General features: G+C 40.6%; 3 protein-coding genes across 4 annotated transcripts in view; all 3 read right to left on the minus strand.

Moving 5' to 3' along the window:
• Positions 1–4,691: 4,691 nt before the first annotated feature.
• Positions 4,692–26,289, minus strand: cenpf (centromere protein F). The gene is made up of 38 exons (XM_074612671.1): positions 26,182–26,289; positions 24,296–24,471; positions 23,995–24,120; positions 23,719–23,789; positions 23,387–23,538; positions 23,046–23,137; positions 22,694–22,964; positions 22,328–22,530; positions 22,040–22,165; positions 21,777–21,905; positions 20,838–20,960; positions 20,367–20,502; positions 20,145–20,274; positions 19,750–20,029; positions 19,193–19,399; positions 18,701–18,909; positions 18,249–18,378; positions 17,692–17,970; positions 16,989–17,576; positions 16,653–16,826; positions 15,598–16,415; positions 15,260–15,474; positions 15,022–15,160; positions 14,781–14,916; positions 14,454–14,562; positions 13,840–14,090; positions 13,648–13,756; positions 13,174–13,379; positions 12,784–13,002; positions 12,130–12,273; positions 11,730–11,919; positions 11,550–11,647; positions 11,335–11,376; positions 9,983–11,119; positions 9,394–9,523; positions 7,797–8,519; positions 7,419–7,540; positions 4,692–5,648 (listed from the first exon to the last, which is right to left on the minus strand). The coding sequence occupies exons 2-38, from the start codon at positions 24,455–24,457 to the stop codon at positions 5,559–5,561; spliced, it is 8,466 nt and encodes a 2,821-aa protein (XP_074468772.1). The 5' UTR covers positions 24,458–24,471; positions 26,182–26,289; the 3' UTR covers positions 4,692–5,558.
• A 2,507-nt stretch (positions 26,290–28,796) lies between these two features.
• On the minus strand, positions 28,797–42,196 carry smyd2a (SET and MYND domain containing 2a). The gene is made up of 12 exons (XM_074612707.1): positions 41,882–42,196; positions 38,631–38,694; positions 37,843–37,953; positions 36,680–36,740; positions 34,966–35,093; positions 34,183–34,250; positions 33,306–33,408; positions 33,060–33,170; positions 31,161–31,281; positions 30,804–30,978; positions 30,387–30,495; positions 28,797–30,216 (listed from the first exon to the last, which is right to left on the minus strand). The coding sequence occupies exons 1-12, from the start codon at positions 42,052–42,054 to the stop codon at positions 30,133–30,135; spliced, it is 1,308 nt and encodes a 435-aa protein (XP_074468808.1). The 5' UTR covers positions 42,055–42,196; the 3' UTR covers positions 28,797–30,132.
• Positions 42,197–47,154: 4,958 nt separating this feature from the next.
• The window catches only part of galnt2 (UDP-N-acetyl-alpha-D-galactosamine:polypeptide N-acetylgalactosaminyltransferase 2), a 66,214-nt gene continuing 41,892 nt past the window's right edge, over positions 47,155–71,476 (minus strand). Inside the window, exons 3-16 of one of the 2 annotated variants that reach the window (XM_074612694.1) lie at positions 70,773–70,926; positions 67,315–67,413; positions 67,143–67,210; positions 66,975–67,040; positions 66,733–66,854; positions 63,970–64,057; positions 62,053–62,140; positions 61,809–61,912; positions 59,766–59,892; positions 51,915–52,007; positions 51,099–51,182; positions 50,372–50,498; positions 49,130–49,249; positions 47,155–49,026 (exon numbers count right to left, since the gene is read on the minus strand). In XM_074612694.1, the coding sequence (XP_074468795.1) occupies positions 48,871–49,026; positions 49,130–49,249; positions 50,372–50,498; positions 51,099–51,182; positions 51,915–52,007; positions 59,766–59,892; positions 61,809–61,912; positions 62,053–62,140; positions 63,970–64,057; positions 66,733–66,854; positions 66,975–67,040; positions 67,143–67,210; positions 67,315–67,413; positions 70,773–70,926 (1,496 nt within the window). In that variant the 3' untranslated portion in view covers positions 47,155–48,870. Of the gene's footprint in view, positions 49,027–49,129; positions 49,250–50,344; positions 50,499–51,098; positions 51,183–51,914; positions 52,008–59,765; positions 59,893–61,808; positions 61,913–62,052; positions 62,141–63,969; positions 64,058–66,732; positions 66,855–66,974; positions 67,041–67,142; positions 67,211–67,314; positions 67,414–70,772; positions 70,927–71,476 lie in introns of both variants that reach the window. The other variant, XM_074612685.1, reaches the window with a different exon arrangement.

Raw genomic sequence — 71,476 nt, forward strand, 5'->3', positions numbered from 1 at the left:
GAGGACGGGTATTTATCTCTTTTAGCCTTTTCACCACAACTCTAAATTAGCACCATGAGTCTTTCAAAGTAATTTCCCTGAAGGAGGTTAATGTTTGAAAACATTATGACTACAGAAGTCTGGTGAACTGAAGCGTCCAGAGGCTTTTAGGTTGGTTTCATTCTAATGGTTTCTATTTTTAGTTCTGTGCATGTGGAGGCCATACTTTGCTAGAAAGGTGCTGTAAAAAAAAAAAAATGCCCAGGGACACTGGTTGTTAAAAATAGCTCGTTCTCTTTGTGTAATTGAACATTATATCTGCAACCGAGAGGAGGTGGTGAGTGCAGAGAGGCTGTGAGAGTCAAACATGCTGTAGCTTCAGTGTGAAGTCAAGCCCTGTATTTCCCTATAAGAATATGCATTTGTAAGAATTCTTCTTCAATGTGGTTATTTATCAAATCTCTTTCCATCTGAGATCCTTTCTCATCTTCTCTTCCTCTCTCCATTTGTTTCCAGCCTTACTAGACACTCACTGTTGGCAAGTCGCCCCTGACAGGAGCCAGACAGACAGAAAGCACAAAATGATCCACACCTTTTCCCACCACCTCAACAAGACATGTGCTTCATTTAACTTGCCGCAGATGCCAGGTGTCGGTGTGGCTGTAAACATTGACGACCTATCACATGCACACCTAGCAAAACCAAAAAGACCACAAGCAAACCGGGGGCATGCTCCCTCGTAAGAACATTTTTAACATTTTAAAGTTAAATGAATAAATCTGGTGCACTTTGAGAGCAACAATACGAGGCTAGATCAGTGAGAACTCATCAGCCTGGGCAGCGGCAAGGTCCGGGAGAGGAGTGCTGTAAAACTCACGGTCAGGCCTTTCCAAGCAGACCTAGAATAAACATTTTGTTGGGCTTACGTGTGATGAATTGATGTGCTTTAAAGGGGCACTATTTACTAGTCACAAAGAGTACTACTCAACCTGACATATGAAGTTTTCTATGACTATGGAGGAGCATTGTCTAGTCTGAGAAAATGACCGAAGTAACTTAACATGAGTTATCTCAGTTTGGGATTGGAGATCACACATTTTAAGAGAAAGCCTGCATTTCAAACTGGTTGCATGGAGTTTGAAGGAGTTAACCAGGTAGGGAGGGTCTAACAAAAGACACTTTCAAGTTGCATTACGGAACATTTTGGAGCTTAACTCAAACTAGGGATGAAAAGTCTGTCTCTCGTAAGTTCTCCAACTTTATGGAATTTATTGAACGAATGCAGGCGAAGGGCAGCTTCATCCCGTCCGCTATGGCTCAGCGCTGCTCTCGGTCGAACTCAAACTGACACGCCGCACTCTGCACACAGCAGAGGAGAGACAGAGGAACAGGGAAACTCACAGTGATGTAACAGACCCGTAAATACGGCCACTTTGTATCTAACAGAGCTAAAGGGGGACTTGTATTCTCGGTATCAGACGCCGAGGGGCGTGACAAAGCGGTGGTATTTGACCACCTGAACGGGCTGCACACCCTGTTATTGGCTGGGGGGTTACACCCCCATGTGGGGCCTTAAGGCTCTTTGGTGACACACAGAAATGTCCCGAACACAGCAAAATAAGAAGTAAAGAGAAAATACAGACAGAGGGCTGCAGGGTCTCTGTAGAAACAGACACCACCACACTTCTAGTGGGTCGTAAATGATGATTGAGAAATTATTTTGGTATCAGTGTTTTTAGGAAATTCCTGCATATTATACCTTTAATGCTATAAGACATGCAAATCTATCAGTAGGGTCCTTAGGGTGATTTTGAGCCCACTTAGGAAATTGAGAAAAGATAATGTTAATCTTATAGTAGAAGTCTTGTTTCAATGTCTTCTCAGTTTCCTTCGCTTTATACAGAGCATATTTTAGTACCATGTTCAAATAATAAGTCACCCTTTATAAAGGATGCATTGATTCTAACTAATGACTGAATAACTACTTAATGATTAATACATATTTTACTAATGATTTATAGATAAATAAAAATACTCTTTGCTGGTCAAACTGTTTGCCAGACTAACTAAAAAGCTAAAGAGGTTTTTCGCAAACCTGGCAACCCAGGATTTGTATTGATGGATAATAATTGATCTATAAAACCGCAGTAAAATATTAATTAACCATTAATAAAGCCAGTGGTTACAACTTTATAAAGGGTGACTTGAAAGTGGTACCCATGTGCCTCATTTTTGCCTCAATCCCACAAAAAAAAGATACCTGTGTATTATATTTTAACATTGCAGATTACATAACTTGGTTTTTAAAATAACTTAAATGCACTACCATCAGTTAAACTCTTCTTTTTGTCTCTTCCTCTCAGTCCTGTTCATACAAACTGGCCGACACTTCCTGTCGGCGACTCTCCTCTGTCCCTGAGAACTGCTGCTTACACAGTGTTGCCTGGTGAAGAATGGGACAAATCATGCATACAGCAGAGGGATCGACGGTCAGTCAGTCCGTCAGTTTCAAAGACGGACACACACACACATGCATACACAAACACACACTCTCCAGTCTGAGTGCCAGTGATAACACAGCTCAGCGGACCCATCTCCTCATTTCCCGTGTCCTCGTCCAGAGTTGGTTCTGGCACTGCAGTTTCCGCTAACTGTGAGCTCCAGCCAGAGACATCAGAGCAGGACAGTATCCGCTCTGAGGTGTGTGACTGTGTCGTCTCCCCTCCGTTCCCATAACCCAGCATGCCATGCTGCCCCCTCACCCACTGCCAGGCAGCAAAGAGATAGGAATACTTCAGAGTGAATGAACAAACCAGGTTCCAACAAGACAATGACGAACATCTATTGCGTCCCATCTTAATCTGTCTTTACACGGCCTCAGAGGAACAAGAGGTCAAAAGGTCGGCACACATCAATACCTATAATGCTAACATCTATGCACCAGAGGGGAAGATCAATGTTATTGATCCATAGCAGTGTTCCTCTGATGTATCGTAAAGGTTCACCCAGAGAAATCCCACTAATCCTTTCTGACATTTCAGCCACAGCCCCCGTGTGTTTGTATTGTCAGTCAGCCTGAAGGACACTTGATATATAAGTGGTGGGAGTGACGTGCAATAAGCTGCTTTAAATTAAAAGGTGAATATCTGAAAGAAGAGTGTACATCGTTTTTGTGCTAGAGAAACATGATCTTTAAAATGTAATTATGAAATAGATTAGATAGAGATTAATCATCAAAAGATCATAGGAGTTATGACAAGATTATATTTAGTGTTGATTTCAGCTGTGTTATGTTTTTTCCGTTCAGTTGTATAATTGCTTTTTTGCCATTTCAAATGTAACACCTGCAATTAAATTTCAGATGTTGAAATGTGCCTCTAAAGGTGTATAATCTAAGTACAGTAGTTGTGGCTGATGCTGCGGTCCTCAGACCAGCCAGGTCCCCACAACTTTCTCATTTTACAGCTAAACAGTACACTACAAGATGTTTCTGAAGACAATTGAGGCAAGAAATAGGCATTACAGTTACAGAATATTGATTCATATTTGATCAGTGCTGCCTAGTTTGACCGTTCGCGAGTGATTGACAACTGCCTCCGTTGAATGAATGCTCAATAGGAACGCGCTCTCTGAAATGACCTGCGATTGGCCAAAAATATTCTGCCTACTGCAGGTTTAATACAGCAGACGACCTAATAAAGCCAAACAGAATCACCGTATGATTACCACTTCATCATGAGGATATTAGTTTGCTTCCCAGTCGTCTCCATAATATTACACTATATACTTCCTTGTGTCCTTTATGAGCAAATCCCAATTTGGAGTGCTTTGAAATCTGATGTCTGAATGAGGAGCTGCATTATTGAAAAGGCTGAGGGTCGCTGGTGTTTCCTCACCAACACCATTTAGTAAACTTTAACCACATGTTAAGGAGCTCATTGTGGCCCAATGTCCTGCAAGGCATGAAGTAAGTAAAGGTGGACTGGCAAATTATATGTTAACTCTAAAATTCAAAATGAAAATTGGATTAATTAAACAATACATTTGTCAGTTTACAGCACAACATTTCACGGGGGTACAGAGACAGTGCAACATACAGTATGGACATTCACTTAAGGTATTTTTATCATTGTAAAAACACTTTTTTCCACTTGATCCTCAACTAATAGAAATGTAGGGTCACTTGGCTTCATGCTACATGAATAAAATGTACTTTCTCAATAAAAGCCAAATGGACATACTCCCATATTATTATTATTTTTATCTTCATCTGTGGAGAAAAACGTTTTTTCTGTGGAAGGTAAAGGCAATTTGTCAATTCTGAAAAATAACCCAAATTTAACATTTCTTTCATGCATTACATACAGCTTCTGGGGCTGAATTAATGCATTTCACTTTTAACTCAGTTTGCAACTATTTTCTAGTTTCTGTCCTGAGGAACCATATAAAATTGTCTCATTCTATATTTTATTTTCCTCCACTGATAGCCTGTATCCTGCACTGACAGTCACACTCGTATCCAACATCTTTTCTCCATATGGCTCAGGTTCTCCACCCTGTGGTGGCAGAGTGTACTGCGCACTTGTATTACATCTTGTGTGCATACTCTAACATGCTTCCCGTAATTTATTATCTAGATTTTCTTTTAGTTATCAAATAATAGCAGCATAGACAAGACACCCATATGTATGCAACAAAGAGACCACACAAGCTACAAAGCAGTTACGGTTTAGTATGAAAAAGTGGCAATGAACTATTTACAATGATCAGTAACATTTGACTAGACCTAAATAAAAAACAGAAACTTATAAAATGCAGATCTGCTTTCAACATTTGTTGCAAAGATTAGTAAGGAAAAACTAGAAAATATGAAACAGAGCAGAAAATCTACGAAATCTTATAGCTGCCATCAGCGATCATTTGATATGTTACAGGACTAATAGATGGATGACGCAGAGCTGTTATATATCATCTACTATGTACAAAGTTCAAGACATCTCTCACACAAAGAACAGTACAAAAGAAAATAAAGCACAACCAGCGAGTCAGTGGTAAAGACAAACTGTTACAAAGTGAAGTCAAGAAGGAAGAGGAAGAAACCTGACTGGTTTACATTCAGAGGCATCGAAAACAATCATGGTTTCATTCATTCTAAAAACACATATCTGACATTTCAAAGACACAGTATCTTAGAAACAGAGCATAATGAAAAATAGTGATATGAAGAAAATCATCACTTGGAGAGTTACCCACTCCTCTTTAGGGTTAGTGATTTATTGTATTTCTCATGACAGGTAATATAGTTTTGTTTTTTGCAGTCCTGGAAGAAACTGAATTAACAGGAAACAAAACCAAGTGGCGTGCACACACACACACAGACAGACAGACAGACACACAGCCTCCCACCCCCACCAAAATAAGAGAAGGTGCATTTTAAGTGTTGATTTTTTAAATAAACGTCTTTACTTTAACGTTCAATGTGTCTTTATTAAAAAACGGAGTGTTAATATTTTGTATGAGTATGCATGTGTATATTTTTACAAATCAGTGAAAGACTGTATGTGTGTGTGAACGTCAATCTACTGGACGTGACAGTTGTCTTGATATGTAGGTTTCTCCTCGTCACTCGGGGAGAGACACTTCCTGTTGGAGCTCTCTGCAGAGGGACTCTGGGGGAAGAGCAAGATAAGATAAGATAAGATATTCCTTTATTAGTCCCACAGTAGGGACATTTGCAAGAGAGTGAAAGAGGAAAAACACAAAGTAGGAAGTTGAATGTGTGAATTAAAAACGCTAGTACAGTTCCTGTGCAAAACATGCCTGTTCAGAGCGGGCCAAATGCTTGGCCCTGTGGTGTTGCTGCTTGCATTGTTCTCAAGAGACGATTGTAAACAACTTCACACTCGACACTGTGCTTCCTTGGTTCCTGAGCAATACATCTGCCATGTCATAGCTGCGTCACACACCCAAGTCACGGCTACTCAGAAACACCGGTGAAATAAACTGGTTCATGGTTAAAAAACAAACAAAACAAAACAAAAAAAACACACCCATGTGCAGCTACTCGTGGTCATAAACACCAGTGAATTACACTTAGCAGATGTATTAATTTTCTAAATAGCCATATTCGTTGCTTGTTTTGAAATAACCACTGCGGTTATAGAATAGAGCACAGATTAATAAGTGGAGGTATTTTGCCAGTGGTAAAGTAATCAAGTAGTGTAAGTTAGTATGGCAAAACATACACAATATGAGTTGCAATGGCAGAGTGCCGCTGTTTCTGTAGGCTATCCACTCGTTGATTCCAGGGAAGTGAGGAAGAGTTCAGTATATTCAGCATCCATGCGTTAGTATATTCAGCGTCCAGCAGCAAAAGTGCATTGCAGTCCAAATGAGCCGCGGCCTGTAAAGGCCCGCTTCGGACGACAAGCCCCGCCACTGCACAAAGCGCAGTTCGGATGTTTATTCAAAGTATATCAATATCAAACATGTCGCCTGTCCAAATTGCACCAAATTTGACAATGCATGTCCTTGAGTCCCCGGCAATACACCCGCCAAGTGGGAGGTAAATTGGATGAAAGGTGCTCGAGATATGAGAAGGACATACCCACATACATACAGACAGGCAGGCAGACCTTGCTTTATAGTTAGATGTAAAGACACACAGTCGTACACCGGGGGGGAGTCTAACAGGTGACTGGGAGACATTTTTTCCTCTTGACCTCTCTGACCTAAAACCTCTACATCCTCTAATTCACCGCTGGTTCACTTCAGCTGACCTGACGCAGTTAGAGGCTGACCTGGACTGACTGAAAGTTGAGAGGAGTCCGGATATCCTATTAGGGGCCCAGCAACCTAAACTAACACATACACATTGATCAAGAAAGTTGGCGTAAATCGTGAACCCTTCGACTCTCGTTAGCCATCTCTGAAAGTTCCTTCAGATACCAACAGGTAACCTCAAAGATACTATGTCCATTTTTCTAAAGCATACAAAGTGCATCACTGCCTTTATGGTCTATAAAATGAAAAGGCAATTTTCCATTTGCATTGTTTAGAAATGTGCAGTGTATCATTACACTTTGCTCAATAACACAGTCATATTAATTTTCCACTGATAGGTCTTTTGTTATAGCTGTTTAGTCTCTAGTGTCTTTATGTGGAGTATCATACAGGGTTCTTAAACCTTATCCAAAGTCAAATTCAAGCACTTTTTAAGGTGCATTTTCAAGTTTTTCCAGCACCTTACAGCTGTGGTAAATATTATACTGTGTAATGACTATATATTGTATAATTCAGAGACATGGATTAACTGTTTTAAAGCGCTCGTCATCTGTGTTTACATGTGAGTGTATGTTCATTTTGTGTTGCTGGCTGTTGAGGATAGATGGAGAGATAGAGATAGAGATAGAGATAGAGAGATGGTTGCTGCTGCTCACCTTGGTGTCAGATGCAGACGTGAGAGCGGTCTGTTTGGTAGCCAATCGAGGACTGCTGCGCTTCACTGTGGTTCTCCTCATGATGAACGGACTGGCCTCCCCCAGAGGAATATCAGCAAAGCCTGTGAGTACAAATGATGATTATTTTTTTGCGCTATGGAGAATAAAACTCATAAATGTAAAGTGCTTTGTTCTGTCAACTAGTATACTACTCAGTGATCTATCATTTTTGTCTATACAGTTAAATTTACACACAATTAAGTGTGTCTGAAGCTCATGGAGATCAAACATTTTCATTGTTCGCTCCGGTGTGCCTGACATTTAGTTAATCTGGAGCCCTGATTGGTGAACTATATTAGATTACCAGCCAAGACGTACCTCTCTGCACCAGCTCAGGAAGTCCCTCTGGTTTGAACTCCTCGCCTTCCTGTTCAGTTCTTGGTTTGGGTGTCGTCACTGCGTTGGCTTTGAGCTTCTTCGTCAGGTTGTGCAGGGCCTCCTGAGCACTGTCTTTACTACTGATGTCACGGTGACCCCGTTTCCCTGACGATGACCCCTGAGGAGACCTCTGAGGTGTTGAAGGAGCCATATTCTCAGTGTTGTCATCCAGTTTCTCTTGCAGATGTTTGGAGGAAGATATCCTTCCTGAACGCCGGCGGCGAGTAACCTCAGTATTGCTGGAGGGGATGTTAGCTTCGTTAGCACGCTGGCTAGCAGTGAGCTGCTCCAGCTGGATTGTCAGTGCATCGTTGGTCTCTTCCAGTTTGTGGACTTTAACCATCAGGCCGCAGTATTTATCGATGCTCTCGTCTGCCTCGCTGCTTTTCTCCTCCAGGAGTTTGTTCAGTTCATCCAACTCGCTCTTCATCACCTCCAGCTCTCCGTTTCTCTCTTCTAACTCCTTCTTCCTTCCATCGAGAGCAGCCTCAAGTTCTTCCACCTCCTTAGTTTTCTGTTGTGACTCTATTGTTTTTTCTTCTGCCTCCATCTTCTTCTGCTGCAGGGCAGTCTTCAGGTCGTCCACTTCCTTCTTTCTCTTCTCTGCATCCATCTTCAGCTGGTTCACCTCAGTCTGCACCTCCTGGCTGCTCTTTCTTTCAGCTGTAACAAAATTGTGGCCCATGTTAACAAAATGACTCAGCTTCACCTTCTAGAGATTTAATCTCCGTTTTCAAAACACAATGCAGGTCTGAGCGTTGAAGTCAAACTAACCAAGTTAACCGATCTGACTGTTTACAACGGGGAGACCTGGATTTCTCTATAATTTATTATGCTTTTCAAGTCATTTTGGTAAATGGACTACTGCATGTTAGCACTGAGACTAATGCCATTATAGCCCTCCCTTTTCATATCATAAAACAATTATCTCATCGTCCATACTTTTCATAATATTGGCCTTTGTCTGGTATTAGTCAGATCTTGGATTAATTTGGATTTATTTACAATAGGGCTGTCAATCGATTAAAATATCGAATCACGATTAATCACATGATTGTCCATAGTTAGATCACAAATTAATCGCACACATTGTATCTGTTCAAAATGTACCTTAAAGGGAGATTTGTCAAGTCTTTAATACTCTTATCAACATGGGAGTGGGCAAATATTCTTGTTTTAAGCAAATGTATGTATATATTTATTATTGGAAATCAATTAACAACACAAAGCAATGACAAATATTGTCCACAAACCCTCACAGGTACTGCATTTAGCATAAAAAATATGCTAAACCCATTTTCACTCAGATATCTTGAGGTCAGAGGTCAAGGGACCCCTTTGAAAATCGCCATGCCAGTTTTTCCTTCGCCAAATTTAGCGTAAATTTGGAACGTTATTTAGCCTCCTTCCCGACAAGTTAGTATGACAAGGTTGGCACTAATGCATGTTTTCCAGTTTCATATGATGCCAGTATCGTGTTAACTTTGACAGCCCCTTTTTTAAAATAGTGCAAAAACGCTTAAATGTGTCTCCACACCTGAGTTGTTTAGCATCTCTTGCTTCTCCTGCTCCAGCTGTTTGCAGGTCTTCATCCAAAGACTCATCTTGCTCAGGGCAGAGTCCCTCTCTTTAGACAGACGAGCGGCCTGAGATGTTAGCTCCGACACCTGAGAAGAGTGGACAGAAAGTGATAAGATTTAGTCATGTGGAAAGAATATAAAACAGGATATCATACTCACTCATATCTGTCTTGTATGTAGGGTAATATCAGTTTTGATACATGCTGAGTGGTTGGCAAATTGGACAGTCGACTAGACCACACAGCTTCAGCTTAAAAGGATGCCAGTATAGTTTTATTTGACTTTTCCCTCTAACACCTGTGACTGTATAAACTCACTCATGTCTCATTCAAGGCTGCGGTTGATTACAAGAATGATTTTAAGATGAGCTTGTAGAAACTGCTGCACTGACATTTTGAACCTGTCGTGTTGAACAGTGCCTGTGACTGAAGGTGACACAAACAAGTAAAGTGGCGATTATTCTTTGAAGCTACAGGGTGAAACGGATTATTTCAGAGTGCGTGTGTGGACATTTTAGACCTACTACATATGTGTGTGTGTGTGTACCTGCTTATTGAGCTGTGTGGCAGACAGTTTGGATGCTTCCAACTCCTTCTCCATAGAGGCAACTGTAGACTGAAGAGTCTCTTGTTCTTCTGTGAGTTTCTCTTTGTCTCCTTCTGCTCTTTGCTTCTCTTGTTCCAGCGAAGAAAGAGCTGAAGAGAGGTTATTTTTCTCGACTTCAATCGCAGAAAGGGCCGACTGCAATTTTTGTTTTTCGGCCTCTAACTTCTGTTTCTCCTCCTCTACTTTTTCCTTCTCTTCCTTTAATGAAGAAAGAGTTTGTTGCATGTCACGTTGCTCTTTTTCTATCAAGGAGAGGCTCGACTGAAGCTTCTCTTTCTCATCAGCTAACACCCCCCTCTCTTGCTCCAGTCTTTCTTTCTCTTCTTCTGCAGATGTGAGAGTGCAGCGCAGATTATCTCTCTCTTGTTCCACTGAAAACAAAGTCGAGTGCAGTTTCTCTTTTTCCTCTGCCAGCTGTCCATTTTCTTCTTCTATCTGTTCTTTTTCCGCCATAAGAGACGAGATGGATTCTACTGAGGCTCGTCTCTGATCTGCCTCCTTCTCCAACATTTCTCTCTCTTCCTCTTTAGCTTTTATGAGTGTTTTAAGCTCTTTGATTTCTTCTTCCAATGCCTCAATATTGATCCTCAGGTTGTTTCTCTCTTTCTCCCACTCCTCTCGCTGAGAGCGGAGCCTCTCTCCTTCTGTCTGCCATTCCTCCAGAGAAGACTGCAGACAGGTTTTCTCTTTCTCCATCTCTACCAGCAGAGGCCGTATCCTCTCTTTCTCCCCTTCTATTTCTGCACTCTTTTGTTCAAGTGACGTCTCTCTCTGTCGAGAGGCTTCCAGCTGTGCTTGGAGGTCATCCACCTGTTTCGTTTGCCTCTCTGCTTCTTCCTTCATTCCTTTCTCCAGCTCTTCAACCCTGCATTTCTGTCTTTCCTCTTCCTCTCTTCTATCCACCTCACTTTTCTCCAACCCTCTCTCCAGCTCCTCTTTAGCGGCCTTCAGTTCTTCGATCTCACTGTTTTTTGCTTCCAGCTCTCTCTCCATGCGTTCTTTCTCAGATCTCAGGTTGTCCAGCGTTGCAGAGAGCTCTGATAGTCTATCGCTGAGCTCCCTCTTCTCATCCTCCACCTGAGAGTCAGGAGTTGGTGAGGGTTGAAGACAGACAGCAGCAGAGAGTTAGTGAAAGGAGACAAGCCAAGGGTGAAGGAGAAAATCAGAATGGAAAGGTCGGAGATATCTGATTAATATATAGCTTGTTTTACAACAACTGTCATATTTTACTATTAGAACATAAAGAAAAAAACATCACAGATACACAGCAAAGCAGATTAAGATGAATGTACCTTGCTCCTTTCCTCCTCCAGCTCAGCTTTGGCTGTTTCAGCCTGTGTAAGAGCATAAAACATTTGTATTTAATACAAACTGAGCAAATGTTGACCCTTTATCTAATCCCCTCACATGTGAATTTTATCCAGACAATGTAAAAATGAGCCATTACAATGCAAAGAAAGACATACTAGTTATTTCTTTACACATTTACATGTTTACAACAGAATACCTGTATGACAGCTTCCTCTAGACTTTGCTCGTCGTCTTCCTTCTCTCGCTCCAGGGCATCAATGCGATCTTGCAGTGAGTCAGACTTCCTCTGGGCAGCTAGAGAGGTTAAGAGTCACAATAAGACACCAACTCACAAAACTCAAAAGGTTATGTCATTTCAAAGGATGTTAAGAGTCACCTTTGAGCAGCTCTCCCATCTTCTTTTTCTTCCTCTCGTCCGACTCGATGCGGACCTGGAGCTTTTCAATACCAGTCCTCATCTGCCGGACCTCGTCTTGTGTGGCGTTCAGACGAGAGGCAATCTCTCCCTTTTCCAGTAGAGAGGACTCCAGAGACTGTGAGAGACGGCATACTTCTCCCTCTAATGCCTTAAGGAGAAACAGGAGGGAAACCAGGATGATTAGAAACTATAGAGTATCTGAACCATCTGAGGGTTTATTGGTCTATGCTAGTTGTAAATGCATTTTAAAACCCAAAACTCTTTATCTTGTTTTTAACAAGATAAAAGGGCAAGCTTTGTGACTACGGACGGGCTCTCTGAGGAAAACCCAATCTCAATAAGTTATGACCCCCCTCACCTCTATCTTGCCAACCATGGACTCAGTGCTTTGATTGGTCGAGGTGTGGTCTTCTTTGATCTTGTCCAGCTGCCCGATGAGCTCCTCTCTTTCTCCACTCTGTTGGGATATCGCCTGTTCCAGCATCTTAAACTGCTCCAGCAGCTTTAGAGAATAACAAGAAAAGAGGGAGAAAAGGGAATTAACGCTCATCCTTTAAAATACAATGTCAACATATCTGACCACATGAGTGTATCTTCATCACCAACAATGTTACATTAATCTAATGTTCACTTTTGCTATTAACATTACTTTAGCTGCACAGTTATGTTTAGGAAACAGACAAGAATGTGCAGAAAAGCTCAGAGTCTGAACTATCTGGATCTTATGGATAGGTCTGAGTTTTCATCAGCCAATAGAATCAAAGCGGCATTTCTGCTACCATCCGTCCATGTTGCTATGTTCTGAATTGAAAAAAAAATAGAAGAAGAAGAAAAGGACTGTGCATCTTTGACTTGGCTGGTGAAACAAACCAAACAAGGTGACAGACTTTCACTTCCTTTATGCTATCAATTTAAGCCAACTCTGAATAAAAGCCTCTTTCTGATCTACATCACATATTTAAATTGACACAAGGAACTGTGCACATGTGCCAGACTATTGAATGTTACATACCTGTTGTCTCTCTCTCTTCAGTTTCTCCATGCTGCTTTGCAGGGCTTCATACTCCTTCCTCCCTGCTCTGATGTCGTCCTCCAGGATGGAAATTATGTTTCTGGTGTCACAGTTGGTCTTCTCCAGACTGTGAACTTTCTCTCTCCATTGGCCCAAAGACTGGTTCAGGTCATCTCGCTCCTCGGTGCAGGACACGAGTTCAGATCTCAGCTGGGTTGTCTGGAGAAATGGTAAGATTGAGAATAGTTATGGCACGTTGATTGATCAGTAAGCTTAAAAAACACTTTCTTGCTTTAATTGATTATTTTCCCAATACATGCACATTAATGTAGCTCTTACACATCCAGTATTTTGTTGTTTTAGCTCACATGCTTTTGACCAAGTGCTCACCTCTGTCGTAAGTGTTTCTATCTGCTGCTCCATGCCCGAACAAGTCCTCCTCTGGGTCTCCATCTCATCCCCCAGTTTGCTCCTCTCCCTCTGCATGGTCTCCAGCTCAGACTCCATGCCCAGGATGTGCTGCTCCAGGTTGGCTTTCTCAGAGCGAACCCTCTTCAGCTCACTCTCCTGCTGAAGGAATTTCTCGTCCCATCCACCTACAGAACCAAGGAAAACATCGAATCAATACCAACATGCAATAACATAGTACAGACCATAAAGCCTGCACATTCCTTCATAAATTATGCTGTGCCATGAAAGTTAAGCTGCTCTTTAACATATGAACCCAAACTATGGTTGCACTTTATTTGTAGGTATTCACAACCACATATACTAAACATGTACCTTGTTATAGTCTGAGGTTTAAAGTTTTAGTTAAGGGTTAGTTAATAATCTTGCATGGTGAAGTTAATCCCTCATATTTACCTTTGGCCATCTCCAGTCCTTCCAGCATCTCCATAACATCAGCCAGCTGACATTTAGATGTTTGCAGCTGCAGAGTTAATGTCTCCCTCTCCTCTGACAGCTCGGCCAACTAAAATTGAGCACACAGTATTAGTATCAGCTTACATTTATCATTTAAGTGGTATTTGGCAATCTGCAATTTCTTCCCCCTACCTGGTCAGCAACGACTTTCTTCTCCTCCAAAGCGATGCTCAGCTTATGTGCTGCACCCTGTGCCTCCTCCTCTGCTGCGTGAACTTTCTTTTCCAAGTTTTCAACTTGGACTTCCAGCTCAGAGGTCAACTCCTTTCTCAGTACGAGGTCGGACTTCAGAAGGTCAAACTCTGAGCGCAGGGTTAGGAGTTCTTGTTTTGAGATCATTTCTGTGTGATCGAGGTTGAGGTCATTTTGTACCTGGAATGACTCTGCCATTGAAAGACAGATTGAATATATACAAGTTATTTAAACATCAATGATCAGATTTAAAACAATACTTTGTAGTGTGAATCTGAATGCATTTAAATCAGCATCAAGTGTCAAGTCTAAGTACCTGGGAGTCTAAAATATACTGTGACACTTATAATGGCCTGAGCAATAGCATTTAGCTATATTTATTAAGTTTCAAAAATGTGGATCCCCTTGAAAAGTTAGAATTAGAAAGTTAGTTAGAAAGTAAATGTATTTTTGCAGAAAATGTTGAAATCATGAGTCTAAGGTGGCAGCTCAGTGTGAAACAAAGTAAATAACCCCAAAAAACTGCAGTCATGAGCATCATTTTAATGACTCACCAGATTCTAACTCCCTGGTCTCACCAACAGAGGAAGATGGTGAAGAAATCTCACGTATTTCAGCTTTACTTTCAAGAACATCTCTGTGACTGCTGCTGTCTTCAGGGAGCTGCAAGAAAGAAGATACAATTCAAACGCTGTCATAATCAACTCAAGCTTTTTGAACACAAAATGCTCAAACTTGTTAATGCAAAACATTCCAATCTAGTGGAAGCAACTATCAAGTTCCCTCATTAATTATTAATAATTAAATCAAGTATCCCCCAAGTTAAATCCATGAAAGCATCATAGTAAAATACATGAATACATATTGTAATCATTTTCTACCTGTTCTAAGGGTTGCTGCTCCTTGTTCTCCCTCGTATCCTCAACATCGGCCACATGTGCCTCCCTCTCTTCGTCCAGTTGTTCCTGGATCATCTCTTGCTCATTGATGTCCTCCTTGAACACCGGCTCTGTCTCACTACCAGGGCTGAGGGAGATTAGATTAATTTATCATGTAATAAAACACATACGACACACATAAGCATATAATGTCTATTTGTGTTTAGTGTAAAACCCATTGTACCTGAAAGCCTCGTCAGACTGGTGGGAAAGTTCACCCAGTTCAGTCACCACCGGGCTCAGCTGTTCTTTTACTGGAAGGGACTCAGTACTGGTGCTTGTATCAAGTGTTGGCTCTACATCAGTCTGTCCTGCTGCGTCTGCTGGGGAAACCGTAGCAGATAATTCAATAAAAATGTATGTATTCAAATTAAAGTAGCAGCTTCATGAAAAACTTTAATCTAGTTTTGGTTTACACTCACCACCAACATCCGTCTCCTCAGTCTCCATGTGGCTGATTTTATCTCCTGGGTTCTTCTGGGTTCCCTGCGACTCTGAGAGCTGCTGTATGAGACTTTGTTGTTGGCCCACTTGCTCCAGCAGCGAGTCATACTGCTGCTTGAACACAGTCAGCTCATTCTGTAAGCTCACCAACTTCTGATGCAGCTCTGCCTGCTCCGCCTCAAACTGTTGGCTCCTGTGATACAACATGAAAGTGAATCCAGCTAATATTAATAGTAAACAAAACACTTAAAAGTACAAAAATAGACATTCATTCTGGAGAATTTAACTGTAGTGACTCATAAAAGATGTATTGTACCTCTCTCTGTTCTCCTCCTCAGTCCTCTTGTCCTTCATCTGGAGCTGCTCTTTAAGTGAAGCCACCTCTTCTTCATGCCTCTCTATGCTTTCTTGTAACTGCAGCCTCTCCTCAGTTACCTGACTCACACTAGATTGTAGTTTGATGTTCTCCTCAGTCAGCTGATTATAGTTAACTTCCAGCTGAAGCTTTTCCTCAACTACTCGATTCAAGCTGGCGACCGAGTTATTTTTCTCGCAGGTTAGCTCACTTAGTTTATCCTCAAGTTGGACTTTTTCCTCGTTTATCAGATTGAGGGTAACATCTAGTTGGGCTTTCTCCTCGATGACCTCTCTAAGGGTTGATTCAGCTTCTTGTTTCTCTACAGCTATTTCATCCATCTTCTGCTTTTCTTCAGTTAACTGCTGAACGTTGGTCTGCAGTTGTTTGTTCTGCTCAGATAGCTCGTCTAAACTGGCTTTCAGCTGCTTCTTCTCTGCATTTATTTGAATAATTTCAGTTTCAACTTGCTCTTTGTTGTCTGTTAACTGTTTCAAAGTAGTCTCAAGGTTGTTTTTCTCTTGTTGTAGCTGATTAAGATTGTTTTTTTTGTCTTCAATCATCTGCTCTAACTTGATATTTTCCTCCGTGGTCAGACTGAGTTTAGACTCTAAAGTAGCAACGCTATCCTCCAGCTGTTTTTGTTTGACGGCGTCCTCTTCCAGACGAGTTATCTCACAGCTCCTCTCCATCAGCTCCTCCATGGCTGTGATGTACTGCGTCTCCAGCATTGAGTTCTGAGCTTGGACCTCCTCTAACCGGGTTTCCAAGACAGAGACCTGAAAAGGTTAGAGTTTAGATTGAACCCAATTAGGGACGTTTTCTTTCCTACAGAGCAACAGGAGCTGGTAAAGATTATGCCAGTTTGCTGCCTGAAGTTTAGACAATTAAATAAATCAGACAGTTATGAGATATGAGAATTGTGCTAAAATATTGAGCTCCAAAGATTCATGAAAATCTAGCATCTGTGGCACAACTTGATTTTGATCGACTTTAGTGTAAGATAGTGTTTCTACCTGGGCTTTGCTGTCCTCCAGTCGGACCTCCATGTCAGATATCTGGGTGTGGTTGTGAGCTAGATTAGCGTCCAGTGACTCTATGGTTCCCTTCAGCTCCTCCACCTGACTTTCAAAAGTGCTCATGACGTTCTCGTTGTCCTCCAGATCCATTTGCAGCATCTCCAGCTGCACCTTTATGTGAAAAATTACATGAATAGATCAACTTATTAAAAAAAACACTTGAAAATTACCCCAGGCAAGACTAACATAATATAGTACGGTTTCCACTCTATGTAAGAAGATTAGTAGACATGTAAGGCCAGAAACATAGCCAAGAATACATCAGTAACCAACCTTGATTTTGTTCATTGCAGCCATCTTCTCTTTCAGAAGATCTGATGTTTTGGTCTGCTCTGCCTCTGCTTTATTCAGCTTCTCCTTCAGGCTCTTTATCGTGTTGTCTCTCTCTTCTAAGCCGTGTGAAGCAGCCGACAGAGTCGTTTTCATGGTCTTGAACTCCTCCCGTCGAGAACTTGATTCCTTTTTAGCAGCAGCTACTGATTTCTTAGCGGCTTCGAGCTTCTCTTTAAGGATCTTCTCTTTGTTGAAGGAATTTTCGACCTCCAGAGCACGACTCTCTGACTCTTTGCTCATCTTCTCTGTGAGCTCTTTGACCTCTTCTCCCAAAGTAGAGATCTGATTGGTTTTCTCAATCAGGGTGCTCTCCAAGTTGGACTTGATTTCAATAGTGGAGGAGTGACTCTTCTCAAGAGCTTCTAGATGCTTCTTAAGGTCGGCATGGGACTGGTTGACCTCGTCCAGTTCATTCTTCAAGACTGGAAGCTTCTCTGCTGCAGCTTTGCTTGCGGTTACCTCCTCTTCTAAGGAAGATATCTGCTCCAGAAGGTTGTTGATCTTCTCAGTATGAACCTGCTGGAGGTTCTTCATAAGAAATAGATTTAAGTTTATTATTTGTAAGAAGTACAGCCTGTGGTACAGTATGAGAAAATATGTAGAACTAACAAAACACCATTTTCTAAAAAGTGCAATATTTTACCTCAGCCTCTTTCTTCATCTCTTGAACTGCATTTTCCAGCTCAGCCTTTTGTTTCTCCAGAGACAAAACCTGAGCTTCAGCCTCTCTGAGCTGCTCCTCCTTCTCTTCTGTGTGGCTCTGCAGAGCCTTCAGCTCTTCATCCAACTGTTTGAGCTCCTCTGATTTCTTCTCAAGCATCTTTTTGTACTCCTCTTCATTGTCTGTCAGCGTCTTAATTTGTTTCTGCAGCTCAGCTCCCAGTTGCTCCTGGACCTTCAGGAACTGACCCGTGGAACTGACCTGAAACATGAAGAGAAGATTCAACTATGGCTTTTATTGGTTCAGACAAAGTAAGGAATAATACCCAGATGCCAGATATAACGTTGGGTAAATATAAAATCTATGATTACAAAGATACTTTGATCTTTAATGTACTCATTGGTCAAAAGATTATATTGTACCTTCGAATAAATTGCAACATCACTAAAAACAGCTTATAAATGTCCTAAATATATAAAAAGAATAAATAATAGGCCATCAGTTTTAAATCGTTTCTGTTGCAGTCCAATAAAACAGACCTGGTTTTTGGTGAGCAGCAGCTCTTGCTGAGCCTCCTCCAACTGCAGCTTGAGCTGCTCGGCCTCGTCAACCTTTGCTGAAACACTCTCCTCACACTGCTTCAGCAGGGTGGCCTTCTCCTCTACCAACCTGGTGGAGATAAGACACCAAAGACAGAGAAAATGCATGTTAAAAGCAAGCTACAGTTATATTTTCCCCAATGAAAAAAACAATGGGGACACAGTATCCATATCACACTTATCATAAGACACTACAGCATCCCTAAGTATATTATTGTGGCTGTGTCAATTATCCTCTTAAACCCTGCAATCTTGTGTTGCACAGTGACGCAGGCTCAACAAAAACTAAACTTTATGAAGTTTGTAAAGGTAGGATTTATTGCAGGGCTGTTGTATTGGAAAAAGAGTTCATTCCAAATTATGAACTAATCTACAACAAATAAAACTCCCACCTGGAACTTTGCTCCTCCTGCTGTGCAGTGGCCTGAGTAAGGCTCTCCCTCATTTGGCTGATCTCCGCTTGGCCTAACTCCACCAGCTGGTCTTTGGAGCGAGCCAGGTCGCAGGCTGAATGGAGCTCGTCCTGTAGCTCCGTGTTGGTCCTCTCTGCCTGCTCCGCTCGAGTCATTTCCTTTTGCAACCGCAACTCCAGACCTTTGACCTGTTCAGATTAAAGAGTAAGCACCAGGCCAAACTAGGAATCAATGGCTATTCCTTATATTGCAGATTTTAAAATGATATTGGGTGTCCTGTGCTGTGATCAAGACCAAAATCATAATAAAGATACAGTGTAATTCAGTGATGCAGAGAAATGGTTTATCATCTGATTCCATTACAAAAGAGGAAAGAGGGATGCCATGTTTTCCAATTAACACATTCAACATTTCAAAATGTACAATTTACTGGAAAATGTAAAAAGAAAAAAGAAAAATACAATATATCACCTGTGCTTCAAGCTGAGCCACTTGCACAGCGACATTCTCCAGGTCTTTGGTGTGCTTCTGTCCGGCCTCGGAGAATTTAGACTGGAGCTCGTTGTACTGATGCTCCCTCTCCTCCAACTCTGTGCTCTTGTTGAGGAGTTCTCCCTTCAAGGAATCGATGTGAGCAGACAGACTGGCCTTGTCTCCCTCTGCGCCCATGAGCTGCTTCTACAATAGCGAGTAGAAATTCATCAGCAGGGAGGATCTCAAAAGCAAGGGGTATTTAATGCCAATAACTAGAATACAGCACATCCTAGACTGGCCGACACAGGTCTAAGTTTTTTGCATTAAATGTACTTTATAGGAGTCTCTTAGTGGAACAAATTATATTTTTCATGATTTTCTGAGCTACTAGGGTCTTTCATCATTTGTGAATTTGTGAAAAGCAAACCCAAAATTGAACAGGTTTTGGGGTACACAACTTATCAAACATGTTCTTTCAGTATGTGTGTCTGTGTGCTAAATATGACAGAACATCCATAATTTAAATGAATATATTGGTAACCACAGCCCCTTACCTTAACGTCATCATTAGCCTCATTCAGCATGATGATGCTGTTCTCCAAGTTGCCAATTTTGTCAGTGAGGTCTTTTTGCACAGCCTCAGTTTCATTAATCAACGTCTCCTTCTCTTTCTTCCACTCCAGTAGAGCTTGATGTTCTTGTTTCAGTTCCTTACTCTCATTCTGACTGGCAGTGAGATTGGATTTCAGCTCTTGGCTCTCCTTCTCTATCACCATCAACCTGTTGGTCAGCCTCTCCGTCTCTTCCTTCTGTTTCTGTAGTTCGCTCTGAGATCTACAGTGTGATAAATACATTTACAATGATTGAAATATCATAGTATAGTACGCTTTATACTCTTGCACAAATTGTGACTGAACTTTCTTCTTTTCTGCAGTAAAACTATGCATACCTGTCATTTTTGGTCTCTGCATCAGAAAGTGTCTTCTTCAAGTTTTCCAGCTCCCGGGACGAAGACGAAGTCTGCTGCTCCAGTTTGGTCTGAAGTCTCTTCAGCTCCTCCGCCTGCCCTTCTGATTTGGCTGAAGAGCAAAAAGACAAGTTAAAAACTGAGATAACCTCAGATAAGTCTCTAAAATAATTGCTGTCATTGCCATTCCTACAATTAATTCACCTTTAAGGTCATCAAGTAATCCCTGGGTGCGTTTGAAGCTCTGGTCTGTGCTCTTCTTCTCTTCCTCCAGCTGACTCAGACGTCTGCTGCTCTGGTCCAACTGGACAGTTGCACTGTTCTTCTCTTTCTGCAGTTCCTGGAGGGAAGAGAAAATGTGGAGAGAACATGAGTGACAGCAAAAGATGCTGACAGATAGGAAGGAAGACATGGAGGCTGTGAGGAAAAAAGTGTGGCAGGGAAAATAATTAGAAAGACCTGTTCGTAAGCATTGAGAAATATATACTGAAACTTTTACATTTTGGTAATTTGGCTAAAATACAATGATATTGGGTGGTAATATTTTACACGTTTTTAGTTGGACACAAAGGCTGTCCAGACATTAAGTAAAGATAAAAGCTATATCAGTAGACTTGCTAGTTAGTTGTCACGTCTCAATTACATTAAATGTATATTCTACCAAAAGCAACCCACCTCCATTTTCTTGCGGAGGTCCTGCTCTTTGTTCTGGCAGGCCTGGAGGCTCTGCTCTGACCTCAGCAGTTTCTGTTTCTGCTCCTCCACATCTCTCTCCATCTGACTCTTTTGGATGCACATCTGGAAAGAAGCAAGAGGAGAGAAGCGTTATCAGAGAAGGAGAAGTGCATACAAGGGCAGAAAGTCTGAGAAGTGTGGCACAAATGTCACGTACAAAAGCCCTAAACACTTCAATAGACAGAAGTTGATGCAAACAGCTGGAGTTTGAATTTCAACATTCAAATCTTTCAACAAATGTGATCTGCAAGATAAAAGTCAGCGTTTTCTGGATTGCCGGCAGTTTGCAACTTTGCATACAAAGAAAAGTAGTTGATTCTACCACGTCTTGAACTGTATTGCACTCTTCTCACAGCCATCGTCAAAATAAATTTGGGTCTGTGTTTGCTGACAGTAACAGTATCTTTAAGGTAGCCAATAATATTAGCTGGTACACAACATAATTACAAAGAAATAACAAGAAGCTAATGTGCCACCCTCAGAGAGGGTTCAGTGACTTCCAGGTTATCCAGGTTGATAGCTGTGTAAGACAGAATGAATCAGATAGATAAAGGAAGAGCAAGATGTTGGGGGCAGCAGCAGCTCAGTCGCTTGGGAACCGGAGGGTCGCCGGTTCAAGTCCCCGCATGGACCAAGTACTGAGTGTGAACTGGTAGCTGGAGAGATACCAGTTTGCCTCTTGGGCACTACCGAGGTGCCCTTGAGCAAGGCACCAAACCCCCAACTGCTCGGGGCAGCCCCCTCGCTCTGACATCTCTCAATTAATGCATGTACTGTATATAGGTGCATGTGTGTATTTCGGGCCTATGTGTACTGTGTAAAAAATAGAATTTCCCCTCAGGGGATCAATAAAGTGCCTTCCTCTTCTTCTAATGTTACCTTCTCCATGTCAGCCTGCAGTACGTTGTGGTCTTTTTTGGACTGTTGGATCTCTTGTGTCAGCTTGGTTCTGGTCTGGTTCAGCTGCTGGTCCAAAGCCTGGTGAGAAGTCTGCAGCTGGGCGAGCTCCTACACAAATATAACAGAGACAAACTTTTTTTGATTAAAATAAATTCTTTAAAAAAAATCATTTTTATTCATAATATTCGGTAAAACTTAAAAACATTTAGGTCTAATGATATTATGACTTCAGGTCGTTGCACCTTTTGACTGTCTCTCTCTTGATCCTTGAGTTTCTGCTCCAGGGCTTTTTTGCAGCTCTCAGCATTGTGCCTCTGACAGTTCATCTCCTCCGACACTTGTTTCAGCTTCTGCTCAACTGATGAACACTAAGAGCAATAAGCACAATTGTTGTCAGTGAATTTACATATTTTGTTATGTTTTTCTTTACCCATTGTGACTACTATAAACTGTGTAATGAAGCAGAAATAGAACATGAACAATATATCCCTAATTAATAAAGTCTCTATGTACCAATAAAGGAAGCCTACCTTGGCCTCAACCTGCTGGTGTCTGTCTGTGGCCTGTCTCAGCTCGTGGCTGGCCTTGGTCAGGTCTCTGTCCCGTTCAGTCAGCTCTTTGCGGGCTTGGTTCAGTTGGGTTTGTAGCTCCTGCAGCTTGGAGGCCTGGCTACAAATTTCCTTCTCCTGTGTGGACAGATTCCTCTCCAGCTCTGACACACGACCACGCAGCTCTGATGACGGAAGAGTAAACATTTAAGTCCTGTTGCTGGACATGATCAGGATATTTAACTCAAATGGAGCCAAATTAATTTTTCTGAGGTAGTAGATTTTTACTGAAAATATACCAAACATTGTATAAGATATTATTTCCAAAACAAATTATTGACAGTCCACCTTGGTTGATGGTCTTCAGCTGCTCCATCTGTTGGGAGGATCCACATGGACTCTGCACTGCTCTGGAAGAGCTCATCCGCTGGCTGTTTTTAAGGGGCGTCTCCTCGTGGGCGTCCCACAGGGATGCTCCCCGCCTCTTCAGAGGCGTTTCCATTGGATCCTGAGACTGGCGCTTGTGGGCCTGATCCTGTTGCCATGGGAATATGGAAGATCCAGCTTGGCGGGCAGCAATGTCCTTGTGGCTTACACTGGCTGAAGACTGATTCAACAGCTAGAAGAGAAAAGATGAGTTAACATCAGCAAGTACAAAGAAACAAACCCACATAATAAATATAATAAGTAATGCACTCACTTTGACCTGCAGGACTTTGAGTTCAGTTTCCATCCTTTTTCTTTCTTCTACCTCCTGACTGTATTTCTCCTGAAGCTCATCTAGTCTGTTATCTATGGAACACAAATACAAACATCATGTTAGAGCAAACTGACAAACTCATCCAGAGTCACTCAGTTAGATACATATCTTTGGCTCAGATACAAAAAAAACAAGTAGATGAGAAGCAGCAATATCTCTAACATTTGCATCAATACCAACCTGAAAGGTAAGCATATTGCTGGAAACCAAACAAGAAGAAGAAAAAAAAAAATGAAGGAAACGGTGATTCATAAACAGGATAAAAACAAACACTGAACTACCTTGCTGTCTGTAGGCTGGGACAGGAGTTGGAGTAGGGAAACTTTTCTGTGGAGTAGTGTAAGGCGGAAGCTCAGAGGAGGAGGATGACAAGGAGGAGGATGACAAGGAGGACGAGCCAGCAGGCTGCGAACGATCAAGCTCATTTTTGTACCTGAGCAGATGGAAAGACAATAAAGAAAGCAGTGCTTTCCATCAGGTCAAATAGTTTATATCTATTCATGTTAAGCATAACTTACTCAGTACTTGACAAAGCAACAAGTTACAGGAGCTAGATTGTAAATCCACCTTCTCTACTTGCGTAAAAATGCATATCAACAGACACTGAACTCACTTCTTGAGCTCCTGCTCCAGTCGCTCTATGGTCTTCCTGCAGGAGTTAAGCTGACCATCCAGGTAGCTCACCTACGTTTGAGAACAGGATTTAGTCATGGTTTTCCTATACATTTGATTTTAAAAATACATTGTTAGTTGGCCTCAAGTACATCTGTAAAATATGAATATTCATTATTGGTGATCTGATAACTTTATCCCCTAGAACTGAATGAATTTCAAACTAAAGAGCAATAAACTGCAGCAGATATATTTCTTTCTCACATCAGTAACTGACCTGCTGCTCTTTGACTCCGAGGTCATGGACGACCTTTTGACGGGCTTTCTCCACAGAGTCACACGACTCTAATAAAGACTGGTTCTCTCTTTTCAAAGCAGAGGTCTCAGTACGTTCACTGTCCGCCTGGAGAAAGAGAAACGGATACATAATAAACGGATTAAAAAATCTTTCTTGTGTGTCTGTATTTTTTTTTTTTCTGGTATAATGTCTACATCTGTTAGGACAATGCAACAGTAAATTCCCCAAGGGATTCAATACAGTTTAATTTATCTACAATCCACTCCTCTTGAACACTGACCTTTTGTTTCTGTTTTTGGAGGGCAGCCTCCAAGGAGTCCACCTGAAACTGTTTCTGGTTCCTGTCCTTCTTCAGTTTGTCCAGCTGGCCCTCCATCTCCTGGATCTTCTGCAGGGCTTTCCCTGGAAGTCCATCCTTCCACTCCTCCACCGCCCAGCTCATGGTTTATAACCTGACTAAACACAGACATCCATTCATTTAGTTGAAGGGGGAAAACAATAACAATCTGCAAATTGACAGTTCATTAATGACGATATGATAGATAGATAGATAGATAGATAGATAGTAACTTTATTGATCCCGAGGGAAATTTAGGTTTCCAGCATCTCCGTTCCATAGTGCAAACTAGTAAAAAGTAAGTCGTACAAAGTATAAAAAAAAATAGACCAGATATAAAAATGCCAGGAGATGAAGAAAACTGTTAAAAATGAATACAGTGCAGGGTAACAACTGAGATACGGGACTATTACAAATGTGAATATAGTGCAAAAAAGTGATGTAGTGCTGGATAATAAGATAAAGAGACCAGAGGGGATTAAGAAATGTCAAATATGGAATATAATGCGGGATAAGAACTGAGGTAGAGTTTAAAAAAAAAAGAAATAGACTAAAGTGCAGAATAAAGCTGTACATTGTTGTAGAATAGTCAAGGCAAGGCAGCTTTATTTGTAGAGCACATTTCAGCAACAGGGCAATTCAAAGTGCTTTACATAAACATTCAAGAACATTTCGACAAAGTGCAAAAGAACATTAAGACATAATTAAAACAGTTATAAAAACATAAAAACATTAAAGATTAGAAAATAAAAACAAGCTTATAATAAAAGCTAGGATAGAAGCTAAAATAGAGTATAACACACAAGAGTAAAAGCTCTAGTGCAGTATATAAGATCATTATCTGGTTTAGTAAAAGGCAGCAGCAGCAAACAGGAAAGTTTTAAGCTTTGATTTAAAAGAAGTCAGAGTTGGAGTTGGTCCTGCAGGTTTCTGGGTGCATAAAAACTGAACGCTGCTTCTGCATGTTTAGTTCTGAGTCTGGGGGACACTAAGCAGACCTGATCCAGATGAACCTGAGAGGTCTGGATGGTTCATAACATAGCAGAAGATCAGAAATGTATTTTATATACAGTAAAACAAGTCTATGAAGGTGCAGAGTAGAGCTGTTTGTGGTGTGCAGAATTAAAAGGTAGCTCAGTCTATTAGAGTGTACTGTGTGCATTATTATCTGTCCGGACTGATGGACAATAAGTAACGTTAGTGTCGTTACTGTATTACCACATGATGACAACACATGTCCTAACAAGAACACAACAATGGTTCAGGGAGAGTTCATCAATTAATGACAAGAATATAACAATAACACGCTGCTTCTTTGGGCTGGTGTTGATGCGTGACACCTCATTAACGCAACGTAACGTAAAATGTGAGACTGGCTAACGTTACGTCATCGTTAGTTTTTATATTTCCAACGTGGGGTCATTGTGACGTAAGTAACGTTAGTTAGTTAGCATTAGCTACGTTACAGTTATCTATAGCTAACGTAACGTTGACTAAAGTTACCACATTGGTTGCGATGTTATTTAACTGGTGAAGTAACGTTGACGCTGGATAATCAAACGTGAGATTATTATTAGTTAATTAATTTAGTGTTAATTAGAAGAGAAGTGTAGCTACACGTTAACGTTACCATAGCAGCAACCGTTACCGTTGGTATTAACCGAACGTCAGTTGGGTTCAACATGGTGTTAGCAAACGTACATTTTTAAAATTCAAGCATTAAAATCGACCAATTGACGGCTGGAGATTATAAACAGTGTTGTGAAATGACACGTTAAGGCTCAAATGAATCTTTTATAAGAGTTAATATTGAAGATAGCTGCACTTACTTTGGGCGCGATGCTTCTTTATATCACACACTGAGACTGTTTGGATTGTTCTCGTTGGAAAATTCAAACTGAACCGCAACTCACTCAGCTGCAAGCCCATTGGCTGGTTCATGTGACGTCATGTCATACAACGCACACGATTGGTTGACTTCTGTTTGTCTCATTAGTGACACCATGTGGTGAGACCTGGTAAGTGCACCCTAATACATCCATGGTACACCCCACTAACAGGTTATTATCAGGATGTGTCCCACAGACACACACATCTTTTTTATCCATCATTCTTTTACTTGCCTATCTATCTATTTATTTATTTTTTTAATCTTGCCTTAATTTGATTAATTGATTTTTTTGTTTTATTATTATTTTCCTTTAAATAACCAGGTTAGTCCCATTGAGATCAAAGATCTATTTTACAAGGGAGACCTGGCCAAGATAGCAGCAAGACAGTTATAGTAAAAGTAACAGACAACACATACATTAACAACATTAAAACTTGCTGATACAAAACACTTGCACACAGACAACCAGAGCTTTAAACTCATTCAAGGTAACTAAGTTTTGAAGTTGAAGGTCAGATTGCAAATTATTCCAGGAAGTAGGTGCCGAAAACCTAAAAGCTTTCTTTCCCATTTGCACCCTGACACACTGTACACAGTCACATGATATTGATATTGATCTTTGCCCAGTTCTGTTGGCTTTTTTAGTTTTCTTTATTTTTATATTTGTTCCTTTATTATTTATTAATTTATTTTATCTGGTATTATTTCATTTTATTTTATTTGTTATAAGAACAAAAACTACTCAACTGGCCAGGCATGGACATGCTGCCTCTACCGAGTGGGCTCCTCCTCCCTCTCCTCTCTCCTCCCTCCATCTATGACTGGTTATGAATAGAAAAAGGCCAACGCCCTGAGCTATCTACCAGGCGCACAACCTACTACTGCTATACACAGACAGACATACATCCTTTGTTTTACCCGTTGCTTTCCTAAACTATGATATGGTCAGTTAAACAGACTTTAGGCTCACCTTGAAGATATAATCATTTGCACAGCTGACTCAGGAAATGGTTATTCTTTTAATTGCCTCACAAGATGGTCTGCCTGGTATGATGCTACAGTACTTACAGTCTAGAAGTACTGATAGTTCAGTGGAGTGAATATATCTGATAGATGCTTTATAATTGAATCAATTGGTACTGTATAGGGGTCGGAGGTGATGTTTATGTAGTCCTCATATTCACCTCTGCTACTGCTGTTTCTAGGTTCAGATCTATAATAGAGCACACCATTGACAGTTTTGACTGTAAAGGAAAAAACAACAATCGGATAACTCAGATTTGACACAGAAAAAGTTGTGTTTATAGATAATGCATCTCAAGAGACTTCCTGGTTAAATAAGAATAAAATATATATCAAAGCAAGTGCCATACTGCCATTTATTGAGTTCCACTGACATGGTACAGAAAGAATCAGAGGCTCAGATTTAAGTTGTGCATTCCAATAGCATAACATTCATGCCTGATTAAGTAACAGTTCATTACAGAAAAAACGGTCATCTGGATGGCCTTTCATTTGGTGTTATACATGCAGCATGAGTATTGATTTGACTGTTTTAACCCTTGTGTCACAGGTTTTCTTTCATGACATCACAGAAGAAAAAAAAAAATCATATGCATGTTCTTAGAGTCTGGCCAGAAATAAAATGAAGTGCTCAAATCTGGCAAACAGAGGGTTTAGATGTTTTATGGATTGTGCAAACCAGCCCACAAACCCTCTTTTCATTGTGTCTTTCCTTTGTAAAAACATACACAAAAATAAACATGTGGAACAGAGTTGCTGAAACGATGCTTTTGGATTAGCCATGCAAAACTGTAAGGCAGGCACCTTCTAGATGCATCATTGCATGTGACAAAAAGAGTCACCCATGCAGGAGTTGCTACAAATATGACCACAGACAACTCATAACAAAGGGTTATTCCTAACCCTCAGTAACCCACATTCATGTGGTGTGTAAAGCTGCATCCATAGTAAACAAGAGGGAGAAGCTACAGGCATTAAAAAGAATGATTTGATCTGTGACTGTAGTTCCTCTGGTGGTGTATAGTGTGAAGACTGCAGGCAGGCCAACTGTCCACTAACAGAAACTGATAAAAAATAATCAAAATGTGCTTACAGGTTTGCAATTTTGACATCATTTGGTCACAAAAATTGTAGAAAATTTGAGTGCAACATGAACCCTTAAGGTCCAGGTGATCTTGGCATTGCCTCAACTTTTTAAAGCCTCCTTCAAACCCTGCTGCATGCTTAGTCTTATATTTCTTTATAATGATTCAGTCAAATCTACAGCATAGAGAAAACTAGTTTCACGACCTGTAACTGCTCCTCCTGCTTCCATGATTTGGGATCGGGGTCATTTAACCGGCATCTCTGACCAACCTGATTGTCAACACATTTTTACGATAAAGATTCTATTTTATTTGAGTATCCATTCCTGCTGAAGGTAATACTTTCTTAAAAAGTTTTGTAATATGGTTTAAATAATCTCAGTCCCAGTTTCAGTTTAAAGGAGTGCAAAAATGATGGTTGAAGCAGAGATTAAAGGGAGATGCATTTCCCTTTTTTTATTTTTCATTCATTCTTGTTCATTATGAAATTAAAAATGTATGGTGAGGATGATATCCCCCCTCGTTATCAGCTGCATGTAAAAGGTTATCCTACCAGGTTATACTGCATGATTATATTCTGCCCACTGCTGCTGAAGTGATTTCATTCCCGGGGTAATGACAATCTGGATTCACGATGCTTCCGAGAAAACACTTAAACAGGTACAATAATGCATCTCTTGACAAAAGGCAACAAAAGCTACAGTGTTGCGCCTTTTTTCCTGAGAGCAACGGGGCTCTGATCCAGGATCACTGGTCAGGTCATAGTACCAATGTCTTCACTGTGACTTAAGAGGCAACCTGGTCTCAGATCAGCTCCCCGGTTTAAGGATACACTGTGAACAGAGAATAATAGCTGGTTCCTAGTCAGTTAAACCCGTGGCCCCTTTGGTCAACAAGCCGCATATGAAAAAAAAAAACATAAACATGCAACACTTTTTTCTGGTTCTTTAAAACAAGCAACATATACTGTAAGACGAGCCAATCAAACCACTGCTTATTCATTCAGGAATAGTTCTCTTCTGCGTTGCTACAGAGTACCTGATGCATGGTCAGTGAGTCATTATTTTTTCACAGTTTAAACAAAAATCAATGAAGCCAGAAACTCTGTTTGATAGAATTAAAATGCATTGGCTGGGAATAAGTAGTAATGCCCTTCATAACAACTACTCAGTTTGTACAGACATCCAAATCATTATACAGCTGCTCTGGAGCACAATTGTGCAGCTAAAACTGCTGCAAAAGACATCGATGATGGTGAAAATGGTCTGTTGATGAGTCTACAGAACACAGTGGATGATTTCAGTCTCACAAGGTAAGAAAAACTGGGCATTTCACATCAGAAAATAGAGTTTAAGTAGCTGTCAAATGAAAGCTTTGTTTCCTCTAAGAGACAGCTTTAAAGGCAGTCTTAAGTTTTTATTTTTTCACCTAATGTGATCCTTTTTTGAATTATAGTATGAGTGTCGAGTGAGCTTCAGCACACAGAAAGTATTCAAGTCACTTCTTTCATTCCAAACATTTTAACCCAAATGTGTCTGCTTTTAATTCCAAGTCTGACAGGAAGTAGGAAGCCGCAGGTACAAAACATGGCCATCCTCAGCCAAAAAGAAACCCTGCCTACAAAAGAGGCATGAAAAACAATAAAGTGTGCGACGAAAAACGGAGCGCTATAAGATGCATGGCATGCAGCTGTGATGTGTATTTTTGTTGTTGCTTTAAGAGAGGTTCCTCTATCCAGTGCCTCCCTCTTTAATCTTTTTGCTCCTCCTGCTGCACCTCGTTTATTTATGCTCCTCGATATCTCGTTTGACTTCTGCTACATAAAAGTGATCCTTCCCATGAGCCACCTCCATGATGGCAACAGCCTGAAGACAGAAAAAACATGTATTTTAAAGTCATTAAAAGACACCACATTCTTTGGAATTATCAAACTTCAAATGTATGATGTGGCACAGCAGTTTGTAAAACAATCACTTCCTTCACTTTGCCACTTTATTAATTAATATACCAACTGGCCAGATGTCTTTAAACGTACCTTCTTCAGAGCTTTGATTCCTTGTGTCTTCTTCTCCAGCCCCAAATACAGACGTCCCAGTTTCAGATACATAGACGCAACGTTCAGAGAGTAGGCTGGGTAGTGAACACTGTAGAGAGAATATCATTTATGCATCAGGCCGAGCAAGGAATGCGAGAGGAAACAAGATAGCATCTATAATTAATGTTACAATGGGTTTAGTTGTAGTTTAAAACATATCAAGCTGGGAGAGTACAACAATAAAATCCTCATTCTTACAAGAACTTTGACAAACTCGGAGATCTGGATAAAATCTCATTACAAATGTAGGGCTTCATAATCCACCTCCGTACTACTAGTGCTGCTGGTACAACTGATTGACTTATTTTACAATGATCTATTGTAACTCTATTACTTCCACCCTGCAGATCCATTCACCTGTACGGCTGGATGATCTTCTCTCCGTAGTTCATAGCTCCGTCCCAGTCCTGCATGTAGAGACAGACACCCATGGCCTGATACATCATGTGCAGCATGTAGACGTTGGTGTCTGCAAATATAGCTCCCATCTTCTCCTGGCTGAGCTCACATATCTCCAGCAGCTCACTGGGGGGTGCCAGAGAGTCAAGGAATAATGACACGGACTATGTGGAAAAAGAAGAGGTGGCTGGGAAGTGAAAGGTCGCCCTTGATAAAGACAGACTGACAAACTGACTGACTGAGAGGGAAAAGACTTACGAACAAGGAAAATGGAAACAAAAGAGAAATACAGTTATAAACAGAGGAAGAGGATATTCTTGTAGTGTTTGGCCTTCCTGAACTCCTCGATGACATTCTTGGCGTAATAGACCATGGATCGTATTTCCTCTGGCTCTGGTGGAGAACTCAGCTTTCTGATCTCCATTTTTTCTTTGTCCTAGAAAGAGATGGAAAGAAATAACATAAGTAACAGTTGTACGGTAACATATCCTACACAAGATTCTCTAAAGCTTTAAGGAAGTTATGTAAAAAGAACAACTGTACGACAGAGCCTTTTAACTGTACAACTGTGCAACACTAGCCGCGTCCCAGTTTCATACTACTGTACACGTTAATCCTGACTGGTATGTAGTACTAGACATAGTATTGACATATGTTGGCACATGTCTGGAATCATTTCCTACCAAAAGGAAGATATGCTTTAAAGAATAGTGAATTAATTATAATTCTTTTTTATTTAACCATCATACACCTAAAAGTGCTCAGCCTGTTTGGGCTTACAAGACACTAAAGGAAACTGAATACATGTGTCAGCCACATTTTATCAGATAAACAAAGTAAACATGCAACACTCCCATATGTTGATGAAGCATTTAACAAAAACAGAGTTATGTCAAACGCCTTCCACGTGTTGTAATCTAAATTCATTGGCTATATCGAACACACTGGGATGTTAAGTCGACATGGACAGTGGAATAAAGAGTGCATTTTATTCTCAACGTCATCCAAATCACACAGGTGACACTTTCTGTCCTTGTCTGGGACTGAATCGAAAGTGTCCACCCTCCACAGCCTTTGGTATATATAAAGCACATATTATTAGGGACGGCTGTGGCTCAGAGGTAGAGCGGGTCGCCCACCAGTCGGAAGGTCAGCGGTTTGATCCCCAGCTCCTCCAGTCCATATGTGCCATCAGTGTGTGAATGAGTATTTAGATTAGATCCTGATGGGCAGGTATGAATGTGTGTGTGAATGAGTGAATGCTGACATGTAGTGTAAAGCACTTTGACTGGTCGGAAGACGAGAAAGGTGCTATATAAATGCAAGTCCATTTACCATTTACCATGTATAAATATTAGTATGTAGCATAGAATTGGGACACGGCTACTCAGTTTGCTTGACAGTGTCACAAGACACAATTTCAAACAAAGGAAGGCAGTAACACACGGTGAGGACACGAACGAGGCATGAACCTGCAGTTCAGAACATATGTTCACATTATATGTATTAATTTTTGCCATATGGATTGTCTATGTTGTATTTTCATTTTGCTGTTACTCTGTACACACGACATCTATTGAAAGGGGGATCCCTCCTCTGTTGCTCTTCCTGACGTTTCTTCCATTTTTTCTTTTTTCCCTGTTAAAAGGTTTTTTTTGGGGGGAGTTTTTCCTTATCCGATGAGAGGGTCGTACTGTAAAGGACAGAGGGTGTCGTATCCTGTACAGATTGTAAAGCCCCCTGAGGCAAATTTGTGATTTTGGGCTATACAAATAAAACTGACTTGACTTAACTTGACTATTTCTCCAACAGACAGCAGAGACTGGTGCAGATGAGACACTTTCTAGTATATTCCTCACATCAACAATGCAAAAAGGTTACCTATATTCTATATATTAAAGACGCACCAATCGATCAGCTACCGGTCGAAGCCGTGGAGTTGGATTTTATTTGTCCAGTAATCTGGAGCACTTTTATTTTGAGATTTGTTTGAGTGAGAGAAGGTCTTGTTTTATTATGAACGTACAATTTAATTTAAATTTTCCATGAAAGAACGGTTACAAAATGTTTGAGTATTCTGTCAATTATAGTTCTTACAAAGAAAAAAAAAAATGGAATCGGCCAAGAACATTACATTCAGTGAATGTGTATCATAAATAAATTATTTGAAAAACGTAACTAATGAAGGCGTATGAGCTTCAGAGACTACGGTACCTTGGACTTGGAGGTGCACTCAGTACACTGGCATGTGAAGAAGTAGGAATCTAACAACCTCTCTTTCCTGTCCTCTGTTGGATAGAGCAGGTCTATGTAGCTGTTAAAGACCTACAGACAGAGAGAGAGAGATAATCATGCATCAATCAAAATAAAGAGACTGTAATAAGCTGCTGTATTTCTTCATGATTGTAGGTGGTCACTAAGAAGCAGCGTTGTTGCTAGATGAGTCCAGTGTTTACTTACCTCATCTCCAGGGTTTATCTCCTGGACGGCTCTGACCTCTGCCACTGTGCCTTTATAGGTCACTATGACATTAGGACTACAGCTGTGATTCATCAGTGCTACACTGGAAGGAAGAAAAGAAAGGAGGAGAATCACAAAAGGTTTAAAAAATAATTGTGAAAATCAGAGAATTGTGATAAAAACATTCACAGCTTTATGGTGTTGGAACTACATGAAGGTCAATGTTGTATTGATACACGGACGCCAAGTATCGATCTTTTATTATATAAACTACCTCTTAACAATCCGATGGATCCTGGACGCTTTTCGGGAAGAATATTAAATAACGCTCCAAAGTTGGGCTAAATTTTGGCGAGGAAAAACTGGCATGGCCATTTTCAAATGAGTCCCTTGACCTCTGACCTCAAGATATGTGAATGAAAGCTGATATGAACAGAGTGAAAACTGTATCTTATTAGATACAACAGATGTTGACAAACTGCAGAATGTGTAGTTGAAAAAAGGTTATATATTGCAATATATCTTATAGCAGTACTCCGCATATAGCAACATGTTTAAAATTAGATAAGATCGTATTGTGACATATTGTATCGTGGGGCCTCTTGTGATTCCCATCCCAAATTAATGTATATGCTACACTGATTATTAAAAAAAAGAGAGAAAAACTACAAAATTAAGCGAATCAGAAGCAGCTGAGAAATACACAGACTGAAATCGCTAAACAATAATGGAAAGAGCTGGAAAGAAAAGGCACTGAGGAAGAGACTGAGTATGCATGCAAGGAGACAGATGGAGGACACGTTGACAAACACTGTCCTTTCAAACTTTATAAAAAGAGTGAAATGCACTGATGAATGTGTTGACATGATCTACCTACTCAGGAAAAACAGCTGATCCCAGATGGGAGAGCTCCTCATCCTCTATGGTGAAACCATTACAGTTAACCTAGAGAAAAAAGAAGATTGGAGAAACAGGAGAGAGAATGAGAGACAGAGCGAGAAAGAAAGAAGGGAAGACACAAACAAACAGGTGGAGACAGAGAACAGCAGGGTGAGTAATATGATCATACAACTTGCATCACCCTTGACTCACATGTGCTGTAACACCCCCTCCACTGAAGAGGAGGAGGAGGAAATCCGGTATTGGAGATTAAATGTAGCTGTGAGATGAGAAGCCAAAGAGGCTGGCTTGGTGTAGCTTGGAGAGAAAGGAGAGAGCAGCACCGACAGACAGATCAAATTAAAGAGCGAACCGCTGCAGAGTTAAACAGACGACACCAGTGTGGGTGTGTGTGATACAGATCCTGGTTTCACCTCAACATGTGCTTCAGAGCGCCGCAAGTGAAGGACAACTGATGATGTGAGGGGAGGAAGATAAAAAGATGTGTGAACACAAGCATTAAATGTATTAGTAGTATGTGAACACTATATTTGCACACCGTGTGTCTAAATCTGTTGTGTATGTTGCAACCCTGCATGTTCTTCCACAGATCGAGAAAGGTCAACGGCCGTCTTTGTGTCAGCGAAAACCTCTCCTAACCAATCACGCGACAGTAACAAAACACACCCAACCCAAGATCCTGAATCCTTCTAAGAACAAAAGGTGTTTTTTAATCAGTGAATTTCTATGTGGGGAAGGACGTAGTGTTATTTAGTTTTACCTGTGCGAATAGCTCAGTGAGAGCCTGTTCGTCAGGAAGGTTACTGATGTGTTTGGAGTAGAAGTGGTGCAGCGCTGCGATGTCTGTCTGGTTCAGCTCGTCCTTCTCACTGTCCATCTTATCTAAATCTGGAAAAGGCAATCAAACACAGACAGAAAAAGAATAAGAGACAATCAAGACATACAGGACGGAAAGAAAGAACAGAGTTTGGCTGGTTGTGATGAACATTGGAGCTTTATTGGGCCACTGGTTGGACTTAAGACTTTTAGGCCCCGACACACCAAGCAGAAAGCCGGCCGTCAAACAGTTTGGGGCCGTCGGTGAGCGTCTGTCGGCCTAGTTTGTGCAGTGTGTCCCGTACTGTTAGCTGTATTTAAGTTTTTTTTGTCCGATTAATGTTGAATCGTCAGTGAGAGAAATCACTCTGATTGGCTGTTCAGCTTAAACGAATCAGTGCACGAGATTAGAAATGGAAGTGAGGAAAGCAAGCCAACGAGTAAGGTCAAGATGAAAAACACAGAAGGCTCATCTCTTTTTTCATCTTCATCTTCATCTAATCATTCCAATACACAGATATTTTCACAGTGACATGGCCATCTGGAATGGAGCTAAGTGGTGAGTGAGAGTGGTGTGAAAATGGTCGGTAAACGCCGCTTTATTTCATGTACGTATAACAACGGCTTGTATATCCGCCGTCCTCGGTCTTCCGGTTTCCGTTTTTGAATGACGAATACAGACAACCGCCGCCTGCTGGTAGGGAGAGTTATTTCCTCTCATGCAGGCGCAGAATGTACGTCGTAGTTGGCCGTCGGCTGTGAGAGGCGACGCAAGTTCTGATATCGGTTTGGTATGTCTGGGCCTTTGGTGTTTTTTAGTGTTTGAGGCAGTGCGTCCATTTTAGAGAAGAGAAAATGAGGACCAGCCAGGTAAAACAAACAAACAAATACACACATGGGAATCTGATAATGACAACCGATAAAACATAAAGTTGACTATTCATCCAGAATTGCATCCATTTTTGTTGTTGTTGTTGCTCCATAGAAGAACCACTCAGTGTTAGTAGGTGTAGGATATACCACTGCTACAGGCCATGTGTCATTGTCAGTCACACACACACACACACACACACACAAACACAGACTGGTAGCAGCAGGCAGCAGCTGGCCACTGATTTGCTTTGTGTGCATGAGAAACAGGTGTGAAGGTTAATTCTGTGACAATCCTCTGATGACACATCTGAGGCTGCAACAACAGCTCAGACTAAATGATAATACCAAACGAAGCAGAGAAAACAGTTTGAGGGCACTTACATGGAACACAGTCTCGTTTTAACAACTATGATAAAGCTATAAATCAAAGTATTTGGAGTACATATGTTAACACTTAAGAGCTTCTCAGTACAACCACAGTCTACCAGAGAGGAGGGTTGAGTATCTTGCCCAAGGGCACAGTGGTGGTAGTTTTTAAAAGGAGGGTAGAGAACATGAAATTACAGCACCCAGAAACCTGGGATTTAAATCCCAGAGCTCTGCAGACTTTGAGTGAATAAAAAGAGACAGAACCAGGACTGGAGGCTACGGCGGAGGATATTAATAGACACACTGCCACAACTGCAGAGACACAGAAAAGTCACACACACACACAGAGTGTAACTAAAAATGCACACAAATGTAACTAAACATACACGCTCATGTATTCACACACGTCTACTTACGGGATTCAAACTCTTGGAGCAGTAGCAGCCTTTCTGAAGGGGTGCGCTCTGTTGTGACTCTCTGCAACATAAGAGGCATGTTAGTCAAAAAAAAGCTAAATCCTGAAAATAAAGTTCACAAGGACGAGACTAAATCCAGCTCAAATAAAGCAGCTGCATTTCTCAGTTACATGGACTTTTAACATGGCTTTTTATTGACTAGATTATTAAGGAATAGTAAGCTCTGCAGAAGTTACACAAACAAAAAGGCCATGTTCACATTGCAAAAGTAGAATTTGCTTTGATGTAAGTGTTTTTGTTAACTCACAATGTGGCTAAAGCTGATGTCACTCTGAAAAAGTCACTTTTCGGACACCCATGATACTCCTATGACACTACTCATGCAAAAGTATACAAATGAAACTGAGATAAATGAAGCCTTTGCATCGCTGTTTCAGCAGCTGACAGCTGGTTTATTATATAAAATATGGTCTAGCTCATAAAATTAACTTATTATCAGGCCAGCCACTTATATTATTTGACTCTTTATCTTCTATAAAAATTTGTTTAAAGGTTTAAAACTTTGTGTCGACTTTTTCAGTCACATTCTCACACGGCTCCTTTTAGCCATCAGCTTTCAAATATCATTTTGAGTTTTGGTTGGACTTGTAATGATGACAGGAGAATCTTGTGTAACTAATAACATTACGGATTGCTCTCCTTTAGGAATGCCAGCGAGGCAGCCACACAAGCACAAAGCATGCACAATACCTGAATAAGCCGCAGCCATTATTCATGTTATTAGTTACACTTGTGTTTGACCAGTAAGAAAGTCCTCCGTGAGAAAGATAAATTGTGCGGTCCACACTGGATAATTGTATTTTATAACTATATAGTTCCATCTTTATTTTGTCTTAGATCTTAGATTTCAGTTCTACTTCATTTTGTACATTTACAGTTCCTCTTTAGTTCAGTTCCTCTTTAGGTCTCAAAATCTTCAAAATGTGCTTTCAAGTTTTGCACACAGTATTGTTTAAAGATTGAGAGGGATGATGTCTCATTTCACATCTGTCTTCTTTCTCTTTGCTTGCTTTTCGCTTGCGGTTTATGTTAAAACATTTCCTGCATAGATATCCATGTTGCTATCAATAAAAAAAGACATCTCTGAATGTTGAAACATTTACCTGTTTCATGATGATTCGAGCCACCAGTCTGACCGTCTCTGATGGACACCAGTTTTCCCCATAGGCACACATAGCTACACACTCTAGCTTATGCATGGGCCAATCGCCTCTCTGCATAAACACACACACACACACACACACACACACACACAGAAAGAGACAGAAATAGCAGTTAGTAACCCTCCATTATTACAGCAAGTAATCCCATTCAACAGGACAATACATGAGACAAAAGAAAAAGAGAGAGAATAAAATGAACACATTGGATGATAAATGATTTGCTTTTGTACCCCAGTTAATCTCTCTCTCTTTCTTTCTATCGCTCTCTTTCACACACACAAAAGAAACTCAGTTTTACTGCAGTGCATCGAGTGTTTTTTGTGCCATGAAACTAAAACTATACAGAGGCAGAGGGAGGACAGACCAAATTGTCATAGCAACAGCAAAGTGACCGCATGCTCTCTCTGTCTCTAGCTGGATGCTACTGCCTGTATGGAGCTCTGCGGGAGTGGTTGTCAATGCGTGGTCCAAGGTCCCAAGGTGGGTCACAAGAACAATAATATAAGTACAATCAAATGGACGGTCTCTGCCTTTTCTCTTTCTCTTTGTCCTTCCATTTGAAAACTGATAGGAAAAATATCAAAACTAATGAAGACTAAAACAGATATTTGTAGGACCACATATTTTTAATAGTAAAAGTTGCTTTAGTTCACCGTGGAAACTGGCACACATATCCGGACCCAGAAACCACAATGAAAATGCAAAAATGAAGCAGTAAGCCCTCTTACCTGACAGTCAATATTGCAGTAGTAGGCCTGCTTACATTTGCCACACTTAAAAAGGTCTTCTCTCCTGTAATGACATGAACACACAACATGTTAATCTACTACAGCTGTGATAAGTGGACCGCTGTAATATCAGCAGGATTTAGTTGTATTCATCTATATGAAATAACACACTGTGCAACTTCATGTGGGGAGACATCTTTACCGGATACTATTCAGTTGGTTGATGTGCGAATAAATTGAAACTTTTTAATGACATACTTCTTAGGGGTGTAACAATACATCAATATGAATTGATGTATTTCAATTCAATGATCAACGAACCAATATCATCGATGCAAAGTGAAAACATCGATACATATCGTCATCTTTAAGATGCGCCTTTAGTTTGAAATGGCACGTCTGTGTCACCATTTCCGTCCAAACGCACCTCCTTCCACACACAGGTGCACAAAACATAAGCTCAAACACCAACAGAAGTTAATTAGTTGCCAAAACTTTAATTTTATTCCTTACTGCTCCATATGCATTAAAATAAGACTTTCTAATTTAATTCCTGGCCATTTCTTCAAACATTTTCATACAAAAAAGAGGTCATTTTGTAAAACACATCACTATTACAGCAAAGGGCTGAGTCTTTCTGGCTGTATATGAGCAACTGTACACACTTACACCCCCTTAATTCATACATGCACCCCTGGCCTTCTCATCTCTTGGCTCCTCCTCTCTTAGGACACATGGACCACTATATTTAGCATCCTAACCTTTTACTGCTCTACAAATCTTAACAGCAGCTTGGGTAGGACGCATGTTTGAGGGAGAGTTAATTTAACTCTAAAAAGTCTCATAAAGAGTGTCATAGTTCATCAGATGTCAACAGGACAAGAATACAAGCTAGAGGTCTGAACTTTAAAAGGTGCAGTGCACTGCAGTTTAACCTGTTTTTATGATTTGACAGTTTGCCTATACACACCTACACATGTCAATACTCTTTGAATATTGTAGGCTGCTCTTTCTAACCCCTCCACATCCTACAACATTACCAGAGCAGGAAACTACCAAATGACTCAAATTCATGTTTAACTGATAAATGGTTGAAACTTTAAACCTCAAAATAACACAGACAAGACTGATATCATGAAGACTGCAGGTTTTTCTTTCTACTGCTTGGCTGCATAAAACCATGTGTAGGGATGAACAGAGGCTGACTTTGAGAAATAATTATCTCATGTGTAATGGTGTAAGCAGGAATGTCACACTATGACAAGTAGGGGTGTAAGAAAATATCGAATATCGCAATATTATGTTTTGTGATACTGTATTGGTTCTCAAAACACTGTCGATTTTTAATTCATAGTTTATATGCAAAGATTAACTCAGTCAATACTTTATGTCATTTGCAAAGATATACGTCCTCTCAGTGTATGTGCCCTTTCAAAGTAGTTGACTTTATTCTCATAATACAACGACTTTCTTTCTCTTAAACTTCTGACTTTATTCTTGAAATCTCAGATTATTTTTTTCCCCCTCAATCTGGCCCTAATACTCTGTTGTACCGTCGTACATTAGACCTACAACAATGATAACTAAAATTGAAAATGTAAACAAAAAAACAGTTATTCATTTCCATTTTTAAAAATCCACATGGAGCCACTGGAGAGGGGCTAAAGAGCCTCATGTGGCTCCGGAGCCGCAGGTTGCTGACCCCTGTGCTTGCATATTAATAGACTCATTTAGACTATAGGAAAGCATTACATGTCTGGCTTTAAAAAACACCAGTAAGGCTGTTTGTATGTGCATTTTGTTATCTATGTTTAGACTCCCCCTGACTCTGCAGTGCTACAAACAAATGCTGCAGTGCCAGTGAGGTGAGCTGCACTGACCCATTTAATGGCTGCACCAGCATCTATGTAGGTAGGTGTCTGCACCAGCATCTATGTAGGTAGGTGTCTGCACCAGCATCTATGTAGGTAGGTGTCTGCACCAGCATCTAGGTAGATAGGTGTCTGCACCAGCAGCTATAGGTAATTAGGTGTCTGCACCAGCAGCTATAGGTAGGTAGGTGTCTGCACCAGCAGTTATAGGTAGGTAGGTGTCTGCACCAGCAGCTATAGGTAGGTAGGTGTCTGCACCAGCAGCTATAGGTAGGTAGGTGTGTGCACCAGCAGCTATAGGTAGGTAGGTGTGTGCACCAGCAGCTATAGGTAGGTAGGTGTCTGCACCAGCAGCTATAGGTAGGTAGGTGTCTGCACCAGCAGCTATAGGTAGGTAGGTGTCTGCACCAGCAGCTATAGGTAGGTAGGTGTGTGCACCAGCAGCTAGGTAGGTAGGTGTCTGCACCAGCAGCTATAGGTAGGTAGGTGTGTGCACCAGCAGCTATGTAGGTAGGTGTGTGTACCAGCAGCTAGGTAGGTAGGTGTCTGCACCAGCAGCTATAGGTAGGTAGGTGTGTGCACCAGCAGCTATAGGTAGGTAGGTGTCTGCACCAGCAGCTATAGGTAGGTAGGTGTGTGCACCAGCAGCTATAGGTAGGTAGGTGTGTGCACCAGCAGCTATAGGTAATTAGGTGTGTGCACCAGCAGCTATGTAGGTAGGTGTGTGTACCAGCAGCTAGGTAGGTAGGTGTCTGCACCAGCAGCTATAGGTAGGTAGGTGTCTGCACCAGCAGCTATAGGTAGGTAGGTGTGTGCACCAGCAGCTATAGGTAGGTAGGTGTCTGCACCAGCAGCTATAGGTAGGTAGGTGTCTGCACCAGCAGCTATAGGTAGGTAGGTGTGTGCACCAGCAGCTATAGGTAGGTAGGTGTCTGCACCAGCAGCTATAGGTAGGTAGGTGTGTGCACCAGCAGCTATGTAGGTAGGTGTGTGTACCAGCAGCTAGGTAGGTAGGTGTCTGCACCAGCAGCTATAGGTAGGTAGGTGTGTGCACCAGCAGCTATAGGTAGGTAGGTGTCTGCACCAGCAGCTATAGGTAGGTGTCTGCACCAGCAGCTATAGGTAGGTGTCTGCACCAGCAGCTATAGGTAGGTAGGTAGGTGTCTGCACCAGCAGCTAGGTAGGTAGGTGTCTGCACCAGCAGCAGCTTTAGGTAGTTAGATGTCCAGCAGGTTCACACAAGCTAACCTAGCTAGGTGAGCAGGTTAGCCAACTGGACACATCTCACTTCCTAGCTAGGCTAAATAATAATAAAGCCTGGAGCTACCTGTCACAGAGGTGTGTTTCTCAGCTTGTTTCATAGAGGTATGAGGTGTTTACCTGGAGAAGCAGTGCTCACAGTGCGCTCCTCTCTCATTCACCGTCAACACGTAGGAGTAGGCTGGACAGGCGAACACCATCTCTCCCTCACTGAAGCTGCTCACCGCCCGCAGGCCTCTGCCGCTGCCCGGGCTCAGGAACCGCTCCGTGCCCTCGATACCTTCGTTCTTCATGGTCAGTTGTTGTTATTCACGGTTCTTCTCCTCCGGTCAGATACCGACACCGACCACCACCTGTCCTGCTGACTGCTGTAATCTGCTTCAGCCTGAGCTCTGTCTTCTTCTCCGGTCCTCTGTGTGTCCTCTGTGACTCTCATCGCCCCCTGCTGGAGAGGCGACCGCACAGACTCATGGACAAGTAAGTAAAGTACAGTAAGAATGCACGTACTGATGGACTCTGTGGTGACCAGATGCACTGTCAGTGGTGGAAGAAGTATTCAGATCATTTAAATATGTAAAAATACCAATTACTTACTAATGGTCCACTACAAGTAGAAGTTCTGCAATCAAATACTATATTAAAGGTCCCATATCATGCTCATTTTCAGGTTCATACTTGTATTTTGTGTTTCTACTATAACATGTTTACATGCTGTAATGTTAAAAAAAAAACTTTATTTTCCTCATACTGTCAGCCTGAATATACCTGTATTTACCCTCTGTCTGAAACGCTCCGTTTTAGTGCATTTTGACGGAATTGCAACAGAATTGCGTTGCTAGGCAACAGCTTGGGTCCATGTGTACTTCCTGTCAGCTGATGACATTTACATACACTGCAACAGGAAATAAACTGGGACACATTGAGAATGTTTACGTTTAAAATTGTGTCAAGGGTCTAAATATTGTATATTTGTGACGTCACGAATGGGCAGAAATGCTGACAGCTTGTTTCAAATGCAGAGTTTCTGAATGCGGGCTGTGTGTATTTCCCTGTGGATTCAGTGTTTCGATACTTTCACAATACTTATATAGGACTCAAACTGCTTTATAATAAAAAAAAACATGAAAATCGCACTTTTTTATAATATGGGACCTTTAAACCTGCAGCAGGCATAATATTTTTGGCATCATTGGGCAAAAAGTCCATAAAAACCTTTCAGCATATTGTAATTCAAATGTTGAGAGAAAACTGGACTTCTGCACCTCCTCATGGCTCTGTTTTCAGGCTTTAAAAAATGTCCCACTGCAGCTTTAACATAGCATACTTAAGTGTACTTTTAGAGTGGGACTTTTTTTCATGGTTTAGGTTAGACTCCTTAGTTCCAATCAAATGAAGTCTTAATGCTTCAACATACGAGGGCAGCTCAGATGCTCCTCTTCAGTTCCAACATGACAGAGCCCCGCTGTACAAAGTAAGCTCCATAAAGAAATATTTTCCGAGTTTAAAGATAATGACTGGCCTCCAGGCCTTATTGTCCAACCTTAACACACTTACAGGGCAGATCTCTGCAGCCAGGTTCCCAAGTCTTTTGGAAAACCTTCCAAGGAAAGTTGAAACTGTTAAAGCAGCATATGGATGCCCATAGTTATGGAATGAGATGCTAAACAATAACATAGTGATGTCCACATACTGTCCACATACTTTTGTTTTTCATGTTGAGGAATCTCAGAAGAAACAATGATTCGGTACAGAACCACGGCTGTCTTCTCCAGTTGGTACAAAATACAATTTAGGACAAAACATGGAATTACCTCAAGTATTTGTCCATATAATGCACATTTCATTATACATGTGTCACTGCATTAACCATCTTGCTTTTGCCCAAGTAACCCGTCTCTGCAGGAGGAAATATCGGCATTGTTCTGAAATTTGAGGCTTAGCAGAAATTTAAATTCGTCATTACAGCACAATTGTACTGTGGCTTATATGGTTATTAGGACCTCTATATGATGCCATGTAATTCATTATTAATTAAACGGTCTACCAGGATTGTTAAACTAATGTTGCCCAAAATACTGCCTCACTGCACGGCATATATAAGCTCCAAACCAGAGGGACAACATTTAACTGACAGATGGAAAAAGCTTTAAATATAAAAGTTTCAGAATACATGTAAAATACATTTTTCAGATAAATAAGCAGACATCAACACTGTTTAGTTTATATATATAAATGCATTTATTTAAGTTAATCATTTCTCCTCATTCAAAGTTGAATTTTCTGCAGTTTCTATAAAACAGGGGACAGTTAGAAGCGCTGTACAGTCTGACAACAAAACTAGGAACCGCGGCTGAGTACACTGTATATATGTACATACTGTACACACACTGATGTAGGTATATACAAAAATATACACTTTTACATGTGTGACCCCTCGTGCCATATCGTTCAATGAAGCCACACTCTTAGAAAACACCCCATTAGTTCACCGATTACTGTTTCACCTTGTATCTGTCTTTACTGGTTGATGAGACGTGTACAGTATTTTGTCTCGTGTGCACATTAAGCCACTCTTATGCCCCGACTCACACAAACTGTTACTGTTACTCGTAGCAAAAGATGGAGGAGCTTAAGCAGTCCTGAGCTGGATGTCTCAGCAGGGTTTTTCACATATCAGAGAGGGCTCTTCTTCTGTTAATCCTAAAAGGGGATTTGAGGTGGGCTGATGGAGGAAGACATCCCTCTAGTTAGGACATAGGACATAACTCTGCTCCCTGTTTGAGGGGGAAACGCTGAGAGAACAGAAAGCTGGACCTTTACACCTCCTCTCTTGTTAAATTCCATCATATAAAGCTGTTGATTGTTTCCCTTCAAAACACACAGTGAGTATGAATAAAGTCCTGCTGGCTCAGCGGGGAAGACGCTCTTGTTCATTGACTGGTGTTCAGTTATATACGCCTCCTTTTAATGCTAATAGAGATGCCTGTTTGCAAGACTCTCTTTGAATGATGCTTTAAGCCAACGCACACACAGAGAGTTGGTTCTGCCTTTACCAGACATTTTGCAGACAATCAAATAAGGAAACCGACAGATTTGTACCCCGTGTCCATTATAAGACTGACACCAGATCAGCAGCTAAGAGACGTCCTCGCCCTGGTGTGTCCTGCAGGTCTAACTGAGACTGGGAAGAAGAATGAGATACACAACATATACTATGTGCAATGAGTTCTCTGCGACTCTTTCTGCATTTCCGAAGACTTCTACCCCCGTCTCATTCTTCTTCACACAGAGAAAACAGGAAGGAAAACTTTGGCACATTGTGCTAAAGATGTAAACATTTAATCATCCAATCAAAACGAGGCGCTGGACTACTTAATTATTACAGTAATTTCCTCTGCGTATAACATAATAATAATAATAATAAAAAATAAAATAGCAATCTTTTCATCTTCACAAGAATAAGACTGGTTTAAAAAGAAAAAGGCTTTAACCAACATATGAACCGTTGTAGCAGACAGTATTGCCATGGTCACTCAGGTGTGTGCAGTTTGGGTCAGGTTGTACTGCAATAGAGGGCGCTATACACCACGAAAAACATCACCATGTTGTCCTAACTGAGGAGGACAAGGGCCAGATACTTTGAAAATGAAGACCTTCTTAGCACTGAACATTTAAGCATTGAAATTTGATGACAAATGTTAATACTTGAGGACTGCTGCGCAGTTTGATGCCAAAAAGATACCAGATTAGGAGGCTACAACATTTGTGTATCTGCCCCATTACCAGATCAAGACCTGATGCACTCTTATCATACATATGACGGAGATGTAAAGAAATAATAAAAATGATAGTACCTGCACCCAACTTATCTAAAGAAAACCCAAACCTCAGACCTGCCCTATGAATTATCAAGTTTACACCCATCATGCTCAAACAGCTGTTAGATCTACTGTATGGATGGAAAATGTACTTCAATTCCAATCAGCTCTTCAATATTACAATTATTGATTTGCAGCATACTTAAGAAATTAAGACACAACTGAGAATGTTTCATATTTTTCTTCAGTTTCCAAACAGAATGGCAAAAAAAACCACCTTTTCCAGTACTTAGCGGTAAATCCCCCCCATGCTTAACTTGACATCTAACTGAAACCTTCATCATTCATGGGGCCCTCGAGTCTGGTCACCATGGCAACAGAAAACTCTCCCCAAATCTAGGCTCTGGCCTCCCACCTGCGGGTCCAGTGCCTCGCAGCACAACGTAGCCACCTATCAAGTCACAGGATAGGCTTCTCAACCAGCTGCAGTCTCAGCTGACCTTCACTCGCTCTGCTTACAGTCGTGTGAATGTTTAAGACAAGGCAAACATCAGGTACAAGGAACAAAAATGGCAGAAAAGAAACAAAAGTGATGGAACGGAGGATGGAAAAGTATCAGACTACACAGCAAACATGACCAGCTGTCTTTGTCTGTTTCAGTAACTCAGTAAAAACAAAAACACCAACATTAACAAGTAAAGATGTGAATGTGAGAGAGAAACAGAGAGAAGATTTGTTTTTAAAGAACACTTGAGGCGGCAACTTCTTTCTAGAATCAACTTGGAAATAGGGGATGTGATTTCTATAAGCCATTTCTGTTGTAAAGTAGAGCTGCAATGATTAACCGATTAGTCGTCAATTATTAAATTAATCGCCAACTATTTAAAAAATCAATTTTTTGATTTGAGTCCATTTTTAAGAAAAATAAAGTAAAAACTCTCTGATTCCAGCTTCTTAAATGTGAATATTTTCTGGTTTCTTTACTCCTCTTTGACAGTAAACTGAATATCTTTGAGTTTTGGACAAAACAAGACATTTGAGGACGTCATCTTGGGCTTTGGGAAACATTGATCAGCATTTTCTGACATTTTATAGACCAAACAACTAATCGATTAATCAAGAAAATAATCAACAATGAAAATAATTGTTAGTTGCAGCCCTACTGTGCAGCGTCTCTGTTCAAAGATGTTTTGTGTGTTAGAGTAGTTGACAAGTGATGAGTCACTCCGAATTTAGTCAAAACCAATTTCCCCAAACTGTACCAGCATTACTCATCGGTGACTAACAGCACAGTTAAGATGAACCCATGTTGAAGCCCTAGAGAGACTAGTGTTGCACAACAGGCATCAGGTAACTGACTAGCAAACAGATACACATACTGTAAATGGTATCAGTAACACTATCAGGTAACAAAAAACTAATAAGTGGCACGATGCCGTTTGGTGACACGGAGATTTTCCACAGAATAAAGTAAAAATATATCTCATTAGTACTTTGTATCATCAGAAACTGAGCAGTCCTGCTTGTGCAATCGGAAAAACCTGCTCACCCTCCGGCAGAAACAGAGCGAGGACAAACAGTAAAACCTTGTTTATTGCAGTTTTAAACTCCTGAACAGATGGCTCATCTAACAGGCACAATGAAGAAAAATAAACATGTTGATGGGAACCCCTACTGACCGAGTGTAACTGTGGGAGCTGGTTGGTGGTACATGCAGCTAGAAGGAGCATGCACATTTCATACAGTTTGACTACAGTCAGGACACCGTTTGCTTTTTGCATGACAGACTGGAATAAGCAAGGTTTTACTGTGTCAACAAAAAGAGGGACGTCAAGTCTGAAAACGTTAGCCTCATATGAGCACTGGTGTTTCCTTCTATTGCCGTGCAAGAGCAGGCAGGTGTGTGTGTTGAAAGCACAGAAACAAACATCTCATGAGTAACATTATAAATGTCATTATTATCATTTTGCAGCCAAGCCCTGTTACCTCTAGAGAAAAAGCTGCACCATTAAATCCAGTTTAGGTGTGATTATTAGACAGTAACTTTCCCACGATGGCAATATTATTAGACACAGGCAAAGAAAATGATCTGAGCAGGAAAGGAAGATGTATAAAGTGATTCGCTCCGCAGGGAGCAGTTAGAGAGCAGCGAGAGTGTGTAAAGAAAAAACTCTTTTAATCGCTCCTCTGGTGTTCCTGAAACACAAAAACATCCATTCGAAATTTGGTTCCATTTTTTTGACAAAAGTAAAGACAGAAAAAAAAGACTGTTAAGAGATTTTTTTTTTTTTTTTCGGTGGATTGTTTCTTTAGAGACATAATGGTGCAGAAGTGAAGATGCTGTGGCAGCCAGTGCTACAGCCGGACGACAAACAGTAAATCCTGAGGGGTGGCTTCAAGACACTTCCTGGTTTCAGGAACTGCACTTCCGGCCAAACCAAACCGGCGTCAGGCCCCCGTTCAAAGCAGAGAAGCTCCTCCCTGCACCCCCTCAACCCTCCCCAAGATGCAATCTGTAGGAAAAACTGTCAAAGCAGGACACACAGCTTCTTCTTCCATCCACTTTGCCTCTCTTTTCTCTGTTGATCCTGTGAACCAATGAGAGTAAACGAGAGGAATAGCTCAAGGAATCGAGTCCATTTTCCTCCCTTCACATTGCTCTACACCCAAACATCAGCGAAACCACAACCTGAGGCCTCTGTCTGCCGTTAGAGGCTCCAACTCGGTGTGGTGAAACAAAGAGAGAGAGAGAGCACCGGAGAGGAGCCAACACCAACGTCCCATTTATAAAAAAAAAAAAAAAAAAAAGCTCCTGCCAAACCTCCGTGAAATAAAAAATATTATTAATAATAAAATAAAATAATTACAAAGTAAAAAGAGTTCTACCTCACCAGCATTAAAGAAAGTAAAAGAAGAAAATTTGCTTCTGGAACCATCAATGAAAAAACACTGAGGTATGTAGTTTGGATGGAAAGCCTCTTCATCGCTTTTATCCTCATCATGATCATCACTGTCACCATCCACCAAACACAGTCAGTTTCCTGTTTATGTTTCCATCATGGTCTACAAGCCCCTCCCCCAGTGGGTGTGGCTCTTTGTTGTTTTGGGAGGGGTGAGGGTGGGGGAGAGGTGTATAGACGTGACTGGCTGCACCTCTGAGGAGGAGCGAGAGGGATCCATTTATCCATCAAGTTTGTCTTTCTCCTCGAGGTTTCCATCTCTTTATCCGCGTCTCAGAGTCTGTTGGTGTCTCTATCAGTATCCAGCTTTTCCCAGGCTCTGTAGCGCCCCCTAGGATTGTAAGTTCAGGGTGAACTTCCACTGTTGGTTGAGGCTCGGGCTGCAGACCTCCACGGTGAGCCCGCCCATCCTGGCACTGCGGCTATCCAGACAGAGGTTACTGCCCACGTGGCGAAGCTTCGAGTTGGACTCAATCTGCTCCCATTTCTAGTGAGACACAACAACGTCATGTAGCATAAACATAAGAAGTATAGAAATGTTTACTTTACGAATGAGAGTCAAACAGTCCAACCCAGCTGGTTGTTTTTACCTGTCTGCTGTCGTTCTCTCGACAGCCTTGTAGTTTGATGAGGGAGCCGGCCGTTCTGTCCACCACAGTCAGACACAAGTCCATGTGTTTCACTGACTTATCTTTGGTCAGCGCCCATTCCTTTACAAACATGGATATATGTAAAACCATTAGCATAAATGCACTTCTGCATGCCAACATATAGAGGTTAAGGATGTTCTGAGCAAGCACTGATGTCAGGATATAGTGACAGTTTGAGCAAAATATGACAAAAAGTTATTTTTGTTAAAGCTAACAACTGCAGCTTTAATGGTCGTAAAATCTATTCTATTTTTTAAACAACAAAGTATGCAAACTTTTTTTAAACAAAGTTTTGAAGTCCACTTTCTCACTTATGACAACTAGCAAAGACTGAGAGTAACAGTGGCATTTGATCAGGTTTAAAATATCAAATACTAATCGAACAAAGGATGTCTTCATTAGATTGGTTGATCCAGTACGTCTTAAAGGAAATGTCAGACCAGCTCTTTACATCAACACATAAAAAGGAACACTGATTGTCTATTATGGTTTGTACTGCGCTGATTTAACAAACTGCAACAGATAAGTGGTGGGGTTGAGTGAGTTCATTACAGTATCTGTGTTATATCGTACTCTCTACAGTAGAACCGACGCCCACAGGAAGAATTATTAGTGTGCATCAAGACGTGCCCCCTCAAAGCCTAAAGAGCCGTGTTGTCATGTACACATCTAATTAAATCCAGCGTCAGTTAATTTCAAGCTAGAATTGAGACCGTATAATTAGTTTTTTAAAAATGAAAATTTACTCATGTGGCAAGATTTGCAATATTGCAAAAATGACGAGGGTAAACCAGACGTGTAAAACCAACAGACTCCGTAGCTGACGCCAGTTGTCCCAGTAAGACCAGCACACCTGTCATTCTATTTTAGGAAGGAACTATTTGAGAAACTGCAGACACAAACACATTCAAAGTGCTCTAAAAACAATGTTAAAATTAAGGAAGATACTTGGCTTTAAGTCTCACCTGACCTTTGTTTTAAAACACGTTTTCTCTTTTTAGTAACTACAGTCTTAATAATAAAATCACATTGTGTGCAACATTTGACCTTTAATAGTTGAATCCTGTGACCTACCCCTTGTGCTCTCACCACCACTCGTCACCACCACCACTTCCAACCAAGGTGTATTTAGAGCAAAGGATTTGATAAGCTGACCTGCGTGTGTTGCCGTAGTAACGCTACCTGGTTTCCCCCGGCGTTGTGGCATTCGTAGACGCCCACCACGCCGTCCGCAAAATGACCCAGGGTGTCCAGACAGTTTCCTCCCTGCTGCAAGGCTCCAAACGCGATGTCCTGGTGGTCCGGGACTCTGAACACACACAAACACCGTGTTTTTAAATATATTAAATCTACGATGCTTGTATCAAATCTACAAAGATATTAAGGCTTAATAGTAGTATAGTAGTAGTTTAATAGTGGAGCCTTGAGGAAAACATTTTGGGGACCACTGCTATAGAGGACAGAAATAGGGTGAGCTAAAAAGAGAGAACAATGTTTTTGTACCACTTTCTTCTGATAAATAGGACAATATAACCTTATTACATTTTAAATTATTAAAATTCAGATCTGTTACATTTTTACATTATTAATCTCATTCATGTAAGTGACAAATTACACACCTGCCAAAATTTAATAATGTGCCTGAGTCATAATTGCTAGAGCGGGTTATTCATTAGTGTCACCACAGTCATTTGCGAGTCTTATTAAAGTATGAAACATTAGATCGCAGCACACTGGAGATCACAGTCACGCCGATACTCCTGGCAGAGCTGCGGTGTCTTACAAACCAAGCCCTCCTAATACTGAAACTGCAACCCCAGCTGGGAGGATTAGTCTTATTCCGTAATATTATATATTGTGTCATACCATGTACCGTATCATATTACATAAAATGCTGTAATTTTCTTACCGCAGTTCAGGGTAGACGTTCTCCAGGTACCATTTGAATGGCTGGCATCCTAATCTCTTCTTCATCTCCAGACGACTCTGGATACTGAGAGAGAGAGAGAGAGAGAGAGAGAGAGAAAGAGAGAGAGAATTAGAGGGTTGATCACTTGTGGTTCTCAAAACGTTTCCCAACATTGATTAAATCATAGCCACTCTGTGTCTGAGGTTGCATCCTTTGGGGAAAATAACTGCTTAGGCTGGCACTGGAGGGAGATGCCCAAAGTGTTCCCACAAGGTCACATAATGAGCATTTTTATCTTTGTCCAGCTGCACTGTATGGATGTGAGAGTACTTATTGTTGTGTGGCCAATTCTGAGAAAAAAAGGTGAGAAAGGCACAAAGCAGCAGTCAGCTAATTAACAGATAAAGGGAAATAAAATAACAGAAAACCCCAAGAATACAGTCAGGCTCCTGCATGGCTAAAGCCTCTCGTCACTAGCCTGTTTAATATCCATCTACCACTTTTTCTTTTACGTGGATCCTCGCTCCTCTTTTCCAGTGCCTTGCGTGTCCATCATGTTCCTTTGCTTTGACGTATGCTGTCATAATCTAACACTAATCCCTTCAGCACGTCAAAGCAGTCTATTGACTTTTTGCCCTCTTTTTAAGCCACATTAACTGCCTTGTGTCACCTCATTGAAAGGGGGTAACTGACTTCTTTTACAGCTGACATGCTGCTAATTGGCAATCCTATTAATATGCCCATTCACGTGGCTGCCTTTGTGACTTCATGATCTAGCTACATTATGCCGTAGGGCTCATACTTCATGGTACTTACTTTCCATAGGGGACGTTTCTCGCCGAGGGGACGGCAGCGTAGTAGAAGTTTTTATACTCGTCCATCCACACCTCTGCTGCTCTCCTCGTGTTCCTGAGAGAGAGAGGTGAGAGGAGAAAAATGAGGGAAGGGTGACGGACGGGGAGGAAATGGGGAGAGGTGTGACGGAAGACAGACAAAAGGAGACATGAAACCGAGAGCAGGTGAGGAAGATTAAGGTTAGAGAAGGAAATTAAAACAGATAGAGAGAGTGATAGAAGAAGAAAATGAGACGGGGAGTGGCAGCGACAGAGAGATGTCTGTTACCCAGACATAACCAGTCATCTCCAAACTGGACATGCTGAGTGGGACACATGGCGCTAGACAGACAAAACCTTGCACAAACTCTTTTTCATACACCTCTACAGCCATAAGAGGGCAGAGTGCCACTGGTTAAACAGACAAATGTGAATGAGTGCTTATTTTTCCAGTTACTGCATTCACTGGTCAACAGTGTGTCTGTGTGTCACCAAGCCCGGTCATAACATTTTGTCAAATTTCCATTTTTTAGATGATGTGCAATAGTACTATCAGACCATGGCTACGTTCCAATCTTTTTACTCTTAGTACGTACTGCAGCTGCCCTTACAAAGTACATACTCCTGCATGCAGTATGCATACATTTGGGACATACTACTTTGTCTTTGACCCCCTTGCTCATAAATCCACTGTGCAGAGGATGTGTGTGAACATAGCCAGAAAAGCTTGCTGGCTTGCATACTGCAAATTCCGACCGGATGTAGTAGGACATCCTGGTATTTTTGGCATACTGCATTTGACATACTGTGTATTAGGACATATTAAATATTTTTCTGGCATACTAAATGGTATGGTAGTATGGGTATTGGAACACACAGCATTTGTCAGCTGGAGTCAGAATAAAACACAACTTGATCATCTATTCTTTCTATAACAGGGGTTTTAAATGTGTGACACTGTATGGGCTCTGATACAGTCAAGACAGCACTGGATTACTGTGATACTGAAGAAATCGTGATGATTCTCAGGCAAGTTCTGGAGTTATTATCCTTTTTCTTGGCGGATTTATGGACTTTTATTTGCGATGGACATACTGAACATAAAAATATGTGTATTATATCTGTGTGTTCATATTTGATGGAGTTAAAGACTGGAGTACCAGACTGTTAGAATACACATACATTGAGGCAAGTAAACGCTAGTATGCAAATATGATGCAGCTGCACTGTTTTATATACCTGAGGTCTTTCTCATGAAGTAGGATTACTGAGTTGGCACAAAAAAACAGAAATCCATGATCCACATTTGGAGGATATTCACTCAGAACGGTGAACACACTTTAGGTTTTACTCAGCACAGTGATCAAGCTAACTTCATTAGAGCTGATTAATCAATTCATTGACAGTACAATTAATCAGCAGCCATTTGGATAATTGCTTCAGTTGTTTATTTGAAGCAACAATACCAAACATTCCCTTGTTTCCAGCTTCTCAATTGTGAGGATCTGATGTTTTTTTGTCATGTTTGGGTTTTAGACTGTCAGTCGTACAAAACAAGCAATCTGAAGACATCACCTTAGGCTTTAGTAAATTGTGATTGGCATTTTCTGACAGTTTTTAGACCAAACGACTTAACAAGAAAGTAATTGTCAGATTAATCAATGCTGAAAATAATTGTTAGTTGCAGCCCTAAACTTTATTAATAGAGCATCATGAGACAGGTCTCAGATGAGTGTCATAAAACATCTGAAGAAGTTGTGACTGCAAAGACTGATAGAAGGTCTTATGATTCGTCAAATATAGCCTCGATCTGTTCCAGACAGGTACAGGACTGTTAATCTTTAAAGTGGCACTGTGATGAGTGACACAAGTCATTTATTCTTACAAACAAGCCAGCAAGGAAACTGTGTGTTGGTTCTCAGACAGGCTGGAATGATGCATGAAGACAGTGAACTTCTGGTACAATGAATGTCTCAGTTTCAAACACTGAGGAGTAGTTCCTTGTCTTAATGAATGTACAGACATTTCCAAACGCATTTCTAGCATCTATTTACTGGACTAAAAGACCCCAAAACCATCAAGACTGGCATCTGAAAATCAGTGAACTCAAAAAATCTGATTGGTGGAGGTGACATAAGATGCTGTTTCAATACTTTTCACTATAACTATTTTCAACATGCAACTTGCTTTGCCTTATGCAGAAATCTTTGTATTTCATCCTGATCCACCTGGAGCCCTGCAACAGACTATATTATAAGGTGGTCCTTTACCAAACAAATTCTTATTTGACTTACACTTCATAATTTCATCAACAGATCTGTAAAACTGATTTTCTCCACAAAGAATCACACAAAAGCCACACTTTAAATATTGTGTTCACCAGAGACGTGCTCATTAATTTCTTGGAAATAAGTCATTCAGCATGAAAAAAGCATAAAAAATGAATAATCAACAACAGAAATCTTAATCGAGTAAGACCAAAACGGCCGATAAGTCGACTAATCGACTAAGAGGGGGCTGGTATACTGTAGACAGTGCACTCCTTGGGAACTTTATATGGGGTCTAGAGGGGCTTTTCTTAACACTGATGTAAGTTGGTCCTGTCTCCACATTGGATATTTGGGAAATGCTGCTCCCAGAACAATTATAAAGCCATCCAAGCAGACAAAAAAGGCTCCCCACGGTCACCGCCAGCAGACACAGGGACGGTGTCTGGAGCTTTATTCAAGACTGAAGGGCAAGACGATGAACTGTAGCAGCCTCAGAGCACAGATGAAGCTGTTCTGCATGGCGAGTCTCCGTTGTTGAGGCTGATACACGAGAACCCCACTGCACCCATCAGTTAATAAATTATTTTGTGAAATACTGGAAAGGGTTATTATGCAACTACTTTTGAGGCTGCTGAAATTTGGTCACATCCACAGCCAGCATGTTATAACAAGCTCTGAAACTGTTTGATCTAATGTTTGAGTTCATACATATCCACTGGAGTCTTTTCTTTTTTGGTTTCATCCAGCTCAGGGTCCATTCACAATTCATAAGAATTACACCAGTTTTTTGTAGTATTATTAAGATGTCAGTGCTCTTTACTAGTGCGCTGTTGGATTAATTTCTAGCCATCAGGAAACATTTAGTCATCACAAATTTCACTCAGCATCTCAGTGTGACCATTTCAGACGCCAACTTAAAGTCAAGATGAAAAATGCCTTTTAAACCCTTTTAGACCACATCCTTAGTCATATTAATAATAATAATAATAATAATAATAATAATAATAATAATAATAATAATTAATTTAACTTAAATAGCACACTTTAAAATACAGCAAAATCGCAAGGTGCTTAACATAAAGGGTAAAACAATCATAAAACAAGGGTTAAAACAATCATGCAATTAAAAGCGTTAAAATAGGATACATAAAAAAAGACCAAAGTTACACGTAAATGACATTACTATAAAATGTAATAATTAAAAACTCTTATTACGTGGCTTTGTTAAATACTAAATTCTGATTCTGGTCAATCACAGCGTTCTATGCTCTGTTATCCTTATAACAGACCGTTGCTATTTATAACAGACCGTTGCTATGGGTACAGCTCTGATCTCGGACTCTGGCGGACTTGTGTCAAATGATTGATTTCTTAAGTAAGGAGCCGTGTAATAAGCAGGATAATGTACAGCTAGGGGGATGCAAGACCACTGGGCTTCGTGGTCCTGTCGGGGTTTATTTCACAACAATGACCGGCTCGCTGTACATTATCTCTTACTTGTGCACCTATTTACTATATATATATATATATATATATATATATATATATATATGTGCCAAAAAAATCTATTTCTTCATATTTTCATATCAGAATCTTATCAATTGTTCCTGTAAAATAAATGACGTGTGCTTACGTAAGCTAGTACCAACCAATTTCAGCCATATTATCATGACATCCATCCAACCTTCAATCTGCAACTTTTAGCGACAACGGAGGCGTGTGTGCTGTAGCTCTGTATCACGCTACATTCTAAGCCCGCCCACTTTTTAGTGGTCCAATCAAATGCGAAGGATTTCATTTAAATCCCTCTTGTAACTGTACACCGCTCAAATACGCCGTTTTAATCAGGAATATGTCCCAGTGCAGAAGCTAAAGACGCTCCAACTCCTGTTTGGCTGGGATATTAAGATAGAGATGAGACGAGCTCATTCCACAGATGCTCCACATTGTTGGTCTATTACACCCTTCGTCTCTTATTTTTCCTCCCCAGTGCCAGAGAAACCACAGACACTTTAAATTCCCTGTTATCTGTGTGTTGACGTTCTTAATCAGGGCCATGCGGGCTTGTCGGGCTCGTTTCCAGGGGCGGTTGCTTGTAGTTGGAGAATGTTTCAAAGCAGAGATCCATATCTTTCCGTGTATCATGTTTCCCATTACTGATGTTCACAGATTATGTTGTCACATTTATCAGAGCTCTGAAGGGCAGCACATCCAAAAACAGATCTTCTATATCTAAGAGGAGCATTCTTTCTAATCTGAAGCCAATTTCCCCTGTGATTACTTTTTTTTAATTGTTTTTTAATTGTTGCTGCTTGGTTTTAATTATCCAACACTGGTTTAATTCTCAGAGCTGAAGTAAAACTCAATAAGCAATCAACCCAAATGAAAAAATAATACCAAAGTCAATCATGATTAAAATACATCCCAGACAAGAAATAATTATAGGTAGACTGTGCAATATATCATCATACTGATTTTAGATTAGATGCCATGTGTGGTTATGGTTATTGTAATATTATGGTGCAGAAATGTTGAGAAAAGGTCTGCCTGCCCTTTTCCAAACAGTTTCCAATGACGGCTTCTCAGATGGCTCAGTGTAACTGCTGTCAATAATTTGTGTTGACTTTGACTGTGTAGTCATTGTTGGTGATTTCAACATCCATGTTGACAACCAACAGGACAGAGGGGCCAAATAACTGTGTCAGGTTCTTGATAACTATGGAATGAGTCAGCATGTGATGGAGCCCACACACAATAGGGGACACACTTTGGACTTAATCATATCAATGGGCCTGAACATTTCCAAGGTTGTAGTGATGGATGTTGCTCTGTCTGATCATTCCTGTGTATTCTTTGAGAGTACTCTTCCTGTGCACAGAAATGATAAGACAGAGGTAATCACAAAAAGGTATATCACTGAAAATACCAGGGATCAATTTGTTCAGGCTTTCTCTTCCACACCCACCCTCCCCTGGACCTCTGTCAATGAGCTTGTAGATAATTTAAATTCTAAAATTACAAATGTTATTGATACCATTGCACCCACCACGGTGAAGATTGTCTCTGGTAAGAAAAAATCTCCATGGAGAAATGCCATGCTGGTAAGAAATGAAAAAAAGAGAGTGTCGAAAAGCTGAACGCCAGTGGCGGAAAACAAATCTACAAGTTCATTATGACATCTATAAAGAGAGACGTTGCATTTATAATTCAGAACTGAGAAATGCAAGGCGGTCCTTCTTCTCTGACATCATCACCAAAAATAATAATAATGCACGTGCCCCGTTTGCTACTGTCGACAGGCTAACAAACCCTCCTGTCTCAGTAGCCTCTGAACTTTTATCCTCCAGGGCCTGCAATGAATTTGCTTCCTTTTTCACAGAAAAAATTCACAAAATCAGACAAGCCGTCACTTCCTCCATAGCAGGTACAGGATTTTTGTTGCCCCTGCGTCCACTTAAACCTGGTGCAAATAACATGACACACAATTTTATCCAATAAATCAGACATACCTGGAGGAAATCATACAACATCTAAAATCCTCCTCATGCTGCCTTGACATTCTGCCAACAGGCCTTTTCAAAAAAGTATCAGATTGTATGGTCTCAGAGCTTTTACAGATTGTTAATGCATCTCTTGTTTCAGGAGTCTTCCCACAGGCCCTGAAAACTGCCGTCATCATCTGGCACTAAACAACTCTTTTGATGTCTTCCAGTCAGGTTTTCGACCTCACCACAGCACTGAGACTGCTCTTGTTAAGGTCTTCAGAGACATCCGATTGAACACAGGCAGTGGTAGAATTACAGTTTTAGTTTTACTGGATCTCAGTGCTGCATTCGACACGGTTGACCATAATATATTACTGGACTGACTGGAAAACTGGGTGGGTATTTCTGGCATAGCACTCAGCTGGTTTAAATCCTATCTAAAAGACAGGGACTTCTTTGTGTCTATAGGTAATTGCAAATCTGAGCTGAACAAAATCACATGCGGAGTTCCCCAAGGCTCCATCTTGGGGCCTCTTTTGTTTAACATCTACATGCTCCCACTGGGTCAGATTTTTGATAACAACAAAATAAATTACCATAACTATGCAGACGACACACAAATTTACATAACTCTATCACCAGGAGACTACAGTCCAATACAAGCACTGAGTGAGTGCATTGAACAAGTCAATAATTGGATGTGCCGGAATTTTCTTCAGCTGAACAAAGACAAAACTGAGGTCGTAGTTTTTGGAGCCAAAAAGGAAAGATTGAAGGTTAGTGCTCACCTACAATCTGTAATGTTAAAAAGCTCGGACCAAGCCAGAAACCTTGGTGTAGTCATGGACTCTGACCTGAGCTTTAACAGCCATATTAAGACAATTACAAAGACAGCCTACTATCACCTGAAGAATATAGCAAGAATCAGAGGACTGATGTCTCAGCAGGATTTGGAAAAACTAGTCCATGCATTTATCTTCAGCCGACTTGACGACTGTAACGGCGTCTTTACTGGTCTTTCTAAAAAATCGATCGGACAGCTGCAACTGATTCAGAACGCTGCTGCTAGATTCCTCACTAAGACCAAGAAAGTGGATCATATCAGTCCAGTTCTGAGGTCTCTACACTGGCTCCCTGTCTCTCAGAGAATTGATTTCAAAATACTGCTGCTGGTTTACAAAGCACTAAATGGTTTAGGGCCAAAATACATCTCTGATCTTCTGCTATTTTATGAACCATCCAGACCTCTCAGGTCATCTGGATCAGGTCTGCTTAGTGTCCCCAGAGTCAGAACTAAACATGCAGAAGCAGCGTTCAGTTTTTATGCACCAAATATTTGGAACAAGCTCCCAGAAACCTGCAGGACCGCTCCAACTCTCACTTCTTTTAAAACAAAGCTTAAAACTTTCCTGTTTGTTGCTACCTTTAATTAAACCAGATAATGATCTGATACTGCACTAGAGCTTTTACTCCTTTGTGTTTTATTCTATTTTAACTTCTATCCTAGCTTTTATTTTTAGCTTGTTTTCATTTTCTAATCTTTAATGTTTTAATGTTTTTATAACTGTTTTAATTATGTCTTAATGTTCTTTTGCACTTTGTCGCAATGTTCTTGAATGTTTATGTAAAGCACTTTGAATTGCCCTGTTGTGGAAATGTGCTATACAAATAAAGCTGCCTTGCCTTGCCTAACAAACCATCTGGCGGGTCAGGTTCCCATCTAGCAGTAGGTATGTTCACATATTTACTTTAAAGAAATAGTTTGACATTTTGGGATATTCGCTTCGATGTGGACAGGAGGAGCTGAGGATCGAACAACCAACCCTGCGATTAGTAGATAACCCTGACTTAACGGCTCATTAAAGGGAAGCACAAGATGTCCAGTGTAGACGAAACAAATGGCAGCAATGTGACATGTGTGAATGGGAAATATTGTTCTTCACTAAATGAATGAATGAGCGTGATGGGTGGAGCCTGGATGGTTAATGAGTGTTCAATGTGTCTGTCTGTGCGTGTGTGTGTGTGTGTGTGTGTGTGTGTGTGTGTGTGTGTGTGTGTGTGTGTGTGTTTGTGTGTTACCTTGCAAACACAGTCCCGCTGCCCCCAGGGAAGGTGTATGGATGCTGTTTTCTAAAGACGTGGCCAACTCTGCTGCAGGGGATGATCTCCAGACTGCCAGCACACTGCCACACTCGAAATGAGATCTCTGAAACACACACACACAGGCCATAATAACACATTTGTTCCAACAAACTGTTTCTATAAATATATCACAGTTGATTATTAAAAGCAGTATGTAAGAAGTTTGTTAACTCAGGACATCTGCACCTCCTTAATGTCTTCAGTGAGCTGATATTGTCAGCATTGTATCTGAATAAGTGTTGTCTAAACGAGCACACAAGTAATTTAGTATCTGAATTATCAACCCAGCTCTGAATCATTGTGCCGTCTCGAGAGAAACATGAATCATTCTGTTTATTCTTGTCGATTTCCCAACTGAATTCAGACAAAGGCAACAGAGAGACACAGCTGTTATCATCTCATTGTGCTGTTTGCAAATGACCTCTATTGTGTGCACTACGGTTATTATCTCATTAACACTGTAATTTTCTAAAGATCAGCTGTAGTCTGGAAGACTCTTTTACCCGGATGTGACCACCAAATTACTTTAATTCTTCTCTTTATCGTGTTCTTGGCACAGAAACCTGAGATGAACTCATGAGTTGATCACAGCGAGAGACACATCGTTGGTACCAAATCTCAAGAGGCTGTGCAGATTTTACAAGTGAGCAGAAATCTGTTGTTTTTCAAGCCAAAAGTACATCATTTATGACGGACAGAAATTACTAATGTGTGCCCGTTTGAGACTTAAAGGAATGGTTCGACATAAATCCTGCTTAAACACTCGGAAAAACACTCAGAAAAACACAAATTTCTGCTTTTTTCCTCCCGATTATACAAATGAGATGTAACATGTTAATTAATTAACTTTAGAGGTGATGGAAGGCAGATTTTAAGGTAACACTTCATTTTACAGGTCCGCAAATTTCATGGTAATTAAGTGATAACTAGCAAATAACCTATTTGAAATTTGTTTGGAATTACTGCCAAATTATCCCAATATTTAACTCAAAAATTACTTTATTATAAACATTATTTTATAATTATATTCCGCTATTTCCCATTAGCTGGTAATTTATTTAATACATTTCCAGGAAAAGAATAGAAAGTTAATTGATATGCTTTACTTCCATGTCTGCTAATAAATAGATAATAATTAGCAAATAACTTCTTTTAAATTTCTTAATAAACTCCCTGAATCATTTTATTAGCTACCAGGTTACATTTATGTAGACAATAAGTCACACAATGGTGAGATTCGTTCCCGATCAGAAGTGTCTTCTATTAGTTTTCCACCTCCGATGAAGAGCAGCGCACAGCCGCTTCTCAAGCCTAAGGGCCCTATTTTAACGATTATATGCTATTTCAGCATATAATTATTAAATAATGTTTATAATAAAGTCATTTTTAATTAAATTTGAGGTAAATATTGGGGTAATTTGGCAGTAATTCCAAAGAAATTTAAAATAGGTTACTTGCTAATTATCACCTAATTACCATGAAATTTGCGGACCTTTAAAATGAAGTGTTACCGATTTTAATTACTGCTGGGCAAAGACAGCCTAGCTGTATCCCCCTGTCTGGTATCACTCTTCTCATCTAACTCTCACAAGAAAGATAATAACTGCACTTCCCAAAATGTCAAACAATTTCTTTAAAGCCTGTAGCAAAACTCCTGACACGTCTGTCACCTCTGGAGGCTGATAGTCGGGGAATGAGACAGTCGGGGTGCAACACATAACAGCAGAGATGTGTACTGATGGTAAATACTGACGGTAGTTTACTTTCTCTACCTGGCACTTTACTTTCCACTCTTAAGCACACTCTACTATTTGTTACTTTGTTTCTTTCACTCACCTAGTTTTTCTATTCCTCTGACATCCATTACTGTGTCATACTTTCATCTCTGAACCACCACCATCTGTCTGCTGTGATACTACTACGACTCCATGCTCTACTGTGACTCTACTGAATTTGCATTTGCACTTTAGCAGCACTCACCAAGGTTTTCTCCTCCCCATACATCCATCATCATGTCATACTTTCCCAGCAGCTCAAAGTAATCCTTATCCATGACAAATAGACCTCCTGCTATCATTGGAGTCCTGCCGGGGCAGAGAGAGAGAGGCAGGTGAATGGAGCGAGGAAAAAAAGCGAGATTAGTAGTTGGTGGAAACTGGCAGACAAAAGGGAGTCTGCTGTGTGTGTGATCACTAGAGTGTGTGAGTGTGTCTGTCTTACTTACTTTATGGGGGCGATGGGGTTGCCTTGTCTGGCTCGTCTCTGCTCCAGAGTCATGTAGTCCCATTTAAATACCAAATTCCAGTCAAAACCTACCGACATAAACACAAACACACATACACATAAGAGGACGACACAATTATGATCATTAGTTGGGATTAAGTAGCAGTCTGATTATATACTGACTGGATACATCTGCAGATGCCTGATTTCACATGTCCACCCAGAGAGTACAACTCCTACTCCTGACAATGAATATAGTCGTGTCCCAATTTTACACTATATACTAATACTAGAAAAGACGGGATATAATAGTCACTTTATCAGTATGAATTAGGGGCGAGGGGAAAAAATCGATACAGCACAGTATCGCAATATTGTATAGATGCACTGATGTCAAATATCAATCTTTTATTATATAAACTACTAATACTGCAAATACAATGTGGACTCTAATGCAAACAGTTCAGTTTGTAAGGTGCATGATGCAACATTTATGTTTTTATGATAGCGTTGGTCAGTCTGTTTGCTTGATAATCCCAATTTTTCTAAAAATGATTGAAGTGAGATGCAGGGACAGCATAATTTTTTTATAAAAGTTGCGTTGTTCAAAATACCTGTAATGGTACAGAAGTCCAGTCCAAACTATTTTGCATTCAGTTAAGTTGGGCTGTATCTAAAGTTCAGTTCAGTTTGTCGGATGCATGATGCAACATTTATGTTTTATGACAGTGTTGGTCAGCCTGTCTGCTCGACTGACGATCCCATTTTGCTGCAATAAAAATTAATGAAGTGAGATGAACAGAGTGAAAACTGTATCTTGTTAGATAAAACAGATGTTGACACATCTGAACTACATAATTTGCAGTGGAAAAAAGGTAATAAATTGCAATATATCACAATATATCTTATTGCAAAATGTTTTAAATCGCAATAAGATCATATGACTTAAACCTGTAGTAGGCGGAATGTTTTTGGCATCATTGGGCAAAAATTCCATAATAACCTTTCAGCATATTGTAATTTAAGTGTTCTGAGAGAAAACTAGACTTCTGCACCTCCTCATGGCTCTGTTTTCAGACTTTAAAATATCTAGCCAGTGATGGAAGGCTTTGGCCAATCACAGGTCATTTCAGAGAGGGAGCGTTCCTATTGAGCGTTCCTATTGGCTGTGCTCCGGCTGGTGGGCAGTGCTTGGTATTTCCTCAACAGTTCTCAACATGGTATCACAAACTTTTCTAATTTTACAGCTAAACAGTACACTACAAGATGTTTCTGAAAACATTTGAGGAGAGAAATAGGCATTACAGTAACAGAATATTGATTCATATTTGATCAGCGCTGCCTAGTTTGACCGTTTGATCGGACTTCACGAGGGACTGACAGCTGCTCAGAGACGGCAAGGCTTCAGCTCGGCTCTGATTGGTTGTTTTCTTCCGGCCTGTGAAATCTTGCAGATGCCATTAGGAGCACCAGAGGACACAGAGGCCCCATGATTTTTTTCAGATGACCTGTCTCATGCACTACTGTCAGGATATAGTGACCGTTTTATAAAAGTAACTTTTTTTAAATCATATTTGCTCCATTTCTACCCACTGCTGCTTTAAGTAACGTGATAATATTGTATTGTGCAACCTCTGGTGATTCCCACCGGTGGTATGAATGTACTACATAGTCATCCAGTTAGAATACGTATGCAGTTTGGAAGACATGTCCCGTAGGCCGTTAGACTAAACATGCTGGGTGTATACCTAGCGGAAGTGTTTGTCTTGCGTGTGAGAAATATTCACAGCAGCCTTAAGTGAAAATTGTTTATGACGAAAGCACAGGATGCCAAAACAACAGGTACTAATGCTGCTAGTACCGAACCACACAGGACATCATGTGTGTGTTCATGTACCTCTCTACTTGTGTACTGTACCTCCTTTCAGATCGGCCGAGGCTCCTACGTACTGGAAGTTGTCCATGTTGATGACATCAATGATAGGAGAAACTACTCTGGTCTTGTCCTGAGGAGGAAGGACGGAGACAAAATCATTTGTTAGGACAAACTTGGGAATAACAGGAAATGTGGCTCATTAATAAATATGTACTACAAGTCCAAGCAGAAGTAAATATTCCCCTCAACACCAATGATTCACATGTTTAGTTTATGTTCTATATTTAGTTTATCACCGTGTTTATGAAGCAGAGCTGAAAGTAAAGCAACTCTGTGTTTTCCACACTGAATCACTCCCACAGAGCCACATCACAGTAGTTTAGAGAAAGGATTGCTTAAGTGACCAGAATGACAACAGCAGAAACGAGTCTCCAGGTGCCGAGTGAGTTTATTTATTCTGTGTTGAAACCTTTGATATGACACATGAGGTTTCACCCACACAGATTGCATTTTTCCTTCTCTCTGTTTTGTATTGAGTGATTCATTATTTAGAAGAGCAACTAAAGCAAAGAAAAGCAAAGTCAATTACTCTGACAGTGAAATGTTTTCGATTTGGCTTGAGGCGTTTATCAACTAGGGAACGACAAAACACCGCGTTTGGGAGGATCAAATGCGGAATCAGACTATTTTCAGTCACATCAGATAAATATTTAAAGAACAAACTCTATTTTACACACAGTGCCCCACTTCAGACTGAGATTACGTGTAATCAAGAAATTCCCTCTCAAGTCAGTACTAAAAGACTTCACATTAAATATCAACACGCTAATGTTGAAGGTTCAACTCTTCTCGCAGTGGCTGCACCACCCAGAATGAACGCATAAGTCCTTTTCTGCTGTCTCGTTGCTTCCATACAGCAATGTTTCAGTGTTTTAACTCAACATTGTTTTACTTCATGCATCATTGTGTACTGTTGTGGAGGGTTGGAGTTGATGTGACTGTTGTACATCGCTATACTGATCAATGGTGTGTCTGTGTGCGGGACACTGTGGACGGAGAGGGGCGGTCGGCTGGGAGATTTTTCTGTTGAGAGTGGATGGATGGATGGCACTATTTTAATTTTGCTGTTCTTATTTTGTCTTGTTTTGTTTTATTATATTTTTATTTTATTTGTTTGTTTGTTTGTTTTTTCATTTCTGGCTGTGTGATGTTGATATAATGGCAAAATGTATACCTCGTTTCTGTTGAAAACCAATAAAATTGTTTAAAAAAAATACAAAATAAATATATATGTATATATATATATATATACATACATACATACATACATACATTTATTACACGGCTGTGTTGAATACTCGATTCTGATTGGTCAATCATGGCGTTCTGCAGTCTGTTATTTCTTTATAACAGACCGTTGCTATGTGTAGCAAACCGTTGCTATGTATAGCAGACCGTTGCTATGGGTGCAGTTCGGATGTTGGACTCTGGCAGACCGTTTTTGTGTCAAAATATTGATTTCTTCAGTAAGTAGCCGTGTAATAAGCGGGATAATGTACAGCTAGCGGGTCATTGTTGTGAAAGAATCCCCTTCAGGGCGATGAGAGACCCCTCCGCAAAAATTCGGGGATTTTACAGCTCGCTGTGGTTAGACAAGAAGGAAACATGTAAGGAAACCAGTGAGAGGTCCGCCTTTTTAAATAAAATAAACCTGGTGGAAAACTCTATTTCTATACAACTGTTCTGACACTGGGAATAAAACCTGACTGGCATTGTCCCAAAGGATAAAGACAGAGAGATCACAGTCTGAGTCAAGTAAAGTTCAACACCACATCAGGGTTCTGATCTACTGAATCTCTGGCTTACACACTTTCTGACATCCGTTTTTATTTTAATACTGTAGAAGAAATACATTTTTAACAATGTCAGATCAGAAAAGGGAAATGTGAATTATTGGAGCTGTGAAAATGGGCTTTTATACTGAAAGAGTCCAAACATTCCTGTGTTATTGGAGTCATGCGCTCCTTGTTTTTCACATGAATGTTAACGAGCCTGACTGACTACCAGCTCCAGGGGTGCTGCTTTGTAGCTGACCTCTGACCTCTAACCTCTAAAGGAAGGGAAGGAAAAAACTTGTCCTGTTATTTTGAGGAACTTGTAACACAATTCTCTTTATTATGTATTTTTAACAATCATAAAAACTTAATAAGTTTCTTCTCCCTGCTGCTTGGCCATCGGCCAGCTGTTTGGTTGTTTTAATTGAGTACTTTTCTAATGCATATAGGTTAGTTTGTGTTCAAGTCTTCACCGAGCCCTTATCCTGTGAGATTTTTTTGAAATGTGTTCCTTAAATAATAATCCAAACTTAAAAAAACAACAATTTAATTTAGTTTTCTTCACAGAAATGAATGAAATGATGAGATATAGGCCAACTGTATATTTAAAAAAAATGTCTTACATCCCATAAAATCAAGAAGGCCTCGCAACCTCCCATGAAGCTTTGGTGACCGAGGACTGTTGCCACGTATTTTTGATTCAGTCACTTTTAAAAGAAGCCTGACAAGCAGTGTTTAGAGAAAGAAGGAGGTCAAACCAGAGTGACTTCATCAAGTGGCGGGCTGCTCTGCAGGGTGAGTGTTAACTGTTTAGACTCATATGCCAATCTTTAAGTGTCTCTCTTAACATCACAACATAATGTCTATTCATCACGCCTTTCATTGTTTTCATGGTTGGACTTCTCATCTTTTACTTTCTTTGTATGTAGGATAATAAACTTTACTGATGTATAAAGGTGTGTGTGTGTACCTCTGCCACTCTCTCTAGTAGCGGCTCTAGCCAGTGGTCATTACATTCACAGTGAGAGTCCAAGAAGGTGAGGACGGGTGCCGTGGCGGCGTCTGCACCACGAACCCTCGAACGCATCAGTCCTGAGGGGAAACATCAGTAACAAAAAACACATTTAGAATAATTTCATGAATAATTACATTCAATAAACAGCTCTGAGATGTTTTTTTAAATGGTAAAAACTCTTCTCTTCTTCTAACTACCTTCTCTGCGGTCGTTTCTCAACACGCGCACTTTTTCGATCTTCCCCAGCAGCGCTCCGTCCTCCTCTGAAAAACACACACACACACACACACACACAAAGCATGCATTTACACACTGATCCTATGAGGTTTGTTTATTTGTACAGTTTGTTTGCGTGTATAACTCACGGTTATCACTGTAGTCGTCAACCAGAATGATCTCTTTGACCAAGTGAATAGGACTTTTCTTCAGGACACTGAACCGAGAAAGAGAGGAAATTTATAGGAAGATAAAACATATTATAAAAGCCCACAGATCATATTAGAAAAGTTGGACAGCACACACACCATTCACACCTACCTGACCACAGTCCGCAGCAGAGCAGAGCGAGCTTCGTTGTGGAAGGTGATGACGACGCTGGAGGCCGGCAGCTCTGTCTTCCATTGTTTATGTCTGCAACTACACACACAAGAAACCATCACAATTAGGAACATAAAAACAGGAAAATACACGAAGGCATAAATGCCTACAAGTGTGTACAAATGCACACAAACACTCCTACGCACAGCTGAATGTGTGAGCAAAGCTGCGAGCTGGAACGGCTCCCTAAACAGATTCTGGATACAAGAACACAATAAATAGGATTCAGTTCACACTGAGGTACACACACACACAGAGAGTAATACTCTGCTGAAGCCAGGATTGACGGTGTGTTTTGCGGACTGCAGGGCAAAAATCCCATGAGATCGTGTACATGTGTGTGTGTGTGTCCAACAGAGACAAATCCTGCCTGACTTAAAAGTGAGAAACATGGGTGATAGGAGGCTACATGAGACAAGGAGCCAAAGGGAGAATGAATAAATCCTGTTGTAATGCCCGCTACACGCTATACATCACATGAGCTGTAGGAAGAACCCACAATCCTGTTTCAAGAAATTAACATTCACCTATAATTTAAAGACTTACTGCCAACAGAGAGGTAGATCTTAGAGGCTTGAACGCACGCCAGATGTACAGTATGTGCTGTTTAAAGAGTACACCACATGATGAATGTACAGTAGTCGTTAAGTTGTCTGTGTGCATCGTGTCCATGTGCCACGTCTGTCAGAGCAACACTGAAACCCTGGAAACAGTCAATATGCAGCCGCACCAATGTGTGTTATATTGATGTAGAATAAAAAAGTTATTTTCATCTTGTCTTGAAAAAAAGGCTGTTTTTATTTCTGGAAAACCTTCACACTCAGTGCTGCTGTGTGCTTTGCAAATGGCACACCACTACAGGATCAATAGGAGACACATCCCTGCTCTTTTAGTAGGCTAATGGCTCTAGCTGTCTAAGTTAGGTCAATATATCAGTGAGGCCAGACCGCTGCCTTTATAAAAATAGTCTTTGAATCACACAGTGCGCGTCTAGAAAGATACTGCAGGAATAAAACCACTGACTGAATACAGAGTTGGCAGCACGTTCACTTCTTTTTGCTTAACTTACAAATCACTGGGCCTCATATACTGTAAGGCTACCTGCTCCACTCCATTTGTGGGTTTCATTCACAAAAATCTTAAAGAGTGAAAAATACATTTCACACTAGTTATTATTTTAGTATCATATTTAAACTCCATATTCATTCTGATTAAGGTATTGAGATTTCAGGTGTGCCTGTACAATACTTGTATGACAGGTCTGGATAATTTTCAGAAAGGTTTAGTTTGTTTTTGTTAGGGCCAGGTATAATGTCTCAGAAGTATGTGGCTACATATATATACAAAATGCACGGTTGGAGAACTGTGTAGGAATAATGTTTAATCTTCGCGGTACTTTAGTGTCTGATGTGAAGCAATCGCGGCATAACGCTGTCTCCTGGAATGTCATTCAGTTTCTGTTGTCCCATGTCACGAGAGTTGACAGAAATTCATGCTGTCTCCTTTTTTTCTGTAGTGATATATTAGAGCTAAAAAACTAAAACTGAAATTAATTTACGTAAATTTTAATTTTATTAGGCAATATCGTTTCAGTTTAGTTTTAGTTTTTCTTAAAAGATATTTTTATTTAATTTAATAACAATATTTTTTATTGCTTATTTTCATTTTAGTTTCAGTTTCAGTTTACTATAATAACCCTGGTCTGGACTAGAGTAAATTTTGTTAATTTACCTAAAGAGAAAATTAAGGGTACGAGAAAATTGGTGAATGCCACAAGTAAGGGATAATGTACAGCGAGCCGGTCATTGTTGTGAAAGAAACCCCAACAAGGCGATGCTGCAGCCCGACGCGGAGCGGAGGACCCCAATGCGAAACGCCTTGAAGGGGTTTGTTTCACAACAATGACCTGCTAGCTGTACATTATCCCGCTTATTACACGGCTACTTACTTAAGAAATCAATAATTTGACACAAAAACAGTCTGCCAGAGTCCGACATCAGAACTGCGCCCATAGCAACGGTCTGTTATATATAGCAACGGTCTGCTATAAAGAAATAACAGACCGCAGAACGCTGTGATTGACCAATCAGAATCGAGTATTCAACACAGCCGTGTAATAAATGCTCTTAAATGGCTCATACGTGCCGCTTCAGAACAAATCTGTTTGTACGGCTGGTTCTTGCATGAGGGTCATTGTGTTTGTTAGTTTAGCATCACTTAAAAATGTTAACATTAAATGTATTACAATGTGCTGGAAACTAAAAGCAACAATGAAATGGCTACTAATCCTCCTGTTGAAACACTCAAGTGATCAGCATTTATTTGCATTTAAAAACATAATGAAAGGGGAGCCCGGTAGCTCACCTGATAGAGCGGGCGCCCCTTGTACTAAGACTGAGTCCTTAACGCAGCGGCCCAGCTTTTGAATCTGACCTGCGGCCCTTTGCTGCATGTCATCCCCTCTCTCTCCCCTTTTCATAACTATCACTGTCTCTCTAAAGGCATAAAAGCCCCAAAAATTTTTTTTTATGAAAATAATTACTTTAAACACGCTAAAAAATATCCTTGAAATGAAACCCTTAATTTGTATCAATAATGTATCTGCACAGCCAGGAAACAAAAGCCCATAACCGCTAGGAGGACGTAACCCTCTTACTCAGAACTGGTTCAGTGTGTTTTGGTGAGTGAGTCAACTAGTTCAAACACTGACTCAAGCACCAAGTTCAGCCACTTTCCATGACAAATAAACATGTTTGCAGTAAGACTCACAATCAGATAATACAAGGTCTTTTGCACTCGTGATCAAGGGACCATTTTAAAACCATTTAAAAGTGACACACTGGCCACTCTGTGACCGTTTACAACATCACAACCATTTGCCCAGAATGTACATCACTTCAACATGTCTATGCTTTATTAAAGAAAACAATGCAGAGTGATGAGAAAAACAAGTGAGAGCAGCAGCTGTGGCAAGTGACAAGACTCTTACTTTGCCAACTTCAGAGAGCTTTATGGCTAAACTACTTTAACTTACATTTGATAAGGACTGAAATAGCATCATGACTACTAAAACATATTATTCTAATAAAGGGATTCAATAGATATTGCGCCTTGATTTATTTTTGTCTCCTCATCTAACAAACAGAACAATCACCAAAGCAGTTTGTGTTATGAATGGAGCAGACAGTGAACAGTGCGTGTCTGCTCTGCTGCTACTTCCGGGTTTTATCTGATAGACCACAATAGAGGGAGTTTCCACGAGATCTTATCCAGCCTAGTAGCACCAATTAGTCAAACAGACAGCAAAGGGCAGTATGTACACACATAATCCCTGCCATCACAAGTGTAACAAAAAAGAGGGACAGAAAGAGTTATAGTGTAATAGTAGAGATACATACTGGTCATGTCTCGTATCAGGTACGGCTCTGTCCATACGGAGTTTGTCGCTCTCCACCTGGTTGAACTTGTTCCTGGCATACGGATCCTGACCCGGTCGGACCACCGTGGCACCAACGTACAGATCCTGGTCAAAGTCCTGCCAGCGCACCTTACCTGCACACACACAAACACATATTTAGCACACGGCCAACAAACGTCCATAGAAGTTGGAAGGACACACTATTTCATTGACTATTGAATATATATTATATTATTGGGTATTCTGAATAAGGGCCTTATTCCGAATAGAGCATTTTCCAAGTAAGACATGTGTGATATGCCGATATTATTTTGGTTTTAGCAGCATTACTTGGACATGAATACAGCACATTCGGAATGTGTCTCAATTGTTTGTTTGTTTTTCGTCAGTTTGCGAGTTCCTTGCGTTGCACACAAACCAACTAGCCAACAGTTTACGGAGATGCGTGACCAAAAGAAAAGCCCATATTTCTGGTTGGAAGGAGAAACACATCAACTTTCAAACATTATGAAAAGAACTGGATATCAACAGGTTTTTGGATATATGCAAATATCACAACGCCGATCTTTTCAAGAAGGTAGTTGAAGGAATGAAAAGAGGTTTGCACGGTGGAACAAGACCGCCACCAGTTACGTTAATCGGAGTATGTATATTTTCGGAATAAGGGCACAAAACTGAATATTT

Source organism: Sebastes fasciatus, chromosome 2 (assembly GCF_043250625.1).
Source record: "Sebastes fasciatus isolate fSebFas1 chromosome 2, fSebFas1.pri, whole genome shotgun sequence".
In the NCBI taxonomy this organism is placed as follows: domain Eukaryota; kingdom Metazoa; phylum Chordata; class Actinopteri; order Perciformes; family Sebastidae; genus Sebastes; species Sebastes fasciatus.

Coding starts and splice junctions, on each gene's coding strand:
- cenpf (XM_074612671.1), bottom strand. CDS start 24,457: ATGAGCTGGGCGGTGGAGGAGTGGAAGGATGGACTTCCAGGGAAAGCC. Junction 20,275..20,366: donor ATTACTTGATGACCTTAAAG/GTGAATTAATTG, acceptor TTTGCTCTTCAG/CCAAATCAGAAGGGCAGGCG. Junction 13,380..13,647: donor AGGACTGGAGATGGCCAAAG/GTAAATATGAGG, acceptor TTGGTTCTGTAG/GTGGATGGGACGAGAAATTC.
- smyd2a (XM_074612707.1), bottom strand. CDS start 42,054: ATGAAGAACGAAGGTATCGAGGGCACGGAGCGGTTCCTGAGCCCGGGC. Junction 33,409..34,182: donor GGATCAGCTGTTTTTCCTGA/GTAGGTAGATCA, acceptor TCTTCCTTCCAG/TGTAGCACTGATGAATCACA. Junction 30,496..30,803: donor AAGATCATCCAGCCGTACAG/GTGAATGGATCT, acceptor TTCTCTCTACAG/TGTTCACTACCCAGCCTACT.